The sequence below is a fragment of the Callionymus lyra genome, chromosome 13 (assembly GCF_982586985.1).
Source record: "Callionymus lyra chromosome 13, fCalLyr1.hap1.1, whole genome shotgun sequence".
Classification (NCBI taxonomy): domain Eukaryota; kingdom Metazoa; phylum Chordata; class Actinopteri; order Syngnathiformes; family Callionymidae; genus Callionymus; species Callionymus lyra.
Window position 1 is genome coordinate 2,315,811 of NC_141830.1, and position 72,089 is coordinate 2,387,899.

Consider the following 72,089-nt stretch of genomic DNA (forward strand, 5'->3'; position numbering starts at 1 on the left):
CCATGTGTTCTCTGATGATAGTGTTGCATCATGGGAGGAGCGTTGGTGCTCCATGTGTTCTCTGATAACAGTGTTGCATCATGGGAGGAGCGTTGGTGCTCCATGTGTTCTCTGATGACAGTGTTGCATCATGGGAGGAGCATTGGTGCTCCATGTGTTCTCTGATGATAGTGTTGCATCATGGGAGGAGCGTTGGTGCTCCATGTGTTCTCTGATAACAGTGTTGCATCATGGGAGGAGCGTTGGTGCTCCATGTGTTCTCTGATAACAGTGTTGCATCATGGGAGGAGCGTTGATGCTCCATGTGTTCTCTGATGACAGTTTTGCATCATGGGAGGAGCATTGGTGCTCCATGTGTTCTCTGATGACAGTGTTGCATCATGGGAGGAGCGTTGATGCTCCATGTGTTCTCTGATGACAGTGTTGCATCATGGGAGGAGCGTTGATGCTCCATGTGTTCTCTGATGACAGTGTTGCATCATGGGAGGAGCGTTGGTGCTCCATGTGTTCTCTGATGACAGTGTTGCATCATGGGAGGAGCGTTGATGCTCCATGTGTTCTCTGGTGACAGTGTTGCATCATGGGAGGAGCGTTGGTGCTCCATGTGTTCTCTGATGACAGTGTTGCATCATGGGAGGAGCGTTGGTGCTCCATGTGTTCTCTGATGACAGTGTTGCATCATGGGAGGAGCATTGGTGCTCCATGTGTTCACTGATGACAGTGTTGCATCATGGGAGGAGCGTTGGTGCTCCATGTGTTCACTGATGACAGTGTTGCATCATGGGAGGAGCGTTGGTGCTCCATGTGTTCTCTGATGACAGTGTTGCATCATGGGAGGAGCGTTGGTGCTCCATGTGTTCACTGATGACAGTGTTGCATCATGGGAGGAGCGTTGGTGCTCCATGTGTTCTCTGATGACAGTGTTGCATCATGGGAGGAGCGTTGGTGCTCCATGTGTTCACTGATGACAGTGTTGCATCATGGGAGGAGCATTGGTGCTCCATGTGTTCACTGATGACAGTGTTGCATCATGGGAGGAGCGTTGGTGCTCCATGTGTTCACTGATGACAGTGTTGCATCATGGGAGGAGCCTTGGTGCTCCATGTGTTCTCTGATGATAGTGTTGCATCATGGGAGGAGCGTTGGTGCTCCATGTGTTCTCTGATGACAGTGTTGCATCATGGGAGGAGCGTTGGTGGTCCATGTGTTCTCTGATGATAGTGTTGCATCATGGGAGGAGCGTTGGTGCTCCATGTGCTCACTGATGACAGTGTTGCATCATGGGAGGAGCGTTGGTGCTCCATGTGTTCACTGATGACAGTGTTGCATCATGGGAGGAGCGTTGATGCTCCATGTGTTCACTGATGACAGTGTTGCATCATGGGAGGAGCGTTGGTGCTCCATGTGTTCACTGATGACAGTGTTGCATCATGGGAGGAGCGTTGGTGCTCCATGTGTTCTCTGATGATAGTGTTGCATCATGGGAGGAGCGTTGGTGCTCCATGTGTTCACTGATGATAGTGTTGCATCATGGGAGGAGCGTTGGTGCTCCATGTGTTCTCTGATGACAGTGTTGCATCATGGGAGGAGCGTTGGTGCTCCATGTGTTCACTGATGACAGTGTTGCATCATGGGAGGAGCGTTGGTGCTCCATGTGTTCACTGATGACAGTGTTGCATCATGGGAGGAGCGTTGGTTCTCCATGTGTTCACTGATGACAGTGTTGCATCATGGGAGGAGCGTTGGTGCTCCATGTGTTCTCTGATGATAGTGTTGCATCATGGGAGGAGCGTTGGTGCTCCATGTGTTCACTGATGACAGTGTTGCATCATGGGAGGAGCGTTGATGCTCCATGTGTTCCCTGATGACAGTGTTGCATCATGGGAGGAGCATTGATGCTCCATGTGTTCACTGATGACAGTGTTGCATCATGGGAGGAGCGTTGGTGCTCCATGTGTTCTTTGATGACAGTGTTGCATCATGGGAGGAGCGTTGGTGCTCCATGTGTTCACTGATGACAGTGTTGCATCATGGGAGGAGCGTTGGTGCTCCATGTGTTCTCTGATGACAGTGTTGCATCATGGGAGGCGCGTTGGTGCTCCATGTGTTCTCTGATGACAGTGTTGCATCATGGGAGGAGCGTTGGTGCTCCATGTGTTCTCTGATGACAGTGTTGCATCATGGGAGGAGCGTTGGTGCTCCATGTGTTCTCTGTTGACAGTGTTGCATCATGGGAGGAGCGTTGGTGCTCCATGTGTTCTCTGTTGACAGTGTTGCATCATGGGAGGCGCGTTGGTGCTCCATGTGTTCTCTGATGACAGTGTTGCATCATGGGAGGAGCGTTGATGCTCCATGTGTTCACTGATGACAGTGTTGCATCATGGGAGGAGCATTGATGCATCATGTGTTCACTGATGACAGTGTTGCATCATGGGAGGAGCGTTGGTGCTCCATGTGTTCACTGATGACAGTGTTGCATCATGGGAGGAGCGTTGGTGCTCCATGTGTTCTCTGATGACAGTGTTGCATCATGGGAGGAGCGTTGGTGGTCCATGTGTTCTCTGATGACAGTGTTGCATCATGGGAGGAGCGTTGGTGGTCCATGTGTTCTCTGATGACAGTGTTGCATCATGGGAGGAGAGTTGGTGCTCCATGTGTTCACTGATGACAGTGTTGCATCATGGGAGGAGCGTTGGTGCTAAATCACTGCAAACTAAATAAAAACTGTGTAAAGGATTTAAAGAGTTTTGGCTCAAACTCTCATTAAATAAGTTGATCTACATGGAAAATTACCAAGTTTTTTTTTGCTTAAGTTTCACAAAAAAAGTTAAAACAAATATGCACAAAATTGTTTTTTAATGACTTTGACTAGAATCCGACCCATTCTTTCTGAATCTTAATCTTTTTACAGATTATTGTTACTCAATATTTAAATAAAATGTTTGCATATATTCCATAGTTCAGAAATACAAATGCGTGCACGAGAAATACTTTCCACATTCCTGAATAATAAAAAATAATCATGACAAAATGAATATAATCTTAAAGTACTAATAGTTTTTTAGACAGTTTCTTGAAAGATGCATTTAAATTCAAATAGAAGAAAACAAAACAAAACTGTGGGACACTTTCTTTCTTTGAAAAACCATGAGGCGATCTTCTTGACGTGAGAGGCTGACAAGTGAGGTCGTCAATCAATATTCCTGGAAACAGGTCGTACGACTTGTGAGAACACGCTGCTCTCGGGACTTGATAAAAGACTCAGTCAGTGGTACAGGTCTCTCAGTGTGACAGACGAGCTCGAGCACCTGTTGAGCTGAAGGTGATTTATGCCCTTAAACTCTCATCTCCTGCCTAGACTGAGATCGCTGACCATGGCTGAGTACAAGTTGGCAGTAACGACCGGGGACTTGAAGTACTCGGGTACTAATGATCACATATACGTGACTCTGGTCGGAGACGAGGGGGAGAGTGAGCGGACTGAGCTGGACAACTACGGACTGGACTTCAGGACTGGTACAGTAAGTTCTGAGTAGGATTCTTCTCCGTTACTGTGAGAACCTTGATTGAATATAGTCTGGAACATTAACAAACGCCTTAAGTTTAATTGACGACTAGTAACGAACAACATGAACACAATAAAAAAGGATGATGGCGACGATGCTGGCATGCCACCTACCTCGGCTGCTCAGTTTGTTGCTTGCTGTAGCCTTGTTTCTGTTTGTTTGTTGATAGGATGCCTCCACCCTTCTTGTTTATGATCATTAAGCTCTATTCAACATCGGAGCATTTTGTAAGACGTTATCCCCTTCAAAGAACAATACTATTCCACCTCCCGTCCTTTCGGGGATCCCCACATTTCTTTGCCGCTTCACCTGTGCCCTTCCCTATGATCAACGCTCCAGACGACGCTTGAAGCGCGGTGGAGTTCTTGTGAGGCTCAAGGCTTACCTGCTGCCCTTGAAGGATCCCTGGCAGCGCAGCAATGCTCACTCTACTGTGGAGATCGCTGGATCCATTGCGTTGCCACTGGTGCGCCACTGCTTGTTGACGTGTCTGTCGCTTCGGAGACAGATCCTGCCGCACCTCCTCATCTGATGGCTGCATATGACGCTCCAGGGAGTTTTCATGTGGTCCGTCTCCCTTTACCTGCGCCCTCCGACTGGCCTCGGGGGCCCGTTATTCCTGCGAAGTGACGGAACCCACGGGATAACAGAGACGGCTTTTGTCATGCTGCTCTCCGCCTGGTGAGACGCGCCGCATCTTCTTCGGCGGGATCGGAGTTGGGGCTCAACATTTTTTTGGCTCTGTTGAACGCGAGGTCGATTGTGAACAAACTTTTCTGAACAACTTCTTTACCTCCCGTCAACTGGATTTCATGCTTCTGACAGAGACTTGGATCAGGGCTGTTGGGTGTTGACCGTTCTCCAAACTCCTTCCTCCTGATCATGCCTTTCTTAGCTCCCTGCGAATCTCCGGTAAAGATATATAGATAGATAAAACTTTATTGATCCCTCTTGAGGTCTCCTTTGGGAAATAGTTTTTCCAGCCAGCACACAGCAATACAGAACAAGAACAAAGTTAATAACAAGAAAGTGCATGATGACACAATCTAAGTCTAAAGTTAAAGAACAAGATCAAAGAAAAGGTAACAAAGACAAAGGATACAAAGATTAATATAGAATATCATCATCTTTTCACTCCTGCTCCCAAACTCAGAAGTAAACATTCTAATAACACGAGGAATGAATGAGTCCCTGAATCTATTAGTGTTGCATCATGGGAGGAGCATTGGTGCTCTGTCTGTTCACTGATGACAGTGTTCAGAGGAGGACTGTAATCATCCATGATGAACAGTAGTTTGTTCAGTGATCTCCTCTCAGCAACTGTCACCAGTGAGCCAGCCCTCCTAATCAACACATTCCCAACACACCACAACATAGAACAGGACAATGGCCACCAAAGACTGGTAGAACCTGCAGGAGTTTCCTGCAGTTGTTAAAGGATCGGAGCCTCCTCAGAAACTACAGTCTACTCTGGACTTACTTAAATACATGGTCTGTGTTGCAGGACCAGTTTACTGTCGAGACACACACCGAGGTACTTATAGTTGTTAACTATCTCCACCTTGTCGCCTCTGATGGACACTGGACGTGGCTTTGTCCTGGACCTCCCAAAGTCCAAGACCAGCTCCTTGGTCTTTGAGGTGTTCGAGTGGCTCCTCTCACTCCAGTCCACAAAGTCATGTATCAGAATCCTGTACTTGTCCTTGCTGTTGTCGCTGATGCATCCAAAAATGGCAGCATGTCAGCATACTTCTGTAGCAGAAGTCTGAGGTATATATGGTGAAGAGGAGAGGGGCCAGTACTGTCCCCTGAGGTGCTCCTGTACTGCACACCACAGTGTCAGACGTGATGTCCTTCAGCCTGACATACTGTGGTCAATCAGTGAAATAATCAGAGATCAAGGAGACCAGACCAGGGTCCACATGCATCCCTGTCAGTTTGTCCTGGAGCAGAGTCGACTGGATCGTGTTCTACACTAGAAAAGTCCAGGAACAGGTTCCTCACTGAGCCACTTCCTCTATCCAGGTGGGAGTAGGTCCGATGCAGGAGGTGAAGAATGGCATCTTCTTCATCAACCGCTGGCCGGCAGGCAAACTGCACTGGGTCTTGCGCGTGCTGGACTTGTGGCCTGAGATGTTTGAGGCTGCTCCAGTGTGTTCTACTGCTCAAACCTGTTGAAAAAGTTGTTTAGACCGTTTGCCTCCTCCACCGTGTCTACTGAAGTCAGAGAGCACTTGGTCTTGTGTCCAGTGATGGTATTAACATCATCCCAGACTCTCTTATTTGTTCCTCACTCAGCTTCTCCTCCAACCTCCTCCTGTAGGTGTCCTTTGCCTCCCTCAGGCATCACTTCACCTCCTGCTGTGCTGACCTCATGGCGTCCCTGTCTCTGCTCCGGAAAGCCACCTTCTTCCTGTTCAGGACATCCTTGACCTCCTTTGTTACCCACGGTTTATTATTAGGGTAACAATGGACAGTCTTAGCAGGGGCGACAGCAGAAATTTGAATAATCCGTTAGACAGTGTGTCTGACCCTCGATGTCCTCACTATGAGACTTCAGCAGCACATCCCAGTTTGTGGTGTCAAAGCAGTCCCTTATGGCGTCCTCTACAGCTGGTGTCCACTTTCTGATTGTCCTACTGGTCACAGTCTGTCTCTGCACCAGAGGAGTGTACTGTGACTGAAGGTGGACCAGGTTATGATCGGACCTTCCAAGTGGAGGAAGAGGTTTGGCTCGTTTTTTTTAAGGGTCAAAAGGGTAAACCATTCTAACCGTGTCGCTCTTATTCTGAACCTGCTTAAGATTCATGTACTGACTACCAGTTTGGTTTTCAGGATGGGCACTACATAGTTAAAACCCCCAAGTCTCTGGGGAAGCTCCTGCTGATCAAAGTGAAGAAGGAAGCGTTCTTCTTTTTGCCAGAAGACGAGTGGTACTGCTCAAAGATCGTGGTCCAGACTCCAGAGGGGGATTCTCTTCTATTTCCCTGTTACAAGTGGATATCGCGACTGATGCAGTTGGAGCTCCGAGGAGGAAATGGTCAGTATTTGTTTTCTGAAGCTAACTTTGTAGCTACTTAAACGTGTTTTTTTTTATTCCAGCCACCAGAGTCTTTGAGGAGAACAACTCTCTCCTGGTGGAGCATAGAAAGAAGGAGTTGATCCACAAGAAGAAAACATTTGAGTAAGTTTCTTTTTAAGGTGTCTGCTGAGATTTACAACAACAACTGTTTGTTTCTCAGGTGGAGAGTAACAGATGACGGACTACCTCACTACAGTCCTCTCGAGGTACTGGAGCTACCTTCAGAAATTCGATTTACTCCATCCAAAGTGTCTGAAATAAGTCACACGAGAAGGCTGACGTGAGTATTTTTGACTCATTTACACTTTGATTCATGGTTGAATTAACACTTCTTTCTCTAGTGGCTTTGAGCTCAAGTTAAAAGGGCTGTTGTCTTCTCAATCAAAATGGGAGAGCATTGAAGACCTGAAGAAAATCTTCTGGTGGAAAAGGACAACCATGTCAGGTACTTAGTTGGTTAACGCTGCTTTTTTCCCATATCGGGTGTATTAGTGACCTTGAACTGGAAGGACTCAGACCTACTTGTCAACAGCTAATCTGCTAAAATCCCGAATACTAAAGAAAATAAGGGGAAGCGAATTAAAGATGTCCCTCAGGTTTTGGAAGCGAGGTGGAGTTATTGGTTTAAAACTAAATTACTAAATTTAGACTTTTTGTTTTGTTTACACCCTTACCCATATGGTCAATATTTGGCCCACAGAGAGAAAAAAATGTACCTTGGTACAAAATTCCACGTTGGTCAGAAAATTCTTGCGATCCATGTGAGTTACCATAGAAATAGATCCTGTTCTGGTCAGACCTGTTTTACAAGTGTTCCAACAGCATGACGTGTTTCCAGAATTACTCGTAAGAAGATATTTGACAGAAGGAATTGTAAGATTGTGCTGAAAACTCACAGCCTTCTTAGCGACCAAATGCTCAGTAGTCAAGTCGAGTCAGGGAAATGTATATCGTCCACATCATGGATTGATAAGACCATTGTAAAGCGCTCATAGCTGCAGACCACTGTGGCAGAAACAGACTAGATAGTAGAGAAGAAAAACAATGCATCACTCATATTTTGGAGCTCCTCCTTAGAATAACCTTTCTTAAGAACCTTCTTACGTCCTAAAGACGGAATCTGGTAAACGTGGTGTTCAGAAGTTTGGGTGGATTGTAAATCTCTTTCAAAGTCTTCAATTTCTCTGAGTCAACCCTTGGTTCCATCACAATGTTACTGGGTATTTGCATGAAACCAGTTCCTCCTCAACCTAATTACCGGTTTAGTACAACAACATCCAGATGCAGCAAAAAAAGGGGCTTGTGAAATTAGCCTTTAGCAGTCGTTACAGTGAATCTTGGAATCTTGCGCAGCCAGTTTAATCAGAACCTTTTTCTTAGGTACAAACACTCAAAAACTCACTTTTTTTCCCACAGGCAACAGTTTTCTACCGTTTGTTGTGTGAATACAATTTATGTTTCAACAAAAGTCTATAACTACCACTCTTATATCTTGAGCAGCAACTCCTTCAAAAACAAAACCACAAAAATGGACTTGCTTTCAAAAAGAGTCCACATTATTTTGTTCCCATTAGCAAATGGATCTTCTCCTTAACTTGTATTAATCTTACTTAGTTTACCAAGAAAACTTCAAAATGCAATTGAAGGTCATATTCAACAACTCTGTCGTCTAGAGTACGTTACCGAGCACTGGAAAGACGATGAGTTCTTTGGGTACCAATTCCTGAACGGATCCAACCCCATGGTAATCAAACGCTGCACAGAGATTCCTTCCAACTTCCGAGTCACGGAGGAAATGTTGAAGCCGTTTCTGGGAGACGGCAGTTCTCTGCAGAAGGAGCTGAAGGTCGGAGTTTGATTTCCTGGATCTCATTTTCTCTGGGATGTAACCATGTAACAATTTATGCAACCAGGACGGAAATTTATTTATCGTGGACCACAAGAAAATGGAGAAAATAATCACAGGAATTCAAGACGGACAACGTATGCACGTGGTTGACGGATTCTGTTTGTTCTACTTGAACATGAAGAAACAGCTGATGCCAATAGCGATACAGGTAAAAACCCATCAACGTGCTCTTGTATGACTAAGATTTAATAAGTTAATTTTCTCTGCAGCTCTATCGACAACCGTCCGAGAAGAACCCAGTCTTCCTCCCAAGTGACAGCGACACTGACTGGATCCTTGCCAAGATGTTTATCAAAAGTGCTGACGCGATGGACCATCAGATAGTCCATCACCTCATGAACACTCACTACATGGCGGAGGTCTTCACGATCTCCAGCCTCCGTAACCTGCCAGGGATTCATCCTCTCTACAAGGTAATGATAAGACAAAGGAAATGTTTTTCAAGCTGAAACCGGTGAGTGGAAGTAGGTTAGATTAAGAAAATGTTTATGTGTTCTGTTGACATCTTGAAAAAAAGGATTGTATTTGTTAGATATGTGTTGTGTCGGAAGAATGGAAACCCACCAACAACTAACATGGAGCATTGCTCACACTTTTCTCAATATTGAAGGAAAGGTTTTGTGACTTGACAATATCTAGAACTGACTCAAAGAAACCATTGAGTGATCTGGCACACCCTCTTACTACTATTTGAAAAAACCCACTGCTCAAAGAGCTGGGGAGAAGCCACAGCAGCGCAGGACTCAAGCAGGGGGGCTGCTGGCAACAGCTCGGGACTGGCAGCTGAAGGTAGACCTAGGAAGACAGCTCAAGTTCCCTGATAACAGTCACGGTGACCAAACTCAGGCCAGACATAGTCCTGGTGTCTGAAACAACAAAGCAAGTGGTCCTGCTGGAGCTGACTGTCCCCTGGGAAGACCGAATGGAGGAGGCCTTCGAGAGGAAGAGGGCCAAGTATGAGGAGCTGGCAGGCGAACGCCGAGTAGGGGATGGAGGACACGATGTAACACAATCGAGATCGGGTGCAGAGGGTTCGTCGGCCAGTCTCTCATCAGGGCACTCAAAATGTTGGGAGTGAAGGGACTGCAGATAAGGAAAGGCTCCAGAGACATCACCGACGCAGCAGAAAAGGCGTCAGGTGGCTGTGGATCAAGCGGGGGGATCCGTGGGCTAAATAAGCTACTTAAACACAATCCAGGGCCTGATCAACCCTGGCTGGGTCACCTGGGCGAGGGTGTCTATTGCGAGACACAAAACACCCTATGAACCCAGGATACAACACTGATGATGTGCCTAAGTTGCACCAAGAGTGTTAGCGGTAACAAAGAAGAAACCCTTTCTCAAGCCAAGAGGTGTCAACATCGCAAATCAACAATGGACAGGTTTGAAGGTATATTGCAAAACTCCTTTAGATAATGGACGTACTTCGCAAGCAGGAAGAGCTAACATCACTCTATCAATTTCTCTGAACTTTTTTTCTTACAGAAAGACGGACAGACGTATAATCTGCTGCCGTTACTGCTGAGAGTTTCAAATGACCTTCTTTCTCTTCTCTCTACAGCTTCTTATACCACATTTCCGGGGAACCCTTCATGTTAACTCAGGAGGCCGTAAAGCACTCCTTGGACCAGGCGCACCTCTCACAATTGTAGGGACTCAACAGCATCATGTAAAATGTTAGCCTTTAAAAGTTGTCCTAATTCTTGCATGTTTTTTTAAGACTTCGCTTGGGTTCGATGGCTTGATGGAGCTCATGAAAAGGTCTCATGCTGAAAACACCTACAGCTCCATGTGCCTGCCAGAGAACATACCAGCACGAGGCCTGGAATCCATCCCCAACTATTACTACAGAGATGATGGGCTGAGGCTGTGGGACATCGTCAACAGGTACGATGTTTGACAAGTTATGTCATAGCTTTGGGATGAAGTGGGTTTAGAGTCTTAATATATGTACTGTGTCCATTATGAAGATCTTCACAACCATTTTTGTTTTTAATGGAGCAGCTTTGTAAGAGCGGTAATGGAACACTTCTACACCTCTGACAAGGATGTTCAAAAGGACACTGAACTCCAGGATTGGATCCATGAGATATTCGTCCATGGCTTTTTGTCCAGAGAATCCTCAGGTATGAAATGCGTCACTATCACTGGGTGGCAACTGATACCGACCATTGTGCTGACCTGTAAACAGGGATACCTCGCGCCTTCAGTGTAGTCGAGGAAGTGATCAAGTTCGTCACTATGGTGGTATTCAACGTGTCCGTGCAACACGTTGCTGTTAATGGAGGCCAGGTATGATATTCGAGTTGTGACAATTGTCTAAAGTGAAACATAATTACTCTGTTCTAAATGTAGTTTGACTACACGAGCTTCATCCCGAACAGTTCGCTCCTGATGAAGGAGCCACCTCCCACAGTCAAAGGGCAGTCTACCATGGAGGGCATTTTAGAGACCCTCCCAAACATTGGCGAGACGGTCACATTTGTGGCAATGGTGCGCCTGCTCTCAGAAACATACACAGATTTTGTAAGTTTTTTCGCACATGTTTATGCATTTTCTCATCCACACAGATATGCTGATTCTTACTTTTCTGTAGGTACCTCTGGGTCAATATCCTGAGGAACGATTCAACGAACCTGCTGTGAAGATGATGATCAATGAGTTTCAGGCAAAGTTGTCACACTTCAGCGAAGCTGTTGACTCAAGAAACAAGCAGCTGGAGGTCCCGTACACCTACCTGAACCCCGTCAACATCGAGAACAGCACAACCATTTAGATAGATAGATAGATAGTGTTAGATTAAAATGATTCTATACGTATACGCCATACTTAATTAATTAATTAAATTAATACTAAAAGATAATCAAAATATAAAGTATGAATTACTCACTTGATCTAAGAGCTGGAACGTTTGACTACACATTAACAATCAACATTCCACTCCAGACTGATTCACACTGTTTCAAGATAAGCTTGGAACAGAATTAGATACGACACAGGAAAATTCAAACATCTGTTTATCTGCAAATCACACCTTAAATTTTATATCAAAGAACAAAGCAAGACACACCCGGGAAAGGGGGAGTGAAAGACGGAAGAGAAGGTGACCCCCGCCCGAAAACATTTGAATAATTAGATTACAGGAAGACAAACTATGATGTCTCTCAGTGGGTGATCGGGAACAGGGAACTTAAAAGAACAATTTGGCCGGAAAGAGACAGGAAATTTGACTTAAATAGTAAGTAATTTGTATTTATATAGCGCTTTTCCAGACCAGGGTCACAAAGCACTTAAACAATCAAAACAATATTCAAAAAGTATATACTTTAAAGATCAAGATAATACTGAGAACAACACAGGATTTCCAGAAAATCAAGGAAAAGCCTGAACAAATAAAAACCTCTTAAGATGTTTGTTGAAAGAGTCAGTAGACTCCATCAAGCACAAAGAGAGAGGAAGATCGTTCAAAAGCTTAGGAGCAACCGTGTGCGTGGATCCATCAGTAGATTCTGATCCACAGACCTCAAAGCCCGAGCTGGGGTGTAAGTCTTGATCAGATCACTGATGGAAGGTCTGACCATGAATAGATCTGAAAGTAAGAACTAGAATTTTAAAATTATCCTGAAAGAAACTGGCAGCCAGTGAAGAGTTTGAAGGATCGGAGAAATGTGAGTTCTTCTACTAGAGCGGGTCAGAGTTCTGAATCAACTGCAGGCGAGACACATCCTTCTTGTTAAGACATGAAAACAAACTGTTGCAATAGTCCAGGCGAGAAGAAACAAACGCATGGATTACAAGATCCAGATCATGTTGTGACAATAACACCTAGGTTTCTCAGGCTCAGTTTGACAGACTGACCCAAGTCCCCCAAGTACTGACTCAACCCTGGAACCTTATCATCAACAATCACCAGAATTTCAGTTTTGTCCACATTTAGCTGCAAAGTGTTTTCACTCAGCCATTGTTTGATTTCTAGCAAATCTCTGAGTGAGTTGTTGTCTACAAAGTTTCTGTGTTAAATACATTTTGTTTATATAGATTATCATTATCACAAATATATACTGTATATACATATATATATATTTTTTTTTTCGTCAAGTTTTGTTTGTTCAAGAGGTGTGCAACTAATATTTACTTATTTGTGTTATTGACACAATCCAGTTAGGAGCAGCAGTTTGTAGTGGAGGATATGAAAGCTGCCAAGAGAGTGTGTTTGTTAGGGTTTGGGCGTGTCTCGTTTGGGGGTCACTTCTGCCAACGAGGGTGGGGTTTGGGTTATGTTATTTTAAGGGATTGTTCTTTTTTGTTCTGTGTTTGGTATTCATGCCTGGTCTGCCATCAGTACACATCTTAACCACTTTGTGTGCTTATTTATTTTTATTATTTCCTGTCTTTCAAGCATTATGCATAACTTTCTTCAGACATAGTACAGTAGAAACTATGGGTGAGTTAAAATTTTGCAGTTGGAATTGCAAATGCCTCAACAATCCCATCAAGCGCACTAAGGTGCTACACCATCTTAAACATCTAGGAGCCCAAATTGTAAGTAAGTAAGTAAGTAAGTAATATTTATTTATATAGCGCTTTTCGAGACCAGGGTCACAAAGCGCTTAAACAATCAAAACAATACTCAAAAAAGTACATACTTTAAAGATCAAGATAATACTGAGAACAACACAGGAGTTCGAGAAATTCAAGGAAAAGCCTGAACAAATAGAATCGCTTAAGATGTTTCTTGAAGGAGTCAGTAGATCATCAAACACAGATGTTTCTTGAAGGAGTCAGTAGATCATCAAACACAGATGTTTCTTGAAGGAGTCAGTAGATCATCAAACACAGATGTTTCTTGAAGGAGTCAGTAGATCATCAAACACAGATGTTTCTTGAAGGAGTCAGTAGATCATCAAACACAGATGTTTCTTAAAGGAGTCAGTAGATCATCAAACACAGATGTTTCTTGAAGGAGTCAGTAGATCATCAAACACAGATGTTTCTTGAAGGAGTCAGTAGATCATCAAACACAGGTGTTTCTTAAAGGAGTCAGTAGATCCATCAAGAACAAAGAGAGAGAAGATCGTTCCAAAGCTTAGGAGCAACAGCCTGAAAAGATTTCTCTCCTCTGGTCCTGAGCCGTGTGCGTTGTTAGATTGGAAATTATTCTACACTATACGTATACGCCATAAGTTAAATTAATGCTAAAAAGATGATCAAAATATAGAGTATAAAATACTAGCCTCATCTAAGAGCTTAAACGTTTAAATACACATTCACAACCAACATTTCACTTTCATACTGATATACACTGTCTCAAGGGTAGCTTGAAACAGACTAGAGATTATTCAGCGATTTAATGAAGGACTGTCTGTCTGCTCAGTTCACACCTGTGGACGTGAAACATAAAAGAACCACTGCCCCGGAATAGACGCCCCCTGGACAGAAAACTTTCCCTTAAATATAGAGAAGACCCATAACCCAAGACCGTCTTTCCCGGAGCTATTGACCTGTACAGCTGCCGGCAAAGAGCGAGTCCGATCGATCGTAAAAGTTTCTATGTTTGTTTGTTTTGAAGCGGTGAATAAACGACCGTACACTCTGAATTGATCCTTTTTTCTCCATAAAGCAAAGTATTAAGACCCGGAGGTGACGTCGTGTTGGAGCGACGGAAACGGACTCCGGTTTTATCCGTTTGAGCGTGGAACCATAAGTAGATTCTGATCCACAGACCTCAGAGCCCGAGCTGGGGTGTAAGGCTGGATCAGATCAGTGATGTAAGGAGGAGCCTGACCATGAATAGATCTGAAAGTAAGAACCAGAATTTTAAAGTTGATCCTGAAAGAAACTGGAAGCCAGTGAAGAGTTTTAAGGACCGGAGAGATGTGAGTTCTTCTACTAGAGCGGCTCATAATTCTGGCTGCAGAGTTCTGAATCAACTGCAGACGAGACACATCCTTCTTGTTAAGACATGAAAACAAACTGTTACAATAGTCCAGACGAGAAGAAACAAACGCATGGATTATAAGATCCAGATCATGTTCCGACAACATTTTCCTAAGTTTAGAGATTTTTCTCAGTTGAAGGAAACAGTTTCTGGTCAGTTTTCTTCAGTGTTGAACAAGAGACATGTCTTTATCAAATACAACACCCAGGTTTCTCAGGCTCAGTTTGACAGACTGACCTAAGTCACCCAAGTACTGACTCAACCCTGGAATCTTATCATCAGGAGCAATCACCAGTGTTTCAGTTTTGTCCACATTTAGCTGTAGAGTGTTTTCACTCAGCCATTGATTGGTTTCTAGCAAACAATTGACTAAGCTGTTCAGTCTCTGGGGCTCAGTTGGATCAAAAGAGAGAGATGGATGTCATCAGCAAAAATGTGAAACATCTGGAAATCTCTGAATGATTTTACCGAGGGGAACTAAGTACAGCAAAAACAATAAAGGACCCAGAACAGAACCTTGAGGGACTCCACACAACAGATCTGCCGATTCAGACCTCATTTGATTGGCAGATACACTAAAACTGCGCCCAGAAAGGTAAGATGAGAACCATTCTAACACAGACCCAGACAGTCCCACTTCATCCCTCAGTCTTCTCAGCAGGATCTGGTGATCAACTGTGTCAAAGGCTGAGGACAGATCCAAGAGAACCAGAACAGTGAATTTACCCGAGTCAGCCGACATCATGATGTCACTGGACACTTTCAATAAAGCTGTCTCTGTAGAGTGATGTTTACGGAAGCCAGACTGAAACTTCTCATGGATGTCGCTCTGATCCAGGAACAAAGACAGCTGCTCAGACACCACCTTCTCCAAGATCTTGGACAAGAAAGGGAGCTTAGAAATAGGCCTGAAATTACTGAGGTCAGTTGGGTCTAAGCCTGGTTTTTTGAGCAGAGGCTCCACAATGGCATGTTTAAATGCATTGGGAAAAACCCCTGTGGAAAGGGAGAGGTTTACCATATTGGTAACCCAGGGGCCAATTACATCAAATACTTTGATAAAAAGCCTACAAGGAAGGACGTCATCTGAGCAAGAGGAGGGTTTCATCTTGTTCACTAGTGCCGAAATATCACCCAAAGATACAGCAGTGAAGGAGGACCAAGAGGAGGAGAGGGGCTCAGAGACAGTAGGGGTTCCAAACAAAGGGGGAGAGATTTTCTCTTTGATCAATTTAATTTTGTCAATGAAAATGTCATGTTTTGGTGCTTTCCTGTTTTATTTTGAAGTCGGTTTCCTGTTTTGGTTCGTGTCTATGCTTTTTGTCTTGACAGACGCGGGCAGGTGCGCGGCTGGGGGTGATTGAATGGCGGGTTCTTCCCACAGAAAAGGAGCGTCGCAGACCTGAAGAACTCGCCAGAGAATTGAGTTTCCAGACTAGGTTGGCATTCGCTGATTCTCTATGCTCGTGTTCCGTATGAACTTTTTCCCGAAGACCCCTGACGTTGTCAGCGCCTTGTTTTGCTCACGTGAGTTTTTTTTCTCTTTTGTTTTAGTTCCGGATCTGAGATCCCGATCTCCAGCCGCGTCCTGCCTTCGTCCCGAGTTCCTGATTTGTTTTTTGTTTCGGTCCTTTCCGACCGCTTGGAATATTAAAAGACTTTGCTTGAACATTTGCTCCGAGGATATTTGTCCACTTCCGCTTCTGGGTCTCCTGCCGAGTTCCACCCGTGACAGAAAAATCTCAACAATGCATTGCTGTCAGCTTCACAGAAGACAGGCGTGATTTGAGGAGCAGGAGACACGAGAGAATTAATCGTGTCAAACAACACTTTGGAGTTTTTCTTATTTGCTGCTACCAGTTTCATGATGTAATCAGATCTGGCAGATTCCACCATCTCATTGTAAGAAGACATCAGATCCCTGAGGTGAAGTCTATGCACCTCAAGTTTAGTGGACTTCCAGAGACGCTCAGTATTATCTTGATCTTTAAAGTATGTACTTTTTTGAGTATTGTTTTGATTGTTTAAGCGCTTTGTGACCCTGGTCTCGAAAAGCGCTATATAAATAAATATTACTTACTTACTTACTTACTTTCGACAAAGTCTCTTCAGACTCAGGAGATCTTCATTTGTCCAAGGGCACCGTTTTTTCTGAATTTTCAAGTTCGATTTAACAGGTGCCACTTGATCCAGTTTTTCAACACAATGACCAGTGAAACAGTGAATCAAACTGTCCACGTCTGGGCAGTCATCAAAGGAAAGAGCGTCAAACATAGCAGAAAAACTGTCTGCAGTATCGGCTGAGATGACACGCCTCTGAGACCTAACTTTCAAAGGCTTAGGTTCAGGGATGAAGTCCAGGTTAAACAATACAAGAGAATGATCACTCAGATGGACATCATGTACAGATACATTAGAAATGTTCAGGCCAAGAGTAAAAACTAAGTCTAAAATGTGACCTTTTTGATGAGTGGGTTCAGAAACATGTTGCTCAAAATTAAAGGCTTCTGTTAAAGTTAAAAGTTCTTTAGCAGAACAAGATGTGACGTCATCAACATGAAGATTAAAGTCTTCAAGAATAAGGACAGATTCTATTTGAATAATGGAAGATAAGAAGTCACTAAAGTCTTTCAAGAACATCGCCGCAGGACCAGGCGGGCGGTAGATTGACACACAATAGAAAGGTCTTGTAGAACCAACCAAGATCATCTGAGATTCAAAAGAAGTGAATTCCTGTGTCTGAATCACTTTGCAAGAACAACGCTCCCTAAAAACAGTAGCAAGACCTCCTCCACGACCAGAGAGGCGAGGCTTCCCCAGGACAGCGCTCCCTACTGGACAGAGTTTGTTCAGATGAATAAACTCTTCCTCTCTCTGCCAAGTCTCAGAAAGACATAATAAATCCAAATTAACTCTTGTGAAAAGATCATTAAGAATAAAGGATTTATTAGTAATGGAGCGAACATTAAGAAGTCCTACGTTCAGCACCGATGACGTCACTGACGACGTCACTGACAGGCGCGCAGAGCGGGATCTTTTGAAGCGAACAGCGGTCACGTGGGTACCAGCTGTCACTGAAGTTCAACTCGGTTGTAAAAGTCGAATTAAAGAGAGGAAATGAAAAAATCTTACCACCTTTTGTTGAGATCTGGACAGACGGCAGCGCTGATGTGTCGTCATACTCTGCCGTGAGAGGAATGTCGATCAAACATCGATGACGTCCGATGACGTCAGAGTTGTTCCGAGCGATCGCGACTGCGCGTCTCATCCTGACCTGAACTCCAGACCGACTCGATCGCTTGTGGAAATCGTAGCCGAGAGATCAAACGATATTCCACAGAGTCCGAATCGATGAGAAGCGGAGCCAGAAACATATTCACCGGACGTTGGTAACGGTCGCGGTTATAATCTTCCATCGACTCTCTGATGTTGAAAAGAGCATCACGATCATAGATCCGAAATGCTTGAGACATATCTTTAGTGATATGAGCATAATATCCGGACAAATAGTCGTTAAAACGACTGTTTTTGGCAATTATTGCAGGAGCTTACGTTCAAGCAGCCGATCAAAGGCTCACCGGAAGCGGAAGTTAAAGAAATGTTCAAATTAATACTGGAATACATTTTCATCTGTTGGAGAGGGAGGGGGCCTAGCCTTCATCATTGACTCGGCAAATATATTCAGGGTCTTTTTAAGACCTGACATTACGAATGTTTAAGAACTTATTTAATGAACCTGTGACTAGAGCAGCAGAGAAGGACTCACCTGGAGTAATGCATGGCCTGCTGCTTGGCCCCACTCAGGTAGAAGTCAGTGGTGTGTTTCAGCTCGTCTGTGTGCCCAGTTTCTTCCATCCAGTGAGAGATGGTATGACAGTAAACACCGTCAAGGACGTTCCGCTCGTCAAAACATCTGTCGTGATGAGGCCCGTTACCTGTAAGGAAAACACACTTCAGTTCCTCACATACTCGAAGGGGTGTGGTTCTACATCATTTGGTGCTCCGCCCTCTAACCGCTTCGCTATTGGTTTATCCTCTCTGAGAAAGCTTAATGAACTCGCCACCCAGCTGGGTGCAATCATCTTCCTATAAAGGCAAGTAGTGTCCAGTGAGGGCTTTGGCCTATTACTTGCGACTGGTGGCTGTGTTTAGGCGCTCTGATGCCCTATTCATCTGCCACGGTAGATGCCAGTGGGGTGAGACGATCTCCTCCCAGAGGTTTTTCCATTGGGTGAAATAGGCCATTATCTGGGCCTACCAAGCAGCGGGTGGATCTGCTCATAGTGGACTGAGGGCACATTCCACCCGTGGTGTGGTGGCAGCCTTAGTGGCTCTTTTGTGCTGCTGTGCCCCCCACGAGGCCCACGGCCCCAGTGGAAGTGGAAAGGGCCCTAGCGATGCTGCTTCAGGAGGGGCGTCCAGCTGGGGGTACATTTATCCCGTCTGGCTTCGCCTTGGGTTTAAACCAATAGCGAAGCGGTTAGAGGCTGGAGCACCAATTCAAAGAACCTGAGATTATGATCATAACTCAGCGGTTTTATCATCAGCAGGATGTCGAAGCACAGCTTTGAAGACGACAGAGTTTACAGTAATATGCAGGAAGCTCTCTCAAATTTGTTTTATTGGTTTTTACAACGTTTTTTCTCTGTAATTTCTCGGCTTTAAAAAAAAATAGAGCTTAATAAACAAAACAATTTAAAGGGAAATGAAATAAGTCACTTTTGAAACCTTGCTGGAAATGACATCAACAGAAATAATAATAAAGACCTGAGAAGGTTTTTTAACTTATTGGCGCCAGAAGGCGCCGTCAGACATGGTCGCGAGGTGATGACGCCATCATGCGGCGGTTGTGGAGTGTTACTCCGCGATGACGTCATCGGAACCGCGTCCTCCGGATCCCAGTGACCCATTTCTACACGTAAGCCTGAAACGAACATCTCCAGCTCAGTCGACCCAGGAGTCAGAACCACACCGAACCGGAACAACATGGTGGATCAGCTGCAGCAGAACCAGGTCCAAAAATAATGCCAAAGATTCAATTGTGAGAGAATGACGTCTCACTCCGTCAAATACTCTCCACCCAAGAAATAAAATATATTGTTTGGAACTATTATTGTGTCAATACTTAAACACTCATTTCGATACAAAAAAATAATATATAATGATAATATGCAAGAGAAGATCTGAACTGTTAATGATAAAGTTTATTATAAACAAGTATAAATAACACTAAACTAATTAAACATGTTTCAATAGAAAAAGATCAAATAATTTACGTGTCACCCTTTGTTTTGCTGTTAATTTGTTAATTAAACTATGATGTTCTTGTGTTTTTACCATGGTCTCTGAAATAGTGAAGACTATTGTATTTACAAATAAACAATGAACAGAAATGTCTTTCTTACGCTGACTCTTATTACTGAAGCTCCAGTAAATATTCTTGAATGTCTGATAGAACCTGCCTAAAGTGAGAGCAGATCATGAGTCGATGGCATCAATCCATACCATGAATGACTCCTGTCCACCTGTCAGTCACAAACTTTCCCAGATAGGAGATCCAAATAATTTAATTTCTATACATTAACATCATTGAGGAAATATACCTGAGCATTGTTTACATGTTCTTATTGTAGCATATTGTTAATCTATATTCTTCTCTCTCAGTCGGTTTTAACATTATTATTTAAATAAACATTGATCATGTAGAAATAACGTGTAATCCATTGCATCAATGTCAATTAATAATTAAAAATCATGAACTTAGTCAGGTTTTTAAAACTGATCATTGTCAACTCATGTAATTAGTGAAACGTTATTTATTTTGTTATGTTGAAATCACATTTTTCAAAGTCATCCACTTATTGTTCACATAACAAAGTGCAATATGATTTAAATGTACATTTTTAATCATCATCTAACCATGTTGAGGAGCAGGTGAGTTCCAGGCTTATAAAAATATTTTATATAAGAGTATGGTATCAAGGATGAGGGCACAGGAGATCCAGGACCTCTCCTCAGGACCGTAACCCTCCCAGTATATGAGGTACTGGAAACCTCGGCCTCTGCGATGGACGTCCAGGATCTTTTTGACTCTGCAGGCTGGATGATTGTTGATGACCAATGGTGGAGGTGGAGTATCCATAGGCGGCTTTAGGATGGAGACATGGAAGGTGGGATGTACGAGAGATGGCGGGAGCTTCTGTTGGACAGCAGAGGGATTGATGATCCGCTCAATCTCGATAGGACCAACGTATCTAGGAGCCAGCTTCCTTGAGTCGAGTTGAAGAGGCAGGTCCCGTGTAGAGAACCAGAACCTCTGGCCAGGACAGTAGTTGGGTATGCAGTGTCTGTCGGATAGGGCTCTGTTGCCCAGGGTGGAACGGCAAAAAGGTTTTCTGGTGTGCTTCCAAACAGACTTGCAGCAGTCAATGTGAGCCCGGACCGAGGGGACAGCTGTATCACGTTTCTTGGGAAGGGAAGAGCGGAGGCTGATAGCCGTTAGCTACAATGAATGGTGACATACCCGAAGAGGAAGACGTAAGGGAGTTGTGGCCAGGTGACGAGTAGAAACACAGCGAAGCTGTCTCGAGGTCTTGGTTAGCCCTCTCTGTTTTGCCATTAAAAGGAGGATGGTATCCGGACGTGAGGCTCAAAGTGGTGCTGATGGCTTTGCAGAAAGCCTGCCAGACCTGTAAGTTAAACTGAGGGCCTCGATCTGACACAATGTCAATAGGTATGCCATGAAGACGGAAAACCCGACTCACCACGATGTCAGCAGTTTCTAGAGCGGGCAGAAGTTTGGCAAGAGGAACAAAGTGAGCCATCTTTGAGGAGCGGTCGACGATAGTCGGGATGGTTTTCTTGCCGTTGGATGCCAAGGTCGACTCGGAATAGGGAGAGGTTGAAGGAGACTAGCTGGAGGACAGTGAAACTTTTTCTTGAGCAGACAGTGCACGCAGCGACAAACTCTTTAACGTCTTGAGTATTACGTGGCCACCAGAAGCGCTGTCTAATGAGCTTAAAGTGATGTTGAGCGAGAACTGCGCCGATGCCGGTGTCTGAAGCGTCGACTTCCACAATGAACTGGAGTGAAGAATCTCGATTGGTGGTTTCGGGATCGGAGGAGAATCGTTCCTTCAATTGGCGGAAAGCAATGTCGGTGTCAGAAGTCCAGGAGAAGAGATGCTTGGTGGAAGTAAGTTTAACAAAATATTATCTTGGTAGACATAGACAAATTGGTTAAGCATGTCACGAAGTACGTCATTGATCAGTGCTTGGAACACTGCAGGAGCATTAGATAGTTAGCCCAAAAGGTATCACATGGTATTCTAAATGTCTTAAACGCGGTCTTCCACTTGTCACCCTCCTGTGTACCTAGCAAATGCATTGCGTAGGTCTAGTTTAGTAAAAATCGTGGCCTGGTTGAGAGGTTCAAAAGTAGGATCAATTAGGGGGATCGGACACTTACTCCACAATAGTCTATGCAAGGACGTAGGGACTTTTCCTTCTCTGAGACAAATAAGAATCCTGCTCCAAGTGGAGAGAAGGAGGGTCTGATAAGACCTGCTGCAAGGGACTCTGTAATGTACGTCTCCAGGGCTTCCCGTTTGGGACGTGACATACTATACAGATGGCTAGTAGGAAGTGGGGCGCCAGGAAGTAGCTCAATAGAGCAATCATTAGGCCAGCGAGGAGGTAGGGTCAACGCCTTATCTTTGCTTAATACCTCGCTCAGGTCAAGATATTCAGGAGGATTCTTGGAACTATCTCTAGGAGACAGAGAACAGATATTAGGCGTACCAGTCTTGGGAGAAGCTGAACCAAGACAGCACGAGTGACAATAGGTACTCCAGGCCGAGATGGAGGAGGATGTCCAATCAATCTGGGGTTTGTGTAACTGCAGCCAAGGAAAGGCCTAGCACGATAGGTGAAGAAGCAGAAGAGGTCACTAAAAAATAGTCTCATTGTGATTACCAGAGACTGTGAGGGAGAGTGGTACGGTCTGGTGCGTAATGATGGTCATGGGTGTCCCGTCTAACGCACTTACTGGTAGTGGAGAGTCGAGGCTGAAAAGTGGAATGGAGACTTAATCAGCAAATTTATGATGAATAAAATTCTCATCAGCCCCTGTGTTTAAGTTACAGTTTATTTAAAAGGACAATGTGTTCACCAAAACTTGTAAGAACGGAATTAACTCCAAGAGTGACAGGCAAGTTAAAAACGTGAATGGGGACTTGAATTACTAGTATGACTCACCAAAGTGCGAGGCGAAGATAAAGAACCCCTAGGACGAACTGAACATTGGGCAATGGCATAACCCTTAAGGCCACAGTACAGACAAAGGCCGTGATGCAAGCGTCGGGCCCTCTCTTCTGGAGTGAGACAAGTCCTATTAACCTGCATGGATTCTAAGGAATTAGGATCCAAAAGGGTTTTAACCTGAAATCCAACATTCTGGAAAGTTTGCTGATGCCTAGAACGACCCTCACATCTACGCTCCTGAAGTCGGTTATCGGTACAGACTGCAAGTGAATTGAATTCGCCTTCATATGCAATGTTGATTGTTGTGCTTGGTTTGTATTCCCAGATGCATCTTCTTGTTGGCTTTTATGAAACATCTGAGTGAATAAGATCAAACTGGACTGTAGGTTAACCATGCTGCTGCCTGTGACTTTTAAGTCGGTTGAATACTATCTGGTAAAGTTAAAGAAATATCTTAATAATTAATTAATTTGAAAGAAAACTCTTGAGACATTTTTGTGAAGTCAAAGAGGTTTTAAATCAAGTCTTTAATAAAATACAAACAAATAATTGATTGACATGTTGGAGTATAAACATGATTAATTTCATTCATACTAATACTAATAATAAGTAGTATCTTGGTCAAAGCCACCTTAAGCCCCTTAACTCCCCTGAGGTTTGATTTAAACATGGTTTAACTCTTGCTGCATCACTTATTTACATGACAAGAAAACCCTGTTGATGCACTTCCTCTTTCTAAATGGTCGTGCTGTTCTCGATGTTGACGGGGTTCAGGTAGGTGTACGGGACCTCCAGCTGCTTGTTTCTTGAGTCAACAGCTTCGCTGAAGTGTGACAACTTTGCCTGAAACTCATTGATCATCATCTTCACAGCAGGTTCGTTGAATCGTTCCTCAGGATATTGACCCAGAGGTACCTACAGAAAAGTAAGAATCAGCATATCTGTGTGGATGAGAACATCCATAAACTCGTGCGACAAACTTACGAAATCTGTGTATATTTCTGAGAGCAGGCGCACCATTGCCACAAATGTGACCGTCTCGCCAATGTTTGGGAGGGTCTCTAAAATGCCCTCCATGGTAGACTGCCCTTTGACGGAGGGAGGTGGCTCCTTCAGCAGGAGCGAACCGTTCGGGATGAAGCTTAGGTAGTCAAACTACATTTGGAACGGAGTAATTATGTTTCACTTTAGACAATTGTCACAACTCGAATATCATACCTGGCCTCCATTAACAGCAACGTGTTGCGCAGACACGGTGAATACCACCATAGTGACGAACTTGATCACTTCCTCGACTCCACTGAAGGCGCGAGGTATCCCTGTTTACAGGTCAGCACAATGGTCGGTATCAGTTGCCACCCAGTGATAGTGACGCATTTCATACCTGAGGATTCTCTGGACAAAAAGCCATGGACGAATAACTCATGGATCCAATCCTGGAGTTCAGTGTCCTTTTGGACATCCTTGTCAGAGGTGTAGAAGTGTTCTATTACCGCTCTTACAAAGCTGCTCCATTAAAAACAAAAATGGTTGTGAAGATCTTCATAATGGACACAGTACATATATTAAGACTCTAAACCCACTTCATCCCAAAGCTATGACATAACTTGTCAAACATCGTACCTGTTGACGATGTCCCACAGCCTCAGCCCATCATCTCTGTAGTAATAGTTGGGGATGGATTCCAGGCCTCGTGCTGGTATGTTCTCTGGCAGGCACATGGAGCTGTAGGTGTTTTCAGCATGAGACCTTTTCATGAGCTCCATCACGCCATCGACCCCAAGCGAAGACTAAAAAAACACGCAAGAATTAGGACAACTTTTAAAGGCTAACATTTATATGATGCCGTTGAGTCTTTACAATTGCGAGAGGTGCGCCTGGTCCAAGAAGAGCTTCACGGCCTCCTACGTTCACATTAAGGGTTCCCCGGAAATGTGGTATAAGAAGCTGTAGAGAGAAGAGAAAGAAGGTCATTTGAAACTCTCAGCAGTAACGGCAGCAGATTATACGTCTGTCCGTCTTTCTGTAAGAAAAAAAGTTCAGAGAAAGTTGATGATGGGACAAGGAAAGAAAAATGATTTCATCTGGATTAAAAATATTTATTTAGTTCATTCTTCTTTTGATTTTTATGGATTCTAACCACTGCTTTTTTCTGTTCAAGGTCACTGCTCAAAAGTAGCAAAAACTGAAAAATGAACTGTAAAACAATATTTTTAAAGTCAACCAGATGATACAAAGTTTTGGTAGATGCTACTGCAATGAAATCCCAGTAAAAGTAATGTTGCTGACTTGCAACACTTTAACGCCTTCACGTCAAGTCATTGAACATGTTTCCTGATTTTATTGTATATTTTTTTGAAACGGGTTCTACGTGAGCTTCTTGGTGGAGGTATGCACAGTACTCTTCAGTAATATTCTTAAAAGTTTTTGCTAGCTTAGTTTAGTTTAAACCCTAGAGTGATGTTAGCTCTTCCTGCTTGCGAAGTGTGTCTATTATCTAAAGGAGTTTTGCAATATACCTTCAAACCTGTCCATTGTTGATTTGCGATGTTGACACCTCTTGGCTTGAAAAAAGGTTTCCTTTTTGATCAGTGGGTTTTTTCAAATAGTAGTAAGAGGGTGTGCCAGATCACTCAATGGTTCCTTTGAGTCAGTTCTAGATATTGTGAAAGTCACGAAACCTTTCCTTCAATATTGAGAAAAGTGTGAGCAATGCTCCATGTTAGTTGTTGGTGTTTCGTAAGAATGGGTTTCCATTCTTACGAAACATGGAAACCCATTCTTACGAAACAACACAGATCTCACGAATACAATCGCTTTTTTCAAGATGTCAACAGAACACACAAACATTTTCTTAATTTCTTTCCTTTTCTCTTCGTCTTCTTGTTCTTCAACTTGCCAAAGCTTTGCCAGCCTAAGTGGAGACCATCACGTGGCCTATTGTTTCTATTTATTTGCATCCGACCTCAAAACCTACTTCCACTCACCGGTTTCAGCTTGATAAACATATCCTTTGTCTTATTATTACCTTGTAGAGAGGATGAATCCCTGGCAGGTTACGGAGGGTGGAGATCGTGAAGACCTCCGCCATGTAGTGAGTGTTCATGAGGTGATGGACTATCTGATGGTCCATCGCGTCAGCACTTCTGATAAACATCTTGGCAAGGATCCAATCAGTGTCGCTGTCACTTGGGAGGAAGACTGGGTTCTTTTCGGACGGTTGTTGATAGAGCTGCAGAGAAAATTTACTTGTTGAATCTTAGTCATAGAAGAGCACGTTGGTGGGTTTTTACCTGTATCGCTATTGGCATCAGCTGTTTCTTCATGTTCAAGTAGAACAAACAGAATCCGTCAACCACGTGCATACGTTGTCCGTCTTGGATTCTTGTGATTATTTTCTCCATTTTCTTGTGGTCCACGATAAATAAATTTCCGTCCTGGTTGCATAAATTGTTACATGGTTACATCCCAGAGAAAATGAGATCCAGGAAATCAAACTCCAACCTTCAGCTCCTTCTGCAGAGAACTGCCGTCTCGCAGAAACGGCTTCAACATTTCCTCCGTGACTCGGAAGTTGGAAGGAATCTCTTTGCAGCGTTTGATTACCATGGGGTTGGATCCGTTCAGGAATTGGTACCCAAAGAACTCATCGTCTTTCCAGTGCTCGGCAACGTACTCTAGACGACAAAGAGTTGTTTAATATGACCTTCAATTGCATTTTGAAGTTTTCTTAGGTTCTTAAGTTTTTGTGGTCTTGTTTCGTGAAGGGATTGCTGCTGAAGATAAGAGTGATAGTTCTACTTCATTGGTGCTCCGCCCTCTAACGGCTTCGCTATTGGTTTACCCCGAGGCACCGCCTCGTCTCTGAGAAAGCTCAATAAACTCGCCACCCAGCAGGGGGCAGTCCACTTCCTATAAAGGCGGGAAACACCCGCCGCACTTCCTTTTTACAACTCAGCGAGAAAGCTCCTGACAGTGGAATGTCTGATGGCAAATGAATATTGAAGTGAACCATGTGTGCACGAAGACTCCCTGAAGAGGAGACACACATGTCTGCTTCGTTTGCCTAGGCCCAAATCACACGTGATGATTGTGTGGCCTTCCGAGCGCTTCCCACAGCTTTTGACAGTGACGGGAAGCGTTCGAGGCTTGTCGACCCACGCCGCCTCAGATCATGATTATGATCAAGACAGGTTAATGCCATGTTGTTTAAGAAAAACAAACAACATGGCAGTCCTGTCTGCTGCACTCGACAAGCTCACGTTCCAACGTGATAAGAAGAAAAAAGTTGTTGGACCCTGATGAGTCGATCTGAGTCTTCTGGCTCGCTGCGTGGAGTCGACCATGAGGTATGCGAGAGCGATCAGGTAAGTATCTCTTGCAGGCCTCATGGCCCTCCTGCAACACTCGACGGGTTCACCTGAAAGAGATGTTAGTAGTGTGCATGTGTTTCCGCCTGTGAGTGTGACGTAGTCACAGGCGTCATTAGAAACTTTCGCCGCTAATGCTAAGCTAACATGCTCCTCCGTTCATAGACGGCGAGAGTTTCCTCTCAGAACACAGTTCGGAGGAGGTTTTAAACCCCTTCGTCCGGGTCATGCCGAGACTGTAATAACGGAGTCTGTCCACACGAATGAAGGACAGACTCAACCGTCTGTGTGTTTGTTTCCAGATAAGCAAATGTCCACGAGACCGGCTTGATCAGCTGTGTTTACTTCACTTCCGTGTTGACATGCGTTGACGGGGTTTGACCGCCGATGAGCGTTGTCAAAAAAATCCCGGCGCCATGGATGACGTCACGTTCGGCGGAGAAACGCCATGGAACGGATGCACCATGGAGTGGAATGGCCCGGCAGGAGGCGGCGCAGCTCCGCCATCACCTGCATGGGCGTGATGACGAGGCGCGACGGGGATACGGCGCTCGGAGACGGAGATCCCGTTCGTCTGCCTCATCATCTGGTGCTAGGGGGGGGGAAGCGTCACCAGAGACCAGCCATCCCAGCAGCACCAACAACATCGGTAACAGCGGCGGCGGGTGACGAGTGAGCGTCACCAAGATCCGCAGCGTGAGCCGGGGGAGGGGGGGCAGCAGCCGCAGCGGAGTCGTCGGCCGAGGGCTCCTCCCCCCTATTCATTCAAGGGCATGTGTCGGGAATAAAACAAGAGAACGTATGACGTTTCTGTGTTTCGTTCTGAGAGAGATGTTAGTAGTGTGCATGTGTTTCCGCCTGTGAGTGTGACGTATTCACAGGCGTCATTAGAAACACTTGAGTTGGCCGGCCGGACTACTGTTTGCCTTCCCTCCTCCGCGGCTCCTCCTCCCCTTAGTTCGGAGGACGAGGCGGGAGGGGCTGAGGTTAACAATGGTAGCGCCAGACTCCCTGGTGCGCATGACGGTCAGGGAACCGTGGGCCATCACTTAGGCCCCCGGTGCCCTGGGCCGGCCTCTCAAAGTGTGGTTCCTGCACGGGACGAGCTGTGCGGGACTTGGACCCGGGCGTTCTCCACACGCTGGAGAACACCCGGGCCCCGTTGACACGCAGGCTTATATCTCTTGCTTAACACCTCCTCCGAACTGTGTTCTGAGAGGAAACTCTCACCGTCTATGAACGGAGGAGCATGTTAGCTTAGCATTAGCGGCGAAAGTTTCTAACGACGCCTGTGACTACGTCACACTCACAGGCGGAAACACATGCACACTACTAACATCTCTCTCAGGTGAACCTGTCGAGTGCTGCAGGAGGGCCATGAGGCCGGCAAGAGATCCTGGGCTGGCAGGGCCCTAGTGATGCTGCTTCAGGAGCGGCGTCCAGCTGGGGGTACATTCATCCCGTCAGGCTTCGCCTTGGGTCTAAACCAATAGCGAAGCCGTTAGAGGGCGGAGCACCAATGAAGTAGAACCCCTGAGTTATCTATCATAACCTCAGGTTCTACGAATTGGTGCGAAGCCCTCTTACCTCGTCGCCCAGAACCTGAGGTTATGATAGATAACTCAGGGGTTATAGACTTTTGTTTCAAACAAACAACAAGCAAACAAAAGCATAGTTCTGTTGTGTTTGTTTTACAGAATTTAACTTTTTGTTTAACTTTATTTTCCTAAATGTATGGATAATTTGTACAAACGGTGTCCAAACCTTTTTCTGCATTAATCGAATTGGTTCGATCCTGCAGCTGCTCTATTCTTCAGCAGATGACTCAATTATCTTTAAGAGACATTTAGGAAATACTTTGGTTGTTTATACGGACTGGTTGCTCCAGGCAAAGATTGTTTTTCTCATCTTGAAGCTGTCGTTTTAAATGTTCCTTCCTAAGAAAAAGGTTCTGATTAAACTGGCTGCGCAAGATTCCAAGATTCACTGTAACGACTGCCAAAGGCTAATTTCACAAGCCCCTTTTTTTGCTGCATCTGGATGTTGTTGTACTAAACCGGTAACTAGGTTGAGGAGGAACTGGCTTGATGCAAATACCCAGTAACATTGGGACCAAGGGTTGACTCAGAGAAATTGAAAGAGATTTACAATCCACCCAAACTTCTGAACACTTGAGTTAAACCCCACCACGTTTACCAGATTCCATTGTTCTTTAGGACGTAAGAAGGTTCTTAAGAAGGGTTCCGCTACGAAAGAGCGCTGAAATATGGGTGTTGGATTTTTCTTCTCTACTATCTAGTCTGTTTCTGCCACAGTGGTCTGCAGCTATGAGCGCTTTACAATGGTTTTATTATTCCATGATGTGGACGATACACATTTCCCTGACGCGACTTGACCACTGAGCATTTGGTCGCTAAGAAGGCTGTGAGTATTCGGCTCAATCTTACAATTCCTTCTGTCAAATATCTTCTTACGAGTAATTCTGGAAACACTTCTTTCTTCCTCATCGTTCTTAAGAGCGCCCGTAAGAAGATCATTGCACATAAGAGCTTCTTAAGAATCCTGTCACACGTGGTCACTGCAGGATGTTCCATGGTAACTTGCACGGATCACAAGACTTTTCTGAACAATGTGGCATGTCGTACCGAGGTTCATTTGAATAACGGTCTGTGGGCCAAAAATTGACCATATGGGTAAGAGTGTAAACAAAACAAAAAGTCTAAATTTTAGCATTTTTGTTTTTCACCAATAACTCCACCTCACTTCCAAAACTGGCACGTAGTTAATTCGCTTCCCCTTATTTTCTTTAGTATTTTGGGATTTTAGCAGATTAGCTGTTGACAAGTAGGTCTGCGTTCAAGGTCACTAATGCCCGATATGGACAAAAACAGCGTTAACCAACTAAGTACCTGATGTGGTTGTCCTTCTGCACCAGAAGATTTCCTTCAGGTCTTCGATGCTCTCCCATTTTGATTTAGAAGCCAACAGCCCTTTTAACTTGAGCTCAAAGCCACTAGAGAAAGAAGTGTTAATTCAATCATAAATAAAAGTGCAAATGAGTCAAAAATACTCACGTCAGCCTTTTTGTGTGACTTATTTCAGAATCTTTGGATGGAGTAAATCGAATTTCTGAAGGTATCTCAGGTACCTCGAGAGGACTGTAGTGAGGTACTCCGTCATCTGTTACTCTCCACCTGAGAAACAAACAGTTGTTGTTGTAAATCTCAGCCGACACCTTAAAAAGAAACTTACTCAAATGTTTTCTTCTTGTGGATCAACTCCTTCTTTCTGTGCTCCACCAGGAGAGGGTTGTTCTCCTCAAAGACTCTGGTGGCTGGAATAAAAAAAACATGTTTAAGTAGCTACAAGATTAGCTTCAGAAAACAAATACTGACCATTTCCTCCTCGGAGCTCCAACTGCGTCTGTCGCGATATCCACTTGTAACAGGGAAAAAGAAGAGAATCCCCCTCTGGAGTCTGGACCACGATCTTTGAGCAGTACCACTCGTCTTCTGGCAGAAAGAAGAACGCCTCCTTCTCCACCTTGATCAGCAGGAGGTTCCCCAGAGACTTGGGGGTTTTCACCACATAGTACCCACCCTGAGGTTGATCAAGGGTCACATGTCAAACCAAACGTGTTGATGCAGGTTTAAAGCAACATCTCAACAGGTCAGAGCTACAAATAAACCAGGGATGACTCGTAATAAATACAATCTGTTCCCACTCCAAGTGAAACAGTCTCAAGTCCTGTCCCAACAATAAACAAACGTGAATTATAGTCAGTGTTGATTCCTTAAGATCCCAGATTTCAGAAGACGATAACTGAAGAACCAGTGAAGGAACATCGTTTCCAAGCCTAGCTTTCATTCACAGCAGAAATATGAGAAACCAGGGAACTCACCTGGAGACTCAGATCATTGGGTCCCTGTGCAGGGTACAGGTTTTGCTTCTACAGAACAGACACACAATATATGTTGGTTTTCTGATGATAATCGAATGATATTTGAAGTATAGGACATTGTCAAAGATCAAGGTTTTTGAGGTGAAGACATCGTCGTCAATTAAATTGATGGCGTTCGTTAATGTTCCAGACTATATTCAATCAAGGTTCTCACAGTAACAGAGAAGAAACCTAGTCAGAACTTACTGTCCCAGTTATGAAGTCCAGTCCATAGTTGTCCAGCTCAGTCCGCTCACTCTCCCCCTCGTCTCCGACCAGAGTCACGAACACGTGGTCCATTGTACCCGAGTACTTCAAGTCCCCGGTCGTTACTGCCAACTTGTACTCAGCCATGGTCAGCGATCTCAGTCTAGGCAGGAGATGAGAGTTTAAGGGCATAAATCACCTTCAGCTCAATAGTGTCACTGACACTTACTATAGTCCGACAAATGTGTATCAGCGTCAGGTGCTCGAGCTCGTCTGTGTCCTTGAGAGACCTGTACCACTGACTGAGTCTTTTATCAAGTCCCGAGAGCAGCGTGTTCTCACAAGTCGTACGACCTGTTTCCAGGAATATTGATTTACGACCTCACTTGTCAGCCTCTCACGTCAAGAAGATCGCCTCATAGTTCGTTGCTCCAACTGTGAGAAACCCTTTAATTATGTTGTGTTTAAACATGTATTTTAAATTGTGTGTATTTCTAGTCAGTGTCAAATAAAAAACACCCAGATATTCTTGTATTTTATTACATTGTTTATATCTTTTTAAAAACTTCGTTTTTTGGGGGGATTTTGTAATTACAACATCATCTATAATATTATTAACTTGTTTATTCTCTTGCATGTGGGCGTCTATGCCAGCTTCTTCAGGCAAGAGGCGAGGGACACCCTGGACAGGACGCCAGTCTTTCTCAGTTCAATTAACATGTTTACTTAATGTATTTATTTTCCTACTAGAATATGATATAACTTAATAATAATAAGAGAAAGAAAGATAAACCTTCTTCTGGTTTAACACTATTATTCGACACCATCTTCAAAGGTAAACCGGTTTGCAATGGAGCCCTCGGGAGATTCAACTGACCACTCCTACTCCACTTGATTTCACAACTAATCTTATCTTATCATCTCTGATGTGTGTTCTTCCTCATGTAATTACAAAAGTCTAGACAAATTTTCCAACACATCAAGTAAGTAAGTAATATTTATTTGTAAAGATCCTTCTAGACCAGGGTCACGAAGATCTTTAACAATCAAAAACAACACACAGTTCAAATATATACTTTAAAAGATCAAGACACATAAGACAAACGTTCCTGACGAGTTTCCTGCCCAGCAAGTTATTCACAAGTGCCGTTAAATTCCTTAACGTCTGATGTCAGTGACATTTGAGTTCTTCCCAAAACATCTCAGTTTTGATTGTACCATATCCCCAGAGAGTGTCATGCGATCTCTCAGACGCACGAACCCACGGAGAGACCAGGGTCCTGATAACATTCCTGGTCGCGTCCTGAGAGACTGTGCTGAGGAGCTCACAGATGTAGTCACCGACATCCTCAACTCCTCACTGAGACAAGCTGTTGTCCCCACAGGCCTCAAAGCCGCCGCCACCATCATCCGGGTCCCGAAGAAGTCGTCCCTCTCCAGCTACAACGACTACCGTCTGATCGAACTCACTCCCATCCTCATAAAGTACTTTGAGTGGCTAGTCCTGCGACACAAGTCTGATCTCCCCCCTTGCCATCTCTGCTGCCCTCCACTCAGCCCTCACCCGCCTGGAGACTAAAGACTCATAGAATGTTGTTCATCGACTTCAGCATCAACACCATCATCAGCATCTCATCCTCAAACTGGACCAGTTGGGACTCAACACCTCCCTGTGCAACTGGCTGTTGGACTTCCTGACGGGGAGACCACAGACACTGGGGGTCGGCAGTAACACCTCCAGCACCATCACACTGAACACAGGTCCCCCCCAAGGATGTGTGCTGAGCCCCCTCCTCTTCACTCTGCTGACAAAACTAAAGAGGTCATTGTGGACTTCAGGAGAGTGCACACCCAGCATCTACCACTAACCATGGACAAAGCTGCAGTGGAGAGGGTGAGCAGCACCATGTTCCTGGGTGTCTCTGAAGATCTGTCCTGGAGCCACAATACAACATCACTGGCCAAAAAATCCCACAAGCACCTGTACTTCACCGTGTCCTGCCGCAAGAAGCTGCAGCGCATAGTGAGAGCAGCTGAGAGGATCATTGGTGTCTCTCTCCTCCTGGACATTTATAACACCAGGATCACCAGGATAGTGTACATACTAACTAGTAACTAATTCTCCACAGATAGTGTGTCTCAAATCACATACTTCTCTTAGTATACTAGAAGTTAGTATGCATCAGGATAGTGTACGTACTAACTAGTAACTAATCCTCCACAGATAGTATGTCTCAAATCACATACTACTCTTAGTATGCTAGAAGTTAGTATGCATCAGGATAGTGTACGCACTAACTAGTAACTAATCCTCCACAGATAGTATGTCTCAAATCACATACTTCTCTTAGTATACTAGAAGTTAGTATGCATCAGGATAGTGTACATACTAACTAGTAACTAATCCTACACAGATAGTATGTCTCAAATCACATACTTCTCTTAGTATACTAGAAGTTAGTATGCATCAGGATAGTGTACGTACTAACTAGTAACTAATCCTCCACAGATAGTATGTCTCAAATCACATACTTCTCTTAGTATACTAGAAGTTAGTATGCATCAGGATAGTGTACGTACTAACTAGTAACTAATCCTCCACAGATAGTGTGTCTCAAATCACATACTTCTCTTAGTATACTAGAAGTTAGTATGCATCAGGATAGTGTACGTACTAACTAGTAACTAATCCTTCACAGATAGTATGTCTCAAATCACATACTTCTCTTAGTATACTAGAAGTTAGTATGCATCAGGATAGTGTACGTACTAACTAGTAACTAATCCTCCACAGATAGTATGTCTCAAATCACATACTTCTCTTAATATACTAGAAGTTAGTATGCATCAGGATAGTGTACGTACTAACTAGTAACTAATCCTCCACAGATAGTATGTCTCAAATCACATACTTCTCTTAGTATACTAGAAGTTAGTATGCATCAGGATAGTGTACATACTAACTAGTAACTAATCCTCCACAGATAGTATGTCTCAAATCACATACTTCTCTTAGTATACTAGAAGTTAGTATGCATCAGGATAGTGTACGTACTAACTAGTAACTAATCCTCCACAGATAGTATGTCTCAAATCACATACTTCTCTTAGTATACTAGAAGTTAGTATCATCAGGATAGTGTACGTACTAACCAGTACTTGGACTTCTTGACGGGGAGACCACAGACAGTGCAGGTCGGCAGTAACACCTCCAGCACCATCACACTGAACACAGGTCCCCCCCAAGGATGTGTGCTGAGCCCCCTCCTCTTCACTCTGCTGACCAAACTAAGGAGGTCATTGTGGACTTCAGGAGAGTGCACACCCAGCATCTACCACTAACCATGGACAAAGCTGCAGTGGAGAGGGTGAGCAGCACCATGTTCCTGGGTGTCTCTGAAGATCTGTCCTGGAGCCACAATACAACATCACTGGCCAAAAAAAGCCCACAAGCACCTGTACTTCACCTTGTCCTGCCGCAAGAAGCTGCAGCGCATGGTGAGAGCAGCTGAGAGGATCATTGGTGTCTCTCTCCTCCTGGACATTTATAACACCAGGATCACCAGCATCAGCATCACCACTCACTCGTCCCACAGCCTCTTCAGCTGCTGCCGTCAGGGAGGAGACAGTCTTCAGGCCAGAACCAGCAGGTTTAAGCTTGTTCCACCAGACTCTCAGGAGACTGTCCTACCATCACTCTCACTTCCGCTTGCACCCACTGTGTTTGTTTGGTTGATATTCTGTTTATTAGTTCATTATTTACGTATTGTTGATTGTTTATTTCATTTTTTTGATTCTTTTTATTTTTTATTTATTTTTAATGTCCTTTCATTGTCTACTTAATGTTTTGCGTCATGGGTCTGAGGGGCTACAGCTTCAAGAACTTGAACATTTCGAAACAGGTTTTGTGTTAAAACGCTTTCAGCTGTTCCGTGTGATTTACCGCCACCATGCGGTCATTTTAGGAACTATTACGATTTAAAATGACAAAACTGTGACGCATTAATATACATTCTTCTTACATACTTCTCTTAGTATACTAGAAGTTAGTATGTATTAGGATAGTGTACGTACTAACTAGTAACTAATACTACACAGATAGTATGTCTCAAATCACATACTTCTCTTAGTATACTAGAAGTTAGTATCATCAGGATAGTGTACGTACTAACTAGTAACTAATCCTACACAGATAGTATGTCTCAAACATACTTCTCTTAGTATACTAGAAGTTAGTATGCATCAGGATAGTGTACGTACTAACTAGTAACTAATCCTCCACAGATAGTATGTCTCAAACATACTTCTCTTAGTATACTAGAAGTTAGTATCATCAGGATAGTGTACGTACCAACTAGTAACTAATCCTCCACAGATAGTATGTCTCAAACATACTTCTCTTAGTATACTAGAAGTTAGTATGTATTAGGATAGTGTACGTACTAACTAGTAACTAATCCTCCACAGATAGTATGTCTCAAATCACATACTTCTCTTAGTATACTAGAAGTTAGTATGTATTAGGATAGTGTACGTACTAACTAGTAACTAATCCTCCACAGATAGTATATCTCAAATCACATACTTCTCTTAGTATACTAGAAGTTAGTATGTATTAGGATAGTGTACGTACTAACTAGTAACTAATCCTCCACAGATAGTATGTCTCAAATCACATACTTCTCTTAGTATACTAGAAGTTAGTATGTATTAGGATAGTGTACGTACTAACTAGTAACTAATCCTCCACAGATAGTATGTCTCAAATCACATACTTCTCTTAGTATACTAGAAGTTAGTATGCATCAGGATAGTGTACGTACTAACTAGTAACTAATCCTACACAGATAGTATGTCTCAAATCACATACTTCTCTTAGTATACTAGAAGTTAGTATCATCAGGATAGTGTACGTACTAACTAGTAACTAATCCTACACAGATAGTATGTCTCAAATCACATCCTTCTCTTAGTATACTAGAAGTTAGTATGCATCAGGATAGTGTACATACTAACTAGTAACTAATCCTCCACAGATAGTATGTCTCAAAACACATACTTCTCTTAGTATACTAGAAGTTAGTATCATCAGGATAGTGTACGTACTAACTAGTAACTAATCCTACACAGATAGTATGTCTCAAATCACATCCTTCTCTTAGTATACTAGAAGTTAGTATGCATCAGGATAGTGTACGTACTAACTAGTAACTAATCCTCCACAGATAGTATGTCTCAAATCACATACTTCTCTTAGTATACTAGAAGTTAGTGTGCATCAGGATAGTGTACGTACTAACTAGTAACTAATCCTACACAGATAGTATGTCTCAAATCACATACTTCTCTTAGTATACTAGAAGTTAGTATGCATCAGGATAGTGTACATACTAACTAGTAACTAATCCTCCACAGATAGTATGTCTCAAAACACATACTTCTCTTAGTATACTAGAAGTTAGTATGCATCAGGATAGTGTACATACTAACTAGTAACTAATCCTACACAGATAGTATGTCTCAAATCACATACTTCTTAGTATACTAGAAGTTAGTATGCATCAGGATAGTGTATGTACTAACTAGTAACTAATCCTCCACAGATAGTATGTCTCAAATCACATACTTCTCTTAGTATACTAGAAGTCAGTATGCATCAGGATAGTGTACGTACTAACTAGTAACTAATCCTCCACAGATAGTATGTCTCAAATTGCATACTATCTTAGTATACTAGAAGTTAGTACGTACACTATCCTGATGCATACTAACTAGTAACTAATCCTCCACAGATAGTATGTCTCAAATCACATACTTCTCTTAGTATACTAGAAGTTAGTATCATCAGGATAGTGTACGTACCAACTAGTAACTAATCCTCCACAGATAGTATGTCTCAAATTGCATACTATCTTAGTATACTAGAAGTTAGTATGCATCAGGAAAGTGTACGTACTAACTAGTAACTAATCCTCCACAGATAGTATGTCTCAAATTGCATACTATCTTAGTATACTAGAAGTTAGTACGTACACTATCCTGATGCATACTAACTAGTAACTAATCCTCCACAGATAGTATGTCTCAAATCACATACTTCTCTTAGTATACTAGAAGTTAGTATCATCAGGATAGTGTACGTACTAACTAGTAACTAATCCTCCACAGATAGTATGTCTCAAATCACATACTTCTCTTAGTATACTAGAAGTTAGTATACATCAGGATAGTGTACGTACTAACTAGTAACTAATCCTCCACAGATAGTATGTCTCAAATCACACACTTCTCTTAGTATACTAGAAGTTAGTATGCATCAGGATAGTGTACGTACTAACTAGTAACTAATCCTCCACAGATAGTATGTCTCAAATCACATACTTTTCTTAGTATACTAGAAGTTAGTATGCATCAGGATAGTGTACGTACTAACTAGTAACTAATCCTCCACAGATAGTATGTCTCAAATCACATACTTCTCTTAGTATACTAGAAGTTAGTATGCATCAGGATAGTGTACGTACTAACTAGTAACTAATCCTCAACAGATAGTATGTCTCAAATCACATACTTCTCTTAGTATACTAGAAGTTAGTATCATCAGGATAGTGTACGTACTAACTAGTAACTAATCCTCCACAGATAGTATGTCTCAAATCACATACTTCTCTTAGTATACTAGAAGTTAGTATGCATCAGGATAGTGTACGTACTAACTAGTAACTAATCCTCCACAGATAGTATGTCTCAAATCACATACTTCTCTTAGTATACTGGAAGTTAGTATCATCAGGATAGTGTACGTACTAACTAGTAACTAATCCTCCACAGATAGTATGTCTCAAATCACATACTTCTCTTAGTATACTAGAAGTTAGTATCATCAGGATAGTGTATGTACTAACTAGTAACTAATCCTCCACAGATAGTATGTCTCAAATCACATACTTCTCTTAGTATACTAGAAGTTAGTATGCATCAGGATAGTGTACGTACTAACTAGTAACTAATCCTACACAGATAGTATGTCTCAAATCACATACTTCTCTTAGTATACTAGAAGTTAGTATCATCAGGATAGTGTACGTACTAACTAGTAACTAATCCTCCACAGATAGTATGTCTCAAATCACATACTTCTCTTAGTATAGTAGAAGTTAGTATGCATCAGGATAGTGTACGTACTAACTAGTAACTAATCCTCCACAGATAGTATGTCTCAAATCACATACTTCTCTTAGTATACTAGAAGTTAGTATGCATCAGGATAGTGTACGTACTAACTAGTAACTAATCCTCCACAGATAGTATGTCTCAAATCACATACTTCTCTTAGTATACTAGAAGTTAGTATGCATCAGGATAGTGTACGTACTAACTAGTAACTAATCCTCAACAGATAGTATGTCTCAAATCACATACTTCTCTTAGTATACTAGAAGTTAGTATCATCAGGATAGTGTACGTACTAACTAGTAACTAATCCTCCACAGATAGTATGTCTCAAATCACATACTTCTCTTAGTATACTAGAAGTTAGTATGTATTAGGATAGTGTACGTACTAACTAGTAACTAATCCTCCACAGATAGTATGTCTCAAATCACATACTTCTCTTAGTATACTAGAAGTTAGTATCATCAGGATAGTGTACGTACTAACTAGTAACTAATCCTCCACAGATAGTATGTCTCAAATCACATACTTCTCTTAGTATACTAGAAGTTAGTATGCATCAGGATAGTGTACGTACTAACTAGTAACTAATCCTCCACAGATAGTATGTCTCAAATCACATACTTCTCTTAGTATACTAGAAGTGAGTATCATCAGGATAGTGTACGTACTAACTAGTAACTAATCCTCCACAGATAGTATGTCTCAAATCACATACTTCTCTTAGTATACTAGAAGTTAGTATCATCAGGATAGTGTATGTACTAACTAGTAACTAATCCTCCACAGATAGTATGTCTCAAATCACATACTTCTCTTAGTATACTAGAAGTTAGTATGCATCAGGATAGTGTATGTACTAACTAGTAACTAATCCTCCACAGATAGTATGTCTCAAATCACATACTTCTCTTAGTATACTAGAAGTTAGTATGCATCAGGATAGTGTACATACTAACTAGTAACTAATCCTACACAGATAGTATGTCTCAAATCACATACTTCTCTTAGTATACTAGAAGTTAGTATCATCAGGATAGTGTACGTACTAACTAGTAATTAATCCTCCACAGATAGTATGTCTCAAATCACATACTTCTCTTAGTATACTAGAAGTTAGTATCATCAGGATAGTGTATGTACTAACTAGTAACTAATCCTCCACAGATAGTATGTCTCAAATCACATACTTCTCTTAGTATACTAGAAGTTAGTATGCATCAGGATAGTGTATGTACTAACTAGTAACTAATCCTCCACAGATAGTATGTCTCAAATCACATACTTCTCTTTGTATACTAGAAGTTAGTACGTACACTATCCTGATGCATACTAACTAGTAACTAATCCTCCACAGATAGTATGTCTCAAATCACATACTTCTCTTAGTATACTAGAAGTTAGTATCATCAGGATAGTGTACGTACCAACTAGTAACTAATCCTCCACAGATAGTATGTCTCAAATCACATACTTCTCTTAGTATACTAGAAGTTAGTATCATCAGGATAGTGTACGTACTAACTAGTAACTAATCCTCCACAGATAGTATGTCTCAAATCACATACTTCTCTTAGTATACTAGAAGTTAGTATGCATCAGGATAGTGTACGTACTAACTAGTAACTAATCCTCCACAGATAGTATGTCTCAAATCACACACTTCTCTTAGTATACTAGAAGTTAGTATGCATCAGGATAGTGTACGTACTAACTAGTAACTAATCCTCAACAGATAGTATGTCTCAAATCACATACTTCTCTTAGTATACTAGAAGTTAGTATCATCAGGATAGTGTACGTACTAACTAGTAACTAATCCTCCACAGTTAGTATGTCTCAAATCACATACTTCTCTTAGTATACTAGATGTAGTATGTATTAGGATAGTGTACGTACTAACTAGTAACTAATCCTCCACAGATAGTATGTCTCAAATCACATACTTCTCTTAGTATACTAGAAGTTAGTATACATCAGGATAGTGTACGTACTAACTAGTAACTAATCCTCCAAAGATAGTATGTCTCAAATCACACACTTCTCTTAGTATACTAGAAGTTAGTATGCATCAGGATAGTGTACGTACTAACTAGTAACTAATCCTCCACAGATAGTATGTCTCAAATCACATACTTCTCTTAGTATACTAGAAGTTAGTATGCATCAGGATAGTGTACGTACTAACTAGTAACTAATCCTCCACAGATAGTATGTCTCAAATCACATACTTCTCTTAGTATACTAGAAGTTAGTATGCATCAGGATAGTGTACGTACTAACTAGTAACTAATCCTCAACAGATAGTATGTCTCAAATCACATACTTCTCTTAGTATACTAGAAGTTAGTATCATCAGGATAGTGTACGTACTAACTAGTAACTAATCCTCCACAGATAGTATGTCTCAAATCACATACTTCTCTTAGTATACTAGAAGTTAGTATGCATCAGGATAGTGTACGTACTAACTAGTAACTAATCCTCCACAGATAGTATGTCTCAAATCACATACTTCTCTTAGTATACTAGAAGTTAGTATCATCAGGATAGTGTACGTACTAACTAGTAACTAATCCTCCACAGATAGTATGTCTCAAATCACATACTTCTCTTAGTATACTAGAAGTTAGTATCATCAGGATAGTGTACGTACTAACTAGTAACTAATCCTCCACAGATAGTATGTCTCAAATCACATACTTCTCTTAGTATACTAGAAGTTAGTATCATCAGGATAGTGTACGTACTAACTAGTAACTAATCCTCCACAGATAGTATGTCTCAAATCACATACTTCTCTTAGTATACTAGAAGTTAGTATCATCAGGATAGTGTATGTACTAACTAGTAACTAATCCTCCACAGATAGTATGTCTCAAATCACATACTTCTCTTAGTATACTAGAAGTTAGTATGCATCAGGATAGTGTATGTACTAACTAGTAACTAATCCTCCACAGATAGTATGTCTCAAATCACATACTTCTCTTTGTATACTAGAAGTTAGTACGTACACTATCCTGATGCATACTAACTAGTAACTAATCCTCCACAGATAGTATGTCTCAAATCACATACTTCTCTTAGTATACTAGAAGTTAGTATCATCAGGATAGTGTACGTACCAACTAGTAACTAATCTTCCACAGATAGTATGTCTCAAATCACATACTTCTCTTAGTATACTAGAAGTTAGTATCATCAGGATAGTGTACGTACTAACTAGTAACTAATCCTCCACAGATAGTATGTCTCAAATCACATACTTCTCTTAGTATACTAGAAGTTAGTATGCATCAGGATAGTGTACGTACTAACTAGTAACTAATCCTCAACAGATAGTATGTCTCAAATCACATACTTCTCTTAGTATACTAGAAGTTAGTATCATCAGGATAGTGTACGTACTAACTAGTAACTAATCCTCCACAGTTAGTATGTCTCAAATCACATACTTCTCTTAGTATACTGGAAGTTAGTATGTATTAGGATAGTGTACGTACTAACTAGTAACTAATCCTCCACAGATAGTATGTCTCAAATCACATACTTCTCTTAGTATACTAGAAGTTAGTATCATCAGGATAGTGTACGTACTAACTAGTAACTAATCCTCCACAGATAGTATGTCTCAAATCACATACTTCTCTTAGTATACTAGAAGTTAGTATGCATCAGGATAGTGTACGTACTAACTAGTAACTAATCCTCCACAGATAGTATGTCTCAAATCACATACTTCTCTTAGTATACTAGAAGTTAGTATCATCAGGATAGTGTACGTACTAACTAGTAACTAATCCTCCACAGATAGTATGTCTCAAATCACATACTTCTCTTAGTATACTAGAAGTTAGTATCATCAGGATAGTGTATGTACTAACTAGTAACTAATCCTCCACAGATAGTATGTCTCAAATCACATACTTCTCTTAGTATACTAGAAGTTAGTATGCATCAGGATAGTGTATGTACTAACTAGTAACTAATCCTCCACAGATAGTATGTCTCAAATCACATACTTCTCTTAGTATACTAGAAGTTAGTATGCATCAGGATAGTGTACATACTAACTAGTAACTAATCCTACACAGATAGTATGTCTCAAATCACATACTTCTCTTAGTATACTAGAAGTTAGTATGTATTAGGATAGTGTACGTACTAACTAGTAACTAATCCTCCACAGATAGTATGTCTCAAATCACATACTTCTCTTAGTATACTAGAAGTTAGTATGTATTAGGATAGTGTACGTACTAACTAGTAACTAATCCTCCACAGATAGTATATCTCAAATCACATACTTCTCTTAGTATACTAGAAGTTAGTATGTATTAGGATAGTGTACGTACTAACTAGTAACTAATCCTCCACAGATAGTATGTCTCAAATCACATACTTCTCTTAGTATACTAGAAGTTAGTATGTATTAGGATAGTGTACGTACTAACTAGTAACTAATCCTCCACAGATAGTATGTCTCAAATCACATACTTCTCTTAGTATACTAGAAGTTAGTATGCATCAGGATAGTGTACGTACTAACTAGTAACTAATCCTACACAGATAGTATGTCTCAAATCACATACTTCTCTTAGTATACTAGAAGTTAGTATCATCAGGATAGTGTACGTACTAACTAGTAACTAATCCTACACAGATAGTATGTCTCAAATCACATCCTTCTCTTAGTATACTAGAAGTTAGTATGCATCAGGATAGTGTACATACTAACTAGTAACTAATCCTCCACAGATAGTATGTCTCAAAACACATACTTCTCTTAGTATACTAGAAGTTAGTATCATCAGGATAGTGTACGTACTAACTAGTAACTAATCCTACACAGATAGTATGTCTCAAATCACATCCTTCTCTTAGTATACTAGAAGTTAGTATGCATCAGGATAGTGTACGTACTAACTAGTAACTAATCCTCCACAGATAGTATGTCTCAAATCACATACTTCTCTTAGTATACTAGAAGTTAGTGTGCATCAGGATAGTGTACGTACTAACTAGTAACTAATCCTACACAGATAGTATGTCTCAAATCACATACTTCTCTTAGTATACTAGAAGTTAGTATGCATCAGGATAGTGTACATACTAACTAGTAACTAATCCTCCACAGATAGTATGTCTCAAAACACATACTTCTCTTAGTATACTAGAAGTTAGTATGCATCAGGATAGTGTACATACTAACTAGTAACTAATCCTACACAGATAGTATGTCTCAAATCACATACTTCTTAGTATACTAGAAGTTAGTATGCATCAGGATAGTGTATGTACTAACTAGTAACTAATCCTCCACAGATAGTATGTCTCAAATCACATACTTCTCTTAGTATACTAGAAGTCAGTATGCATCAGGATAGTGTACGTACTAACTAGTAACTAATCCTCCACAGATAGTATGTCTCAAATTGCATACTATCTTAGTATACTAGAAGTTAGTACGTACACTATCCTGATGCATACTAACTAGTAACTAATCCTCCACAGATAGTATGTCTCAAATCACATACTTCTCTTAGTATACTAGAAGTTAGTATGCATCAGGATAGTGTACGTACTAACTAGTAACTAATCCTCCACAGATAGTATGTCTCAAATCACATACTTCTCTTAGTATACTAGAAGTGAGTATCATCAGGATAGTGTACGTACTAACTAGTAACTAATCCTCCACAGATAGTATGTCTCAAATCACATACTTCTCTTAGTATACTAGAAGTTAGTATCATCAGGATAGTGTATGTACTAACTAGTAACTAATCCTCCACAGATAGTATGTCTCAAATCACATACTTCTCTTAGTATACTAGAAGTTAGTATGCATCAGGATAGTGTATGTACTAACTAGTAACTAATCCTCCACAGATAGTATGTCTCAAATCACATACTTCTCTTAGTATACTAGAAGTTAGTATGCATCAGGATAGTGTACATACTAACTAGTAACTAATCCTACACAGATAGTATGTCTCAAATCACATACTTCTCTTAGTATACTAGAAGTTAGTATCATCAGGATAGTGTACGTACTAACTAGTAATTAATCCTCCACAGATAGTATGTCTCAAATCACATACTTCTCTTAGTATACTAGAAGTTAGTATCATCAGGATAGTGTATGTACTAACTAGTAACTAATCCTCCACAGATAGTATGTCTCAAATCACATACTTCTCTTAGTATACTAGAAGTTAGTATGCATCAGGATAGTGTATGTACTAACTAGTAACTAATCCTCCACAGATAGTATGTCTCAAATCACATACTTCTCTTTGTATACTAGAAGTTAGTACGTACACTATCCTGATGCATACTAACTAGTAACTAATCCTCCACAGATAGTATGTCTCAAATCACATACTTCTCTTAGTATACTAGAAGTTAGTATCATCAGGATAGTGTACGTACCAACTAGTAACTAATCCTCCACAGATAGTATGTCTCAAATCACATACTTCTCTTAGTATACTAGAAGTTAGTATCATCAGGATAGTGTACGTACTAACTAGTAACTAATCCTCCACAGATAGTATGTCTCAAATCACATACTTCTCTTAGTATACTAGAAGTTAGTATGCATCAGGATAGTGTACGTACTAACTAGTAACTAATCCTCCACAGATAGTATGTCTCAAATCACACACTTCTCTTAGTATACTAGAAGTTAGTATGCATCAGGATAGTGTACGTACTAACTAGTAACTAATCCTCAACAGATAGTATGTCTCAAATCACATACTTCTCTTAGTATACTAGAAGTTAGTATCATCAGGATAGTGTACGTACTAACTAGTAACTAATCCTCCACAGTTAGTATGTCTCAAATCACATACTTCTCTTAGTATACTAGATGTAGTATGTATTAGGATAGTGTACGTACTAACTAGTAACTAATCCTCCACAGATAGTATGTCTCAAATCACATACTTCTCTTAGTATACTAGAAGTTAGTATACATCAGGATAGTGTACGTACTAACTAGTAACTAATCCTCCAAAGATAGTATGTCTCAAATCACACACTTCTCTTAGTATACTAGAAGTTAGTATGCATCAGGATAGTGTACGTACTAACTAGTAACTAATCCTCCACAGATAGTATGTCTCAAATCACATACTTCTCTTAGTATACTAGAAGTTAGTATGCATCAGGATAGTGTACGTACTAACTAGTAACTAATCCTCCACAGATAGTATGTCTCAAATCACATACTTCTCTTAGTATACTAGAAGTTAGTATGCATCAGGATAGTGTACGTACTAACTAGTAACTAATCCTCAACAGATAGTATGTCTCAAATCACATACTTCTCTTAGTATACTAGAAGTTAGTATCATCAGGATAGTGTACGTACTAACTAGTAACTAATCCTCCACAGATAGTATGTCTCAAATCACATACTTCTCTTAGTATACTAGAAGTTAGTATGCATCAGGATAGTGTACGTACTAACTAGTAACTAATCCTCCACAGATAGTATGTCTCAAATCACATACTTCTCTTAGTATACTAGAAGTTAGTATCATCAGGATAGTGTACGTACTAACTAGTAACTAATCCTCCACAGATAGTATGTCTCAAATCACATACTTCTCTTAGTATACTAGAAGTTAGTATCATCAGGATAGTGTACGTACTAACTAGTAACTAATCCTCCACAGATAGTATGTCTCAAATCACATACTTCTCTTAGTATACTAGAAGTTAGTATCATCAGGATAGTGTACGTACTAACTAGTAACTAATCCTCCACAGATAGTATGTCTCAAATCACATACTTCTCTTAGTATACTAGAAGTTAGTATCATCAGGATAGTGTATGTACTAACTAGTAACTAATCCTCCACAGATAGTATGTCTCAAATCACATACTTCTCTTAGTATACTAGAAGTTAGTATGCATCAGGATAGTGTATGTACTAACTAGTAACTAATCCTCCACAGATAGTATGTCTCAAATCACATACTTCTCTTTGTATACTAGAAGTTAGTACGTACACTATCCTGATGCATACTAACTAGTAACTAATCCTCCACAGATAGTATGTCTCAAATCACATACTTCTCTTAGTATACTAGAAGTTAGTATCATCAGGATAGTGTACGTACCAACTAGTAACTAATCTTCCACAGATAGTATGTCTCAAATCACATACTTCTCTTAGTATACTAGAAGTTAGTATCATCAGGATAGTGTACGTACTAACTAGTAACTAATCCTCCACAGATAGTATGTCTCAAATCACATACTTCTCTTAGTATACTAGAAGTTAGTATGCATCAGGATAGTGTACGTACTAACTAGTAACTAATCCTCAACAGATAGTATGTCTCAAATCACATACTTCTCTTAGTATACTAGAAGTTAGTATCATCAGGATAGTGTACGTACTAACTAGTAACTAATCCTCCACAGTTAGTATGTCTCAAATCACATACTTCTCTTAGTATACTGGAAGTTAGTATGTATTAGGATAGTGTACGTACTAACTAGTAACTAATCCTCCACAGATAGTATGTCTCAAATCACATACTTCTCTTAGTATACTAGAAGTTAGTATCATCAGGATAGTGTACGTACTAACTAGTAACTAATCCTCCACAGATAGTATGTCTCAAATCACATACTTCTCTTAGTATACTAGAAGTTAGTATGCATCAGGATAGTGTACGTACTAACTAGTAACTAATCCTCCACAGATAGTATGTCTCAAATCACATACTTCTCTTAGTATACTAGAAGTTAGTATCATCAGGATAGTGTACGTACTAACTAGTAACTAATCCTCCACAGATAGTATGTCTCAAATCACATACTTCTCTTAGTATACTAGAAGTTAGTATCATCAGGATAGTGTATGTACTAACTAGTAACTAATCCTCCACAGATAGTATGTCTCAAATCACATACTTCTCTTAGTATACTAGAAGTTAGTATGCATCAGGATAGTGTATGTACTAACTAGTAACTAATCCTCCACAGATAGTATGTCTCAAATCACATACTTCTCTTAGTATACTAGAAGTTAGTATGCATCAGGATAGTGTACATACTAACTAGTAACTAATCCTACACAGATAGTATGTCTCAAATCACATACTTCTCTTAGTATACTAGAAGTTAGTATGTATTAGGATAGTGTACGTACTAACTAGTAACTAATCCTCCACAGATAGTATGTCTCAAATCACATACTTCTCTTAGTATACTAGAAGTTAGTATGTATTAGGATAGTGTACGTACTAACTAGTAACTAATCCTCCACAGATAGTATATCTCAAATCACATACTTCTCTTAGTATACTAGAAGTTAGTATGTATTAGGATAGTGTACGTACTAACTAGTAACTAATCCTCCACAGATAGTATGTCTCAAATCACATACTTCTCTTAGTATACTAGAAGTTAGTATGTATTAGGATAGTGTACGTACTAACTAGTAACTAATCCTCCACAGATAGTATGTCTCAAATCACATACTTCTCTTAGTATACTAGAAGTTAGTATGCATCAGGATAGTGTACGTACTAACTAGTAACTAATCCTACACAGATAGTATGTCTCAAATCACATACTTCTCTTAGTATACTAGAAGTTAGTATCATCAGGATAGTGTACGTACTAACTAGTAACTAATCCTACACAGATAGTATGTCTCAAATCACATCCTTCTCTTAGTATACTAGAAGTTAGTATGCATCAGGATAGTGTACATACTAACTAGTAACTAATCCTCCACAGATAGTATGTCTCAAAACACATACTTCTCTTAGTATACTAGAAGTTAGTATCATCAGGATAGTGTACGTACTAACTAGTAACTAATCCTACACAGATAGTATGTCTCAAATCACATCCTTCTCTTAGTATACTAGAAGTTAGTATGCATCAGGATAGTGTACGTACTAACTAGTAACTAATCCTCCACAGATAGTATGTCTCAAATCACATACTTCTCTTAGTATACTAGAAGTTAGTGTGCATCAGGATAGTGTACGTACTAACTAGTAACTAATCCTCCACAGATAGTATGTCTCAAATCACATACTTCTCTTAGTATACTAGAAGTTAGTATGCATCAGGATAGTGTACATACTAACTAGTAACTAATCCTCCACAGATAGTATGTCTCAAAACACATACTTCTCTTAGTATACTAGAAGTTAGTATGCATCAGGATAGTGTACATACTAACTAGTAACTAATCCTACACAGATAGTATGTCTCAAATCACATACTTCTTAGTATACTAGAAGTTAGTATGCATCAGGATAGTGTATGTACTAACTAGTAACTAATCCTCCACAGATAGTATGTCTCAAATCACATACTTCTCTTAGTATACTAGAAGTCAGTATGCATCAGGATAGTGTACGTACTAACTAGTAACTAATCCTCCACAGATAGTATGTCTCAAATTGCATACTATCTTAGTATACTAGAAGTTAGTACGTACACTATCCTGATGCATACTAACTAGTAACTAATCCTCCACAGATAGTATGTCTCAAATCACATACTTCTCTTAGTATACTAGAAGTTAGTATCATCAGGATAGTGTACGTACCAACTAGTAACTAATCCTCCACAGATAGTATGTCTCAAATTGCATACTATCTTAGTATACTAGAAGTTAGTATGCATCAGGAAAGTGTACGTACTAACTAGTAACTAATCCTCCACAGATAGTATGTCTCAAATTGCATACTATCTTAGTATACTAGAAGTTAGTACGTACACTATCCTGATGCATACTAACTAGTAACTAATCCTCCACAGATAGTATGTCTCAAATCACATACTTCTCTTAGTATACTAGAAGTTAGTATCATCAGGATAGTGTACGTACTAACTAGTAACTAATCCTCCACAGATAGTATGTCTCAAATCACATACTTCTCTTAGTATACTAGAAGTTAGTATACATCAGGATAGTGTACGTACTAACTAGTAACTAATCCTCCACAGATAGTATGTCTCAAATCACACACTTCTCTTAGTATACTAGAAGTTAGTATGCATCAGGATAGTGTACGTACTAACTAGTAACTAATCCTCCACAGATAGTATGTCTCAAATCACATACTTCTCTTAGTATACTAGAAGTTAGTATGCATCAGGATAGTGTACGTACTAACTAGTAACTAATCCTCCACAGATAGTATGTCTCAAATCACATACTTCTCTTAGTATACTAGAAGTTAGTATGCATCAGGATAGTGTACATACTAACTAGTAACTAATCCTCAACAGATAGTATGTCTCAAATCACATACTTCTCTTAGTATACTAGAAGTTAGTATCATCAGGATAGTGTACGTACTAACTAGTAACTAATCCTCCACAGATAGTATGTCTCAAATCACATACTTCTCTTAGTATACTAGAAGTTAGTATGCATCAGGATAGTGTACGTACTAACTAGTAACTAATCCTCCACAGATAGTATGTCTCAAATCACATACTTCTCTTAGTATACTGGAAGTTAGTATCATCAGGATAGTGTACGTACTAACTAGTAACTAATCCTCCACAGATAGTATGTCTCAAATCACATACTTCTCTTAGTATACTAGAAGTTAGTATCATCAGGATAGTGTATGTACTAACTAGTAACTAATCCTCCACAGATAGTATGTCTCAAATCACATACTTCTCTTAGTATACTAGAAGTTAGTATGCATCAGGATAGTGTACGTACTAACTAGTAACTAATCCTACACAGATAGTATGTCTCAAATCACATACTTCTCTTAGTATACTAGAAGTTAGTATCATCAGGATAGTGTACGTACTAACTAGTAACTAATCCTCCACAGATAGTATGTCTCAAATCACATACTTCTCTTAGTATAGTAGAAGTTAGTATGCATCAGGATAGTGTACGTACTAACTAGTAACTAATCCTCCACAGATAGTATGTCTCAAATCACATACTTCTCTTAGTATACTAGAAGTTAGTATGCATCAGGATAGTGTACGTACTAACTAGTAACTAATCCTCCACAGATAGTATGTCTCAAATCACATACTTCTCTTAGTATACTAGAAGTTAGTATGCATCAGGATAGTGTACGTACTAACTAGTAACTAATCCTCAACAGATAGTATGTCTCAAATCACATACTTCTCTTAGTATACTAGAAGTTAGTATCATCAGGATAGTGTACGTACTAACTAGTAACTAATCCTCCACAGATAGTATGTCTCAAATCACATACTTCTCTTAGTATACTAGAAGTTAGTATGTATTAGGATAGTGTACGTACTAACTAGTAACTAATCCTCCACAGATAGTATGTCTCAAATCACATACTTCTCTTAGTATACTAGAAGTTAGTATCATCAGGATAGTGTACGTACTAACTAGTAACTAATCCTCCACAGATAGTATGTCTCAAATCACATACTTCTCTTAGTATACTAGAAGTTAGTATGCATCAGGATAGTGTACGTACTAACTAGTAACTAATCCTCCACAGATAGTATGTCTCAAATCACATACTTCTCTTAGTATACTAGAAGTGAGTATCATCAGGATAGTGTACGTACTAACTAGTAACTAATCCTCCACAGATAGTATGTCTCAAATCACATACTTCTCTTAGTATACTAGAAGTTAGTATCATCAGGATAGTGTATGTACTAACTAGTAACTAATCCTCCACAGATAGTATGTCTCAAATCACATACTTCTCTTAGTATACTAGAAGTTAGTATGCATCAGGATAGTGTATGTACTAACTAGTAACTAATCCTCCACAGATAGTATGTCTCAAATCACATACTTCTCTTAGTATACTAGAAGTTAGTATGCATCAGGATAGTGTACATACTAACTAGTAACTAATCCTACACAGATAGTATGTCTCAAATCACATACTTCTCTTAGTATACTAGAAGTTAGTATCATCAGGATAGTGTACGTACTAACTAGTAATTAATCCTCCACAGATAGTATGTCTCAAATCACATACTTCTCTTAGTATACTAGAAGTTAGTATCATCAGGATAGTGTATGTACTAACTAGTAACTAATCCTCCACAGATAGTATGTCTCAAATCACATACTTCTCTTAGTATACTAGAAGTTAGTATGCATCAGGATAGTGTATGTACTAACTAGTAACTAATCCTCCACAGATAGTATGTCTCAAATCACATACTTCTCTTTGTATACTAGAAGTTAGTACGTACACTATCCTGATGCATACTAACTAGTAACTACTCCTCCACAGATAGTATGTCTCAAATCACATACTTCTCTTAGTATACTAGAAGTTAGTATCATCAGGATAGTGTACGTACCAACTAGTAACTAATCCTCCACAGATAGTATGTCTCAAATCACATACTTCTCTTAGTATACTAGAAGTTAGTATCATCAGGATAGTGTACGTACTAACTAGTAACTAATCCTCCACAGATAGTATGTCTCAAATCACATACTTCTCTTAGTATACTAGAAGTTAGTATGCATCAGGATAGTGTACGTACTAACTAGTAACTAATCCTCCACAGATAGTATGTCTCAAATCACACACTTCTCTTAGTATACTAGAAGTTAGTATGCATCAGGATAGTGTACGTACTAACTAGTAACTAATCCTCAACAGATAGTATGTCTCAAATCACATACTTCTCTTAGTATACTAGAAGTTAGTATCATCAGGATAGTGTACGTACTAACTAGTAACTAATCCTCCACAGTTAGTATGTCTCAAATCACATACTTCTCTTAGTATACTAGATGTAGTATGTATTAGGATAGTGTACGTACTAACTAGTAACTAATCCTCCACAGATAGTATGTCTCAAATCACATACTTCTCTTAGTATACTAGAAGTTAGTATACATCAGGATAGTGTACGTACTAACTAGTAACTAATCCTCCAAAGATAGTATGTCTCAAATCACACACTTCTCTTAGTATACTAGAAGTTAGTATGCATCAGGATAGTGTACGTACTAACTAGTAACTAATCCTCCACAGATAGTATGTCTCAAATCACATACTTCTCTTAGTATACTAGAAGTTAGTATGCATCAGGATAGTGTACGTACTAACTAGTAACTAATCCTCCACAGATAGTATGTCTCAAATCACATACTTCTCTTAGTATACTAGAAGTTAGTATGCATCAGGATAGTGTACGTACTAACTAGTAACTAATCCTCAACAGATAGTATGTCTCAAATCACATACTTCTCTTAGTATACTAGAAGTTAGTATCATCAGGATAGTGTACGTACTAACTAGTAACTAATCCTCCACAGATAGTATGTCTCAAATCACATACTTCTCTTAGTATACTAGAAGTTAGTATGCATCAGGATAGTGTACGTACTAACTAGTAACTAATCCTCCACAGATAGTATGTCTCAAATCACATACTTCTCTTAGTATACTAGAAGTTAGTATCATCAGGATAGTGTACGTACTAACTAGTAACTAATCCTCCACAGATAGTATGTCTCAAATCACATACTTCTCTTAGTATACTAGAAGTTAGTATCATCAGGATAGTGTACGTACTAACTAGTAACTAATCCTCCACAGATAGTATGTCTCAAATCACATACTTCTCTTAGTATACTAGAAGTTAGTATCATCAGGATAGTGTACGTACTAACTAGTAACTAATCCTCCACAGATAGTATGTCTCAAATCACATACTTCTCTTAGTATACTAGAAGTTAGTATCATCAGGATAGTGTATGTACTAACTAGTAACTAATCCTCCACAGATAGTATGTCTCAAATCACATACTTCTCTTAGTATACTAGAAGTTAGTATGCATCAGGATAGTGTATGTACTAACTAGTAACTAATCCTCCACAGATAGTATGTCTCAAATCACATACTTCTCTTTGTATACTAGAAGTTAGTACGTACACTATCCTGATGCATACTAACTAGTAACTAATCCTCCACAGATAGTATGTCTCAAATCACATACTTCTCTTAGTATACTAGAAGTTAGTATCATCAGGATAGTGTACGTACCAACTAGTAACTAATCTTCCACAGATAGTATGTCTCAAATCACATACTTCTCTTAGTATACTAGAAGTTAGTATCATCAGGATAGTGTACGTACTAACTAGTAACTAATCCTCCACAGATAGTATGTCTCAAATCACATACTTCTCTTAGTATACTAGAAGTTAGTATGCATCAGGATAGTGTACGTACTAACTAGTAACTAATCCTCAACAGATAGTATGTCTCAAATCACATACTTCTCTTAGTATACTAGAAGTTAGTATCATCAGGATAGTGTACGTACTAACTAGTAACTAATCCTCCACAGTTAGTATGTCTCAAATCACATACTTCTCTTAGTATACTGGAAGTTAGTATGTATTAGGATAGTGTACGTACTAACTAGTAACTAATCCTCCACAGATAGTATGTCTCAAATCACATACTTCTCTTAGTATACTAGAAGTTAGTATCATCAGGATAGTGTACGTACTAACTAGTAACTAATCCTCCACAGATAGTATGTCTCAAATCACATACTTCTCTTAGTATACTAGAAGTTAGTATGCATCAGGATAGTGTACGTACTAACTAGTAACTAATCCTCCACAGATAGTATGTCTCAAATCACATACTTCTCTTAGTATACTAGAAGTTAGTATCATCAGGATAGTGTACGTACTAACTAGTAACTAATCCTCCACAGATAGTATGTCTCAAATCACATACTTCTCTTAGTATACTAGAAGTTAGTATCATCAGGATAGTGTATGTACTAACTAGTAACTAATCCTCCACAGATAGTATGTCTCAAATCACATACTTCTCTTAGTATACTAGAAGTTAGTATGCATCAGGATAGTGTATGTACTAACTAGTAACTAATCCTCCACAGATAGTATGTCTCAAATCACATACTTCTCTTAGTATACTAGAAGTTAGTATGCATCAGGATAGTGTACATACTAACTAGTAACTAATCCTACACAGATAGTATGTCTCAAATCACATACTTCTCTTAGTATACTAGAAGTTAGTATCATCAGGATAGTGTACGTACTAACTAGTAACTAATCCTCCACAGATAGTATGTCTCAAATCACATACTTCTCTTAGTATACTAGAAGTTAGTATCATCAGGATAGTGTATGTACTAACTAGTAACTAATCCTCCACAGATAGTATGTCTCAAATCACATACTTCTCTTAGTATACTAGAAGTTAGTATGCATCAGGATAGTGTATGTACTAACTAGTAACTAATCCTCCACAGATAGTATGTCTCAAATCACATACTTCTCTTTGTATACTAGAAGTTAGTACGTACACTATCCTGATGCATACTAACTAGTAACTAATCCTCCACAGATAGTATGTCTCAAATCACATACTTCTCTTAGTATACTAGAAGTTAGTATCATCAGGATAGTGTACGTACCAACTAGTAACTAATCCTCCACAGATAGTATGTCTCAAATCACATACTTCTCTTAGTATACTAGAAGTTAGTGTCATCAGGATAGTGTACGTACTAACTAGTAACTAATCCTCCACAGATAGTATGTCTCAAATCACATACTTCTCTTAGTATACTAGAAGTTAGTATGCATCAGGATAGTGTACGTACTAACTAGTAACTAATCCTCCACAGATAGTATGTCTCAAATCACACACTTCTCTTAGTATACTAGAAGTTAGTATGCATCAGGATAGTGTACGTACTAACTAGTAACTAATCCTCAACAGATAGTACGTCTCAAATCACATACTTCTCTTAGTATACTAGAAGTTAGTATCATCAGGATAGTGTACGTACTAACTAGTAACTAATCCTCCACAGTTAGTATGTCTCAAATCACATACTTCTCTTAGTATACTAGAAGTTAGTATGTATTAGGATAGTGTACGTACTAACTAGTAACTAATCCTCCACAGATAGTATGTCTCAAATCACATACTTCTCTTAGTATACTAGAAGTTAGTATCATCAGGATAGTGTACGTACTAACTAGTAACTAATCCTCCACAGATAGTATGTCTCAAATCACATACTTCTCTTAGTATACTAGAAGTTAGTATGCATCAGGATAGTGTACGTACTAACTAGTAACTAATCCTCCACAGATAGTATGTCTCAAATCACATACTTCTCTTAGTATACTAGAAGTTAGTATCATCAGGATAGTGTACGTACTAACTAGTAACTAATCCTCCACAGATAGTATGTCTCAAATCACATACTTCTCTTAGTATACTAGAAGTTAGTATCATCAGGATAGTGTATGTACTAACTAGTAACTAATCCTCCACAGATAGTATGTCTCAAATCACATACTTCTCTTAGTATACTAGAAGTTAGTATGCATCAGGATAGTGTATGTACTAACTAGTAACTAATCCTCCACAGATAGTATGTCTCAAATCACATACTTCTCTTAGTATACTAGAAGTTAGTATGCATCAGGATAGTGTACATACTAACTAGTAACTAATCCTACACAGATAGTATGTCTCAAATCACATACTTCTCTTAGTATACTAGAAGTTAGTATCATCAGGATAGTGTACGTACTAACTAGTAACTAATCCTCCACAGATAGTATGTCTCAAATCACATACTTCTCTTAGTATACTAGAAGTTAGTATCATCAGGATAGTGTATGTACTAACAAGTAACTAATCCTCCACAGATTTTATGTCTCAAATTGCATACTATCTTAGTATACTAGAAGTTAGTATGCATCAGGATAGTGTACATACTAACTAGTAACTAATCCTACACAGATAGTATGTCTCAAATCACATACTTCTCTTAGTATACTAGAAGTTAGTATGCATCTGAATAGTTTACGTACTAACTAGTAACTAATCCTCCACAGATAGTATGTCTCAAATCACATACTTCTCTTAGTATACCAGAAGTTAGTATGCATCAGGATAGTGTACGTACTAACTAGTAACTAATCCTCCACAGATAGTATGTCTCAAATCACATACTTCTCTTAGTATACTAGAAGTTAGTATGCATCAGGATAGTGTATGTACTAACTAGTAACTAATCCTCCACATATAGTATGTCTCAAATCACATACTTCTCTTAGTATACTAGAAGTTAGTATGCATCAGGATAGTGTAGGTACTAACTAGTAACTAATCCTCCACAGATAGTATGTCTCAAATCACATACTTATCTTAGTATACTAGAAGTTAGTATGCATCAGGATAGTGTACGTACTAACTAGTAACTAATCCTCCACAGATAGTATGTCTCAAATCACATACTTCTCTTAGTATACTAGAAGTTAGTATGCATCAGGATAGTGTACGTACTAACTAGTAACTAATCCTCCACAGATAGTATGTCTCAAATCACATACTTCTCTTAGTATACTAGAAGTTAGTATGCATCAGGATAGTGTATGTACTAACTAGTAACTAATCCTCCACAGATAGTATGTCTCAAATCACATACTTCTCTTAGTATACTAGAAGTTAGTATGCATCAGGATAGTGTAGGTACTAACTAGTAACTAATCCTCCACAGATAGTATGTCTCAAATCACATACTTATCTTAGTATACTAGAAGTTAGTATGCATCAGGATAGTGTACGTACTAACTAGTAACTAATCCTCCACAGATAGTATGTCTCAAATCACATACTTCTCTTAGTATACTAGAAGTTAGTGTGCATCAGGATAGTGTACGTACTAACTAGTAACTAATCCTCCACAGATAGGACGCCTCTAATCACATACTTCTCTTAGTATACTAGAAGTTAGTATCATCAGGATAGTGTACGTACTAACTAGTAACTAATCCTCCACAGATAGTATGTCTCAAATCACATACTTCTTAGTATACTAGAAGTTAGTATGCATCAGGATAGTGTATGTACTAACTAGTAACTAATCCTCCACAGATAGTACGTCTCAAATCACATACTTCTCTTAGTATACTAGAAGTAAGTATGCATCAGGATAGTGTATGTACTAACTAGTAACTCATTTTCCACAGATAGTAGGTCTCAAGCATACTTATCTTAGTATACTAGAAGTTAGTGTGCATCAGGATAGTGTACGTACTAACTAGTAACTAATCCTCCACAGATAGTATGTCTCAAATCACATACTTCTCTTAGTATACTAGAAGTTAGTATCATCAGGATAGTGTACGTACTAACTAGTAACTAATCCTCCACAGATAGTATGTCTCAAATCACATAATTCTCTTAGTATACTAGAAGTTAGTATGCATCAGGATAGTGTACGTACTAACTAGTAACTAATCCTCCACAGATAGTATGTCTCAAATCACACACTTCTCTTAGTATACTAGAAGTTAGTATCATCAGGATAGTGTACGTACTAACTAGTAACTAATCCTCCACAGATAGTATGTCTCAAATCACATACTTCTCTTAGTATACAAGAAGTTAGTATCATCAGGATAGTGTACGTACTAACTAGTAACTACTCCTCCACAGATAGTATGTCTCAAATCACATACTTCTCTTAGTATACTAGAAGTTAGTATCATCAGGATAGTGTACGTACTAACTAGTAACTAATCCTCCACAGATAGTATGTCTCAAATCACATACTTCTCTTAGTATACAAGAAGTTAGTATCATCAGGATAGTGTACGTACTAACTAGTAACTACTCCTCCACAGATAGTATGTCTCAAATCACATACTTCTCTTAGTATACTAGAAGTTAGTATCATCAGGATAGTGTACGTACTAACTAGTAAATAATCCTCCACAGATAGTATGTCTCAAACATACTTCTCTTAGTATACAAGAAGTTAGTATCATCAGGATAGTGTACGTACTAACTAGTAACTAATCCTCCACAGATAGTATGTCTCAAATCAAACTCTGATGCTACGCACTAACAGGAAATGACACGACAGCTACTTCTATTTAAAGATGGTTTCAACCAGCTGTAGAAACACTAGCGCCACCTGCTGGCAGCACGTTTTGCAAGTTTGGAAAAAGAAGCAAAGAAAAAATATGAGAATCGAAATATTGGCGAGATATTTAAGCTGGTATCAGCAGCGAAGACGTGTTTATCCTCCTACTGCTGCTGAAAATACACCTGTAAGTATATGTATATATATATATACATACATATGATGTAACTTCCGTTTACAACGTCACTAAGATGGAGTCGTTTAGTGTAGAAAGTGTCCATCGATCTATACTCAGTTTTGTGGGCGTTTTAGTAAAAATTTAGTGTGTATGGAGCACTACATTTACACATTTACATTTACATACATTACATGTGTAGTATACTAGAAGTTAGTAACTAGTAACTAATCCTCCACAGATAGTATGTCTCAAATCACATACTTCTCTTAGTATACTAGAAGTTAGTATGCATCAGGATAGTGTACGTACTAACTAGTAACTAATCCTACACAGATAGTATGTCTCAAATCACATACTTCTCTTAGTATACTAGAAGTTAGTTTCATCAGGATAGTGTACGTACTAACTAGTAACTAATCCTACACAGATAGTATGTCTCAAATCACATACTTCTCTTAGTATACTAGAAGTTAGTATGCATCAGGATAGTGTACGTACTAACTAGTAACTAATCCTACACAGATAGTATGTCTCAAATCACATACTTCTCTTAGTATACTAGAAGTTAGTATCATCAGGATAGTGTACGTACTAACTAGTAACTAATCCTACACAGATAGTATGTCTCAAATCACATACTTCTCTTAGTATACTAGAAGTTAGTATGCATCAGGATAGTGTACGTACTAACTAGTAACTAATCCTACACAGATAGTATGTCTCAAACATACTTCTCTTAGTATACTAGAAGTTAGTATCATCAGGATAGTGTACGTACTAACTAGTAACTAATCCTCCACAGATAGTATGTCTCAAATCACATACTTCTCTTAGTATACTAGAAGTTAGTATCATCAGGATAGTGTACGTACTAACTAGTAACTAATCCTCCACAGATAGTATGTCTCAAATCACATCCTTCTCTTAGTATACTAGAAGTTAGTATGCATCAGGATAGTGTACGTACTAACTAGTAACTAATCCTACACAGATAGTATGTCTCAAATCACATACTTCTCTTAGTATACTAGAAGTTAGTATGCATCAGGATAGTGTACGTACTAACTAGTAACTAATCCTCCACAGATAGTATGTCTCAAATCACATACTTCTCTTAGTATACTAGAAGTTAGTATCATCAGGATAGTGTACGTACTAACTAGTAACTAATCCTCCACAGATAGTATGTCTCAAATCACATCCTTCTCTTAGTATACTAGAAGTTAGTATGCATCAGGATAGTGTACGTACTAACTAGTAACTAATCCTACACAGATAGTATGTCTCAAATCACATACTTCTCTTAGTATACTAGAAGTTAGTATGCATCAGGATAGTGTACGTACTAACTAGTAACTAATCCTACACAGATAGTATGTCTCAAATCACATACTTCTTAGTATACTAGAAGTTAGTATGCATCAGGATAGTGTACGTACTAACTAGTAACTAATCCTCCACAGATAGTATGTCTCAAATCACATACTTCTCTTAGTATACTAGAAGTTAGTATGCATCAGGATAGTGTACATACTAACTAGTAACTAATCCTCCACAGATAGTATGTCTCAAATCACATACTACTCTTAGTATACTAGAAGTTAGTATCATCGGGATAGTGTACGTACTAACTAGTAACTAATCCTCCACAGATAGTATGTCTCAAATCACATACTTCTCTTAGTATACTAGAAGTTAGTATGCATCAGGATAGTGTACGTACTAACTAGTAACTAATCCTCCACAGATAGTATGTCTCAAATCACATACTTCTCTTAGTATACTAGAAGTTAGTATGCATCAGGATAGTGTACGTACTAACTAGTAACTAATCCTCCTCAGATAGTATGTCTCAAATCACATACTTCTCTTAGTATACTAGAAGTTAGTATGCATCAGGATAGTGTACGTACTAACTAGTAACTAATCCTCCACAGATAGTATCTCTCAAATCACATACTTCTCTTAGTATACAAGAAGTTAGTATCATCAGGATAGTGTATGTACTAACTAGTAACTAATCCTCCTCAGATAGTATGTCTCAAACATACTTCTCTTAGTATACTAGAAGTTAGTATGCATCAGGATAGTGTACGTACTAACTAGTAACTAATCCTACACAGATAGTATGTCTCAAATCAAATACTTCTCTTAGTATACTAGAAGTTAGTATGCATCAGGATAGTGTACGTACTAACTAGTAACTAATCCTCCACAGATAGTATGTCTCAAATCACATACTTCTCTTAGTATACTAGAAGTTAGTATGCATCAGGATTGTGTACGTACTAACTAGTAACTAATCCTACACAGATAGTATGTCTCAAATCACATACTTCTCTTAGTATACTAGAAGTTAGTATCATCAGGATAGTGTACATACTAACTAGTAACTAATCCTCCACAGATAGTATGTCTCAAACATACTTCTCTTAGTATACTAGAAGTTAGTATGCATCAGGATAGTGTACGTACTAACTAGTAACTAATCCTCCACAGATAGTATGTCTCAAATCACATACTTCTCTTAGTATACTAGAAGTTAGTATGCATCAGGATAGTGTACGTACTAACTAGTAACTAATCCTACACAGATAGTATGTCTCAAATCAAATACTTCTTAGTATACTAGAAGTTAGTATGCATCAGGATAGTGTACGTACTAACTAGTAACTAATCCTCCACAGATAGTATGTCTCAAATCACATACTTCTTAGTATACAAGAAGTTAGTATCATCAGGATAGTGTACGTACTAACTAGTAACTAATCCTCCACAGATAGTATGTCTCAAATCACATACTTCTCTTAGTATACTAGAAGTTAGTATCATCAGGATTGTGTACGTACTAACTAGTAACTAATCCTACACAGATAGTATGTCTCAAATCACATACTTCTCTTAGTATACTAGAAGTTAGTATGCATCAGGATTGTGTACGTACTAACTAGTAACTAATCCTACACAGATAGTATGTCTCAAATCACATACTTCTCTTAGTATACTAGAAGTTAGTATCATCAGGATAGTGTACATACTAACTAGTAACTAATCCTCCACAGATAGTATGTCTCAAACATACTTCTCTTAGTATACTAGAAGTTAGTATGCATCAGGATAGTGTACGTACTAACTAGTAACTAATCCTCCACAGATAGTATGTCTCAAATCACATACTTCTCTTAGTATACTAGAAGTTAGTATGCATCAGGATAGTGTACGTACTAACTAGTAACTAATCCTACACAGATAGTATGTCTCAAATCAAATACTTCTTAGTATACTAGAAGTTAGTATGCATCAGGATAGTGTACGTACTAACTAGTAACTAATCCTCCACAGATAGTATGTCTCAAATCACATACTTCTTAGTATACAAGAAGTTAGTATCATCAGGATAGTGTACGTACTAACTAGTAACTAATCCTCCACAGATAGTATGTCTCAAATCACATACTTCTCTTAGTATACTAGAAGTTAGTATGCATCAGGATAGTGTACGTACTAACTAGTAACTAATCCTCCACAGATAGTATGTCTCAAATCACATACTTCTCTTAGTATACTAGAAGTTAGTATGCATCAGGATAGTGTACGTACTAACTAGTAACTAATCCTCCACAGATAGTATGTCTCAAATCACATACTTCTTAGTATACTAGAAGTTAGCATCATCAGGATAGTGTACATACTAACTAGTAACTAATCCTCCACAGATAGTATGTCTCAAATCACATACTTCTTAGTATACTAGAAGTTAGTATGCATCAGGATAGTGTACGTACTAACCAGTAACTAATCCTCCACAGATAGTATGTCTCAAATCAAACTCTGCCCCTACAAACTAACAGGAAATGACACGACAGCTACTACTATTTAACGATGTTTCAACCAGCTGTTTGAACACTATCGCCACCTGCTGGCAGCATGTTTTGCAAGTTTGGAAAAAGAAAAAATATGAGAATCGAAATATTGGCGAGATATTTAAGCTGGTATCAGCACCGAAGACGTGTCATCCTTCTACTGCTGCTGAAAATACACCTGTACGTATATATATATGAATATATATATATGGCGTAACTTCCGTTTACAACGTCACTAAGATGAAGTCGTTTAGTGTAGAAAGTGTCCATCGATCCATACTCAGTTTTGTGGGCGTTTTAGTGACAATTTAGTGTGTATGGAGCACTACATTTACATACTGGAAGAGGAGCTGGAAGAACAATTTCCAGAAGGAGACCTGCATCGATGACGAGTGTATAACTTCGAAGGCTTTATTCCATAAATAAGTTGCTCGACAATTGAGAAAAGATTTCAAACAGCAACACTATTTTCTATCTCAGTGGGGTTCAGGTAATTGAAAGGCAGTGTCAGGTTCATGTTCCTCTTCACGATGTCTTCACCGAGGCTTGAAAGGTCTTGTTGAAAGTCCTGGATCATCCGTAGAACCGCCGGCTCGTCAAAGCGCTGATCGGGATACGAACCCAGCGGCACCTGATGGACACGAGTCAGTGGTTCGTGAGGGTCGAACCTCGACGCCGGGCCACGCCTCGCACTTACGAAGTCATCCGAGCGGAAGCTCAGGTACCGCATCAGGAACAGGAGCGTGGAGCTGATGGCCTTGTTGGGCAGCGTCGGCAGAATGTCGTCCGTGCTGGACCGACCTTTGACCCCCGGTGGAGGGCGGTGCAGAAAAGGGGGCGCGTTGGGGACCCAGATGAAGAAGTCTGCCTGTAGCGAAACTAAAGTCACTTCAATTCTCTCACAAATGATTTGAGGAACACGTGACTCACCTGCACGTTGTTGATCATGGCGTGGTCGGCAGACGCTCTATAGATCACCATGGTAACGAACTTGATCAGCTGCTGAGTGGTTTCAAAGCTGGAAGGAAAACCTGGACATTTCCCAGATAAGCGCAAACATTTTTATATAAAGGGATTCTTTTTTTATACCCAAACTGTCATTGCCCATAAAGCCTTGGTGGAAGATCTCACTGATCCAGTCCTGGAGCTCCGAGTCAGAAGACACGTCGTTGTCGCGCGGGAAGTAATATCCCACAACCCCCTGCACGAACCTGGAAGAAAAGCAATCGAGTTGAAGCCTTAACCTTTGACGCCATAACTAACCATTTCACTCTGAACCTGCTAGTTAACTTAGTCAAATCTGTCGACCTTAGACTCACACCGTCTGCTCGAGCTCTTGACCCTTGTGCTGGCCTTGGGTCAAGGTGACCCGGTGGCTGAAAAAAATGTGCCCAGTCACCTTGACCCAAGAGCCTAACACAAGGGTCACCATGGATGTCCGTTCAGGTCCAATCACCTGTGGATGCTGCTCCACAGTCTCAGGCTATCGTCTCTCAAGTAGAAGTCGGGGACGTCCATCAGTCCACTCGCCGCGACGTTGTCCGGAACACAGAAGGAGGTGTAGCTGAGATCCTTCATCGCTCTCCTCAGCAGCTGCAACTGTCCCTCCTCTCCCAGAGAAAACTTCGGGAAGAGAAGGTTGAAGTGACACTCGCTCAGAATTAGAAAATGTTCCCTCATGTCAATGGAACGTTCGGTTCAAGATCTTCTTAAAGCTACATTACAAGCAACCTTAGTTTTAATTCATGTCAAAGTCACTGGTCCTACCGACCTCTGAAGAACATGACACCGTCTCATGAAGCCTCACCAATACGCCACTTCATGGTGGCACAAAAGAACTTTGCCACGAGTTCACATTCCTGAATCCTCTGTGCATTTGAGATCCATTTCCACATGGAAAGTTTAGAAAAACTATGAGGAGGCAAGTGGTTTGATCAAGATCGGTTTTGAAGTCAAAAGTGCTTCTTCTCGTCACTGTTACGAACTGGACCTTTCCAAGCATGTAAACCGAAGATCGAGTGGGTCAAAAGCGCCGACTTCGTTCATACTTCGCTTAGGTATCCGCCCCGGCCCAAGAGAGTCGCACGTCCCAGTGTGTTGACGTGGAGGACGTATCGATGATGTGGCATGAGCAGCTGCGAAGACGGGACCGTCAGAGAAGTCTGGTCAAAGACGAGAACCTCGTACCTTGTGGACAGGGTGGACCCGCGGGAGGTTGCGAAGCGTTGCTATGGCAAACGTCTCAGAGATGTGATGAGAGTTCAACCAATGGCCGACGATTGTGGAATAAATGATCTCGACATGTTTGAAGAAGATCTTCGCCAGCAACCAGTCGGACTCGGAGTCACTGGGCAGGAAGACGGGGTTGGTGTCGGAGGGCTGCTGGCCGAGCTGAGGAACGAAGACCTTTAGTCTTGAGACGGCAGCAACGTTTCCTGGAGCTCAACCAACCTGTATAGCCACAGGCATCATCTTGTCCTCTGGACTCAGGTAGAAGAGACAGATGGGAGACATCAGGACGGAGGTCTTACCATCCACCACTCTTGTTGTCAAACCATCCGTGATCCTGAAGTCCACGATGAAAATGTTTCCTTCCTGCAAAAGATGGATTCAGCGACTGACTGAGCTGAAAAGATGTTTCTTCACCTTTAGACCCAAACGCCTCACCAGGTGAGACTCAACTAAACCGGCTTTGCTAGACAGAGTTTGATCATCTAAGGTAGGGGTAGGGAACCTGGTCCAGAAAGAGCCGCAGTGGGTGCAGGTTTTTGTTCCAACCGATCAAGCATATACAGTTTAACCAATGAGGTTTCAGCTGAACAAGCAACACCAGACGGACAATCAACTGATTACACTCCTAAGACACCCGATTGGTCAAAATGTGTCCTCTTGAATGGTTGGAACGAAAACCTGCACCCACTGCGGCTCTTTCTGGACCAGGTTCCCTACCCCTGGTCTAATGGCTGAGCTTCTCACCCATGAGTGGAGAACACTCACTTGTAGCTTACAGAAGTACAGAAGAATAAAAAGAAAGATCAAAAGTTTAAAAGGAAAATGTTTCATTTATATATAAAGAGCAGACAGAGAGGGAGTGAAGGAAAGTTCTAAGGCGATTCAAAGAATGAGATCTAGTTCAAACCGTCATCTCTTCAGTCAAGGACCTCCCGCTGGTGAGAAAAGGTTTCACCATGTCGTCGGTGACGGGGAAGTTGGACGGGAGCGCATTGCAGCGTCGAATCACTGAGGGGTTGTTGACGTTCAGGAGCTGGTATCCAAACAACTCGTCACTTCTCCAGTTCTCCGCCAGGAACTCTGAGGTGTTAGATCGGAAATTATTCTACACTATACGTATACGCCATAACGTTTAAATACACATTCACGACCAACATTTCACTTTCATACTGATATACACTGTCTCAAGGGTAGCTTGAAACAGACTAGAGATTATTCAGCGATTTAATGAAGGACTGTCTGTCTGCTCAGTTCACACCTGTGGACGTGAAACAAAAGGGCAACACGGAACACACCCAAAAGAGGGAGAAGATAATGACACTGTTTCATGAAGCTTCATCAACACATCACTACCATCTAGTGGACTCTGAAGATAATGACACTGTTTCATGAAGCTTCATCGACACATCACTACCACCTAGTGGACTCTGAAGATAATGACACTGTTTCATGAAGCTTCATCGACACATCACTACCATCTAGTGGACTCTGAAGATAATGACACTGTTTCATGAAGCTTCATCGACACATCACTACCATCTAGTGGACTCTGAAGATAATGACACTGTTTCATGAAGCTTCATCAACACATCACTACCATCTAGTGGACTCTGAAGATAATGACACTGTTTCATGAAGCTTCGACACATCACTACCATCTAGTGGACTCTGAAGATAATGACACTGTTTCATGAAGCTTCATCAACACATCACTACCACCTAGTGGACTCTGAAGATAATGACACTGTTTCATGAAGCTTCATCAACACATCACTACCATCTAGTGGACTCTGAAGATAATGACACTGTTTCATGAAGCTTCATCAACACATCACTACCATCTAGTGGACTCTGAAGATAATGACACTGTTTCATGAAGCTTCATCGACACATCACTACCATCTAGTGGACTCTGAAGATAATGACACTGTTTCATGAAGCTTCATCGACACATCACTACCATCTAGTGGACTCTGAAGATAATGACACTGTTTCATGAAGCTTCATCAACACATCACTACCATCTAGTGGACTCTGAAGATAATGACACTGTTTCATGAAGCTTCATCAACACATCACTACCATCTAGTGGACTCTGAAGATAATGACACTGTTTCATGAAGCTTCATCGACACATCACTACCATCTAGTGGACTCTGAAGATAATGACACCGTTTCATGAAGCTTCATCAACACATCACTACCATCTAGTGGACTCTGAAGATAGTGACACTGTTTCATGAAGCTTCATCAACACATCACTACCATCTAGTGGACTCTGAAGATAATGACACTGTTTCATGAAGCTGGAAGACAAAGGAATCCGCCCACACAACAGGGAAGCAAGGATGTTGCTCTCCAGGTGACTCAAGACAGGAACTAACATCAAAGAACCACTGCCCCGGAACAGACGCCCCCTGGACAGGAAACTTTCCCTTAAATATAGAGAAGACCCATAACCCAGGACCGTCTTTCCCGGAGCTATCAACCTGTATAGCTCGGCAAAGAGCGAGTCCGATCGATCGTAAAAGTTTGCTTGTTTTGAAGCGGTGAATAAACGACCGTACACTCTGAATTGATCCTTTTTTCTCCATAAAGCAAAGTATTAAGACCCGGAGGTGACGTCGTGTTGGAGCGACGGAAACGGACTCCGGTTTTATCCGTATTAGAGGGAAAACAATATTGAGGCAAACCAGGACAATAAAATCAGGGCACTTTGATTACCTCCCTTGGCCGATTCCGAGAACCAGGAGAGGTTTTTCATGGACTCGTAGTTTTCCCAAGAATCGGTGGAGTTACTGTAGCCCTTCATGTCGAGTTCTGAGCGTCTGAAACACGTTTGACTCTCAACACATCGACTCAAGCAGTCAAACATCAGAGTCACTTACACGGAACGTACGAGTTGAAAAAACTGGGACATTTTCGTGAAGGAGAACCGGACGTCCACTGGGACGTTTGCTAGATCTTTGATGTTGATGATGGACGGCAAACCATCTGCAAACTTCTGCCATCTGCAGACAAGACATGGACCAGAACCACGTGACGCTCCTTAACGAACATCCCTCGCTTACTTGTACAGCAACTTCTGAACTTCCAGCTCTTGCCGTCGCTGCCGTTTCAGTCGCGGGTGAGTATCGTCGTGAGCTTTAGTCGCTGACGGAGCAAAAAAAAAAAAAAAGGTTGTGAAGGCAAAGGAATCCAAGGAGGTGCGACTCACCTGTGCTGTTTCGCAGGACCACGTGTTCGCCCCTCGACAACCAGGTGTAGCATGGAAAGAGAACTTTGTCCCCGTCTGGCCTCCAGACCTGCAGGTTGTTGCAGAACCAGTCCTGTTCCACGTCCTCATGGTGAGGATCCTTCTCTACTCTGAGCAGAAGCAGACATCCCAGAGACAGCAGGGTCGTCACAGTGAACGTTCCCTCCTGGAGTTTGTAAGAAGTCTATTTCATTGAAGTCTTGATTCAAACATTTGACGACTGACCTTTTGTTGGTTTTTCTGCCCATTTCCAACAAGCTGTGTGCGCTCAGACATTCCCTGAGTGCCGATCAGTGTGACATACAGGTTGTCCAAGGTGCCCGGGAACCTCATGGCTCCTGCTGTCACCTCCACAGTGTAGGTGTCCATGATGCCTCCTCCGACCAGCACACCTGTTGCAGCCTGACGTTGATTTCAGCAGGAGAGCCACAGACGTCACAGGTGTGACTCGTTTACCATCGAAGCCTTTTTCCAGTTTCACCGACTTCACCGAATTAAAGTTGATCCTCAAAAAGGGTTTTTGATTTGTCAAGATATCTCTCAGAACGAAAGGGTTTGGATGTTTAGTGAAGGTATGGATAGAAGCTTCATCAACACATTAATAGCATCTAGTGGACTCTGAAGATAATGACACTGTTTCATGAAGCTTCATCAACACATCACTACCATCTAGGGGACTCTGAAGATAATGACACTGTTTCATGAAGCTTCATCAACACATCACTACCATCTAGTGGACTCTGAAGATAATGACACTGTTTCATGAAGCTTCATCAACACATCACTACCATCTAGTGGACTATGAAGATAATGACACCGTTTCATGAAGCTTCATCAACACATCACTACCATCTAGTGGACTCTGAAGATAATGACACTGTTTCATGAAGCTTCATCAACACATCACTACCATCTAGTGGACTCTGAAGATAATGACACTGTTTCATGAAGCTTCATCGACACATCACTACCATCTAGTGGACTCTGAAGATAATGACACTGTTTCATGAAGCTTCATCAACACATCATTACCATCTAGTGGACTCTGAAGATAATGACACTGTTTCATGAAGCTTCATCAACACATCACTACCATCTAGTGGACTCTGAAGATAATGACACTGTTTCATGAAGCTTCATCAACACATCACTACCATCTAGTGGACTCTGAAGATAATGACACTGTTTCATGAAGCTTCATCAACACATCACTACCATCTAGTGGACTCTTAAGGTAATGACACTGTTTCATGAAGCTTCATCAACACATCACTACCATCTAGTGGACTCTGAAGGTAATGACACTGTTTCATGAAGCTTCATCGACACATCACTACCATCTAGTGGACTCTGAAGATAATGACACTGTTTCATGAAGCTTCATCAACACATCACTACCATCTAGTGGACTCTGAAGATAATGACACTGTTTCATGAAGCTTCATCAACACATCACTACCATCTAGTGGACTCTGAAGATAATGACACTGTTTCATGAAGCTTCATCAACACATCACTACCATCTAGTGGACTCTTAAGGTAATGACTCTGTTTCATGAAGCTTCATCAACACATCACTACCATCTCGTGGACTCTGAAGATAATGAAACTGTTTCATGAAGCTTCATCGACACATCACTACCATCTAGTGGACTCTGAAGATAATGACACTGTTTCATGAAGCTTCATCAACACATCACTACCATCTAGTGGACTCTTAAGGTAATGACACTGTTTCATGAAGCTTCATCAACACATCACTACCATCTAGTGGACTCTGAAGATAATGACACTGTTTCATGAAGCTTCATCGACACATCACTACCATCTAGTGGACTCTGAAGATAATGACACTGTTTCATGAAGCTTCATCAACACATCACTACCATCTAGTGGACTCTGAAGATAATGACACTGTTTCATGAAGCTTCATCGACACATCACTACCATCTAGTGGACTTTGTGCGTCACAAACATTTGCAATCATTTGACACTTGCGAAAAAGAAGCTCTTACATGAGTTACATTTATTTCATCCATAATCACAAACAGAAGGGCTTTAAAGGAGACCGACATCATCCAGGGACGTGTAGTAAAATACAAAAGTCAAACACCATCTCAGCAAACAAACCAAAACGTCCGTGATTTTCAACATTCCAAGCACACAAACATTGACATGATGAATGTATGACTCACTTGGTGTGTGTGTGTTTTAACCTGAGCATGTAAACCATCAAGAGTCGACTTTTGTTACCATTGCGTTGTGAAAGTGCTTCTCGAATGTGTGCTTCACGATTTCCTTCAAGGCGAACCTACTGGAAATGACTATAACGCAGTTGAACAGAAGTATTTTGTGCATATTTGATATCGAGCAAATAAAGTGTTGTAGGGACGACGGGTGCAAATCCAGAGCGGCACTTTCGGCTTTTAAGGCTTTAAAAAGAACACGAGGGCTTGAGGTGCGATTATGTGGTGGCGTCGCTCAACCAGTGCGAGTCGGCGGACGCCAGCGGTGGTCGAGCGCTGATGTGACGCAGGGAGCGAAGGAAGGAGTGACCGTCGGGTTCGGAGCAAAGGCCAGGGAGAGGAACCGGTTCGGTCTTGTGCTCGGCGGTGTTGAAGGTGCACTTCTTGAGGTGGTCCGACATGCTGGGGAGATCGGTGAAGCCCCATTTGGTCACTGGGCTGAAGGCGGTGCTGAATCTCCACACCTGGAACCAGAAAACACATCTTTAGAGGAAGGCAGTGAACGTGCCTCTCAGAGAGTGTCGTGGTGTTCATGTGTTCATGTGTTATTTTGTTCATGTGTTCATGTGTTCCTGTGTTCCTGTGTTCATGTGTTCCTGTGTTCCTGTGTTCATGAGTTCATGTGTTCATGAGTTCCTGTGTTCATGTGTTCATGAGTTCATGTGTTCATGTGTTCATGTGTTCATGTGTTCCTGTGTTCATGAGTTCATGTGTTCCTGTGTTCATGTGTTCCTGTGTTCATGAGTTCATGTGTTCATGAGTTCCTGTGTTCATGTGTTCCTGAGTTCCTGAGTTCCTGAGTTCCTGTGTTCATGTGTTCCTGTGTTCATGTGTTCCTGTGTTCCTGTGTTCATGAGTTCCTGTGTTCATGAGTTCCTGTGTTCATGAGTTCCTGTGTTCCTGTGTTCATGTGTTCCTGTGTCCATGCGTTCCTGTGTTCCTGTGTCCTTGTGTTCCTGTGTTCATGTGTTCATGTGTTCCTGTGTTCCTGTGTTCCTGAGTTCCTGTGTTCCTGTGTTCATGTGTTCATGTGTTCCTGTGTTCCTGAGTTCATGAGTTCATGAGTTCCTGTGTTCATGTGTTCATGTGTTCATGTGTTCCTGTGTTCATGAGTTCCTGTGTTCATGAGTTCCTGTGTTCATGAGTTCCTGTGTTCATGAGTTCCTGTGTTCCTGTGTTCATGTGTTCCTGTGTCCATGCGTTCCTGTGTTCCTGTGTTCCTGAGTTCCTGTGTTCCTGTGTTCATGTGTTCCTGTGTCCTTGTGTTCCTGTGTTCATGTGTTCCTGTGTTCCTGTGTTCCTGAGTTCCTGTGTTCCTGTGTTCCTGTGTTCCTGTGTTCATGTGTTCCTGTGTCCATGTGTTCATGTGTTCATGTGTTCATGTGTTCCTGTGTTCCTGAGTTCATGAGTTCATGAGTTCATGTGTTCATGTGTTCATGTGTTCCTGTGTCCATGTGTTCATGTGTTCATGTGTTCCTGTGTTCCTGAGTTCATGAGTTCATGAGTTCCTGTGTTCCTGTGTCCATGTGTTCATGTGTTCATGTGTTCATGTGTTCCTGTGTTCCTGTGTTCCTGAGTTCATGAGTTCATGAGTTCATGAGTTCCTGTGTTCCTGTGTCCATGTGTTCATGTGTTCATGTGTTCATGTGTTCCTGTGTTCATGTGTTCATGTCGTAGCTGATCCTAGCATCATTTTGGTGCGTTCAAGTTGTGTTTGTCATTTGCTTCCCTTGATTGCCTGCTGTTCCTCAATATATCTCAACTCATCTCATCTTCTTCTGCTTATCAGGGTTCGAGTCACGGGGGCAGCATCTCCAGCAGGGAGGCCCAGACTTTCTTAAACCGAGTCAATCATCTTTTAACAGCAAAATATAAGTCAACAGCCACTTGAGCAAATTAACTCAATTGCTTTTGTGTTCCTGATGTTGAC

At 40.6% G+C, this 72,089-nt stretch overlaps 4 protein-coding genes across 4 annotated transcripts in view; 1 reads left to right on the forward strand and 3 right to left on the reverse strand.

Annotated features, from left to right (window-relative positions):
* Window positions 1–2,936: 2,936 nt before the first annotated feature.
* LOC148066965 (hydroperoxide isomerase ALOXE3-like) lies at window positions 2,937–11,333 on the forward strand. Its single transcript, XM_087805670.1, has 14 exons — window positions 2,937–3,521; window positions 6,402–6,606; window positions 6,669–6,750; window positions 6,809–6,928; window positions 6,990–7,093; window positions 8,322–8,494; window positions 8,562–8,705; window positions 8,767–8,970; window positions 10,119–10,205; window positions 10,278–10,444; window positions 10,562–10,683; window positions 10,749–10,849; window positions 10,913–11,083; window positions 11,154–11,333. The coding sequence occupies exons 1-14, from the start codon at window positions 3,330–3,332 to the stop codon at window positions 11,331–11,333; spliced, it is 2,052 nt and encodes a 683-aa protein (XP_087661796.1). The 5' UTR covers window positions 2,937–3,329.
* An 11,916-nt stretch (window positions 11,334–23,249) lies between these two features.
* On the reverse strand, window positions 23,250–31,787 carry LOC148066966 (hydroperoxide isomerase ALOXE3-like). The gene is made up of 16 exons (XM_087805994.1): window positions 31,504–31,787; window positions 31,275–31,437; window positions 31,029–31,076; window positions 30,523–30,727; window positions 30,380–30,461; window positions 30,202–30,321; window positions 30,037–30,140; window positions 26,262–26,434; window positions 26,051–26,194; window positions 25,786–25,989; window positions 24,618–24,704; window positions 24,381–24,547; window positions 24,142–24,263; window positions 23,976–24,076; window positions 23,742–23,912; window positions 23,250–23,672 (listed from the first exon to the last, which is right to left on the reverse strand). Exons 2-16 carry the CDS (start codon window positions 31,419–31,421, stop codon window positions 23,493–23,495), a joined length of 2,055 nt encoding a protein of 684 aa, XP_087662120.1. The 5' UTR covers window positions 31,422–31,437; window positions 31,504–31,787; the 3' UTR covers window positions 23,250–23,492.
* A 31,089-nt stretch (window positions 31,788–62,876) lies between these two features.
* On the reverse strand, window positions 62,877–68,282 carry LOC148066967 (arachidonate 12-lipoxygenase, 12R-type-like). The gene is made up of 14 exons (XM_087805858.1): window positions 68,139–68,282; window positions 67,875–68,079; window positions 67,729–67,810; window positions 67,546–67,668; window positions 67,382–67,485; window positions 65,565–65,737; window positions 64,877–65,020; window positions 64,613–64,816; window positions 64,474–64,560; window positions 63,882–64,048; window positions 63,515–63,636; window positions 63,356–63,456; window positions 63,123–63,293; window positions 62,877–63,056 (listed from the first exon to the last, which is right to left on the reverse strand). Exons 1-14 carry the CDS (start codon window positions 68,280–68,282, stop codon window positions 62,877–62,879), a joined length of 2,007 nt encoding a protein of 668 aa, XP_087661984.1.
* Window positions 68,283–69,922: 1,640 nt separating this feature from the next.
* Window positions 69,923–72,089, reverse strand: part of LOC148066968 (F-box only protein 30-like) — a 5,925-nt gene continuing 3,758 nt past the window's right edge. Inside the window, exon 3 of the mRNA XM_087806124.1 lies at window positions 69,923–70,623. Coding sequence (XP_087662250.1) covers window positions 70,378–70,623 — 246 coding nt within the window. The 3' untranslated portion in view covers window positions 69,923–70,377. The remainder of the gene's footprint in view (window positions 70,624–72,089) is intronic.

Excerpts from the sequence above, each read along its gene's own strand:
- LOC148066965 (XM_087805670.1), top strand. The coding sequence starts at position 3,330 with ATGCCCTTAAACTCTCATCTCCTGCCTAGACTGAGATCGCTGACCATG. Across the intron at positions 3,522-6,401 it reads TGGACTTCAGGACTGGTACA|GATGGGCACTACATAGTTAA; the intron begins GTAAGTTCTGAG and ends TTTGGTTTTCAG. Across the intron at positions 8,706-8,766 it reads TGATGCCAATAGCGATACAG|CTCTATCGACAACCGTCCGA; the intron begins GTAAAAACCCAT and ends TTTTCTCTGCAG.
- LOC148066966 (XM_087805994.1), bottom strand. The coding sequence starts at position 31,421 with ATGGCTGAGTACAAGTTGGCAGTAACGACCGGGGACTTGAAGTACTCG. Across the intron at positions 24,705-25,785 it reads GGATTCATCCTCTCTACAAG|CTTCTTATACCACATTTCCG; the intron begins GTAATAATAAGA and ends TTCTCTCTACAG. Across the intron at positions 24,077-24,141 it reads TTTGTCCAGAGAATCCTCAG|GGATACCTCGCGCCTTCAGT; the intron begins GTATGAAATGCG and ends ACCTGTAAACAG.
- LOC148066967 (XM_087805858.1), bottom strand. The coding sequence starts at position 68,282 with ATGGACACCTACACTGTGGAGGTGACAGCAGGAGCCATGAGGTTCCCG. Across the intron at positions 67,669-67,728 it reads GTTCAGAAGTTGCTGTACAA|ATGGCAGAAGTTTGCAGATG; the intron begins GTAAGCGAGGGA and ends TCTTGTCTGCAG. Across the intron at positions 64,817-64,876 it reads TGATGCCTGTGGCTATACAG|CTCGGCCAGCAGCCCTCCGA; the intron begins GTTGGTTGAGCT and ends TTCGTTCCTCAG.